Below are 60,948 nucleotides of genomic sequence, written 5' to 3'. Positions count from 1 at the left end.
TGTTAAAAACTAAAAATAAATAAATTAATTTTTAAAAAAATAAAATAAAATCTACCATTTATTACTGAGCTTGCTTAGCTTTGATCCTTTGGTGTAATGGTTTTTCATTTTTTTCTACCACAACCTAAGGCTTAGGATATAATCATAATTGTTTCATTTTTTCTTTGCAGATATAAAGGAATTTATTACTATTTGTACCCAGAACCATGGGATGGGAAAACTTAAGATTTCTGTGATATGATAAGAACCATTCTAGTGGAAGAGGTACCCCCAGCTGTTAATGAATATGACATCACTCTTTTCTTTGAAAACCCAAGCAGAGAAGGACCAGTAACCAATATTTTCTGAAGGAGAATTCAGCCCTGATTCAGTTCGGTACATGCAACGGTAATTATATCTATTGTTCATTTTATCTTGTTTTTTTTAAAAGTGTTTCTGTCTTTATCATAGGTTCTAGAAATTCATGGGATCATAGATCTAGATGTGGACCAGTCCTCAACCATCATCTAGTTTAATGCCTTCATTTTAAATGTAAGGAAATTATGACTCAGCGAGGTTAAGTGATTTGCCCAAGGTCACAAAGGCAGTACATGTCAGAGGTGGGATTTGAACCCAGACCCTCAAACTACAGAGCAAATGCTCTTTTCACTTGATCATAATAGCTTACTTTAATATTACCCTTTATGGGGGCAGCTAGGTGGCATAATGAATAGAGCACCAACCCTGAAGTCAGGAGGACCTGAGTTCAAATCCAGCCTCAGACCAAACACTTGACACTTACTAGCTGTGTGACCCTGGGCAAGTCACTTAACCCCAATTGCCTAAAAAAAAAATTACCCTTTATGGTTGTTATGGCATCTGTACCTCACATTAATCCTATAAGGTGACTACATAGATATTTAAGCATATTTCTATGATTTCACTAGAGTAGGGAACATCTGGGGCCTAACATATGAGAAATGCCTTAGCAAGACCAAAAGTACTAAAACTGCTCAGTAGTTAGTTGTTATCAATTTCCCTGGCATCTATCTAGGGAACATCCATCTATTGGATGTTGCAGAAATTCATAGAAAGTTGGCATTTGTCTCAGACTACATCAACACTACTTCCCCTGAGGGGAAGAGGAGAACCAATAGTAATACATCCCCTGCACACCCACCCTGTAAGGCTATATTAATGACAGCTAGGTGGCCCAGTGGATGAACTGCTGGGTCTGGAGTCTTCAGGAAAACTCATCTTTCTGAGTTCAAATCTGGCCTCTGAGACTTCCTAGCTGTGTGACCCTGGGCGAGTCACTTAAACCTGTTTACCTAAGTTTTCTCATCTATAAAATGAGTTGGAGAAAGAAATGGCAAACCACTTCCGTGTCTTTAGGCCAAGAAAACCCCAAATGGGGTCACAAAAAGTTGGACACAACCAAAATGACTGAACAACAGCAATTGCAAATGTACAAGAGTGAATTCACGAATAAAGCATTTATTAACCTTTGGTATGTGCAAAGCACTATACTAAGTGCAGAGCATACAAATAGGAAAGTAAGAAGGTCCCTGTTCAAGGAACTCACAATCAAATGGGGGAGAAAACACATACAGAAAGTTTCAGCTACAAGTCAGGTAAAGTCTCATGGTCCTTAATGTGTAGCCACAAAACCGATATTAATTTCTCTTCTTTAATACCATTTCGATGATAAAAAAAATCAGTTTCTGATATCAAACCATTTGATGATACCAAGGACTTTGGGGTAAGAACCTTCTTTTCTAGGTCTTCAGTAGTTGTGACTGTCACCCCTGCAGGAACAGTTGCCAGGCAGTATCTTCACAAGTCAGTTCCCAGGATGATGACTGAGGGCACTGAGCTGGGCTGGAGGCATGGTTAATCCCAAGGCTGCTGGGTTCAGGGTCCTAGGCTTTCTCCATCAGCGTCTGAGGAGATACTGTTCAAGGTGGTAATGGTAGTTTGACTTGCCTGGCACATACTGACTTCTGTCTCTCCCTCAGGGTGCCTTGTGTAAAATGAACAGTAATCAATTTGGATTTAAGTATAAGTGATGGCAAGATTTTCTTTCTGTATAGAAGACAACTTCTTTAATATTCCATCATGCTCCTGGACTGGCTTGCCTGCAGGGGAAAGAGAGGAACATGATTTCATTCTATCAGCTTCTTCTTCATTCTCCTCATATGAGGTATCTAACACCCTGAGAGGAAACTGCCCTCATGCCAAACCCCTGGGGATGTTAACAAACTATCTGAGCTTATTCCTCAATGATTAATAAACTCCCACTCAGTCATATTTTCCCCTTCTCAGTGATTTTGTACCTCCAGTTGTTATTATTCCAACCCCATTCCCCATCCTCCACTATCCACTAGCTTCTTGACATTCCCTTCAAACCACCTTCACCAATGCTTGACTGTAAAGCTACCACCCCTTCCATTGGAATGCCTGTTCCATAGGTAAGGTACTAGTTTTCATCTTAAGCCTTTTCCTTTTTCACTTCTTCTCACACCCACTGAGAATCAGCTCCTTCCTGGTATCACAGCCTCCCTGATCACCGTTTCTGGCACTGATTGCAATTTTGCTTATTCTCCCTGAAGTGGAGGTGGGAGAGTTGGGATACTCCTTGCTCCCCATTGCCATTTCTAAGGTCTCTCTCTACCACATCACTCTCCTTCTTTGAAGTACACTCAATCCGCATCTATCACTCAATCAAAATTCTGATAGCTCTTGTCTAACAACCTCCAAGACACTTCCATTCTTTCCTCAATGTGTTTAGGGCCTAGATAAAAGTCTTTCTCTTCTCACCACCCCTTGGTTTCATATTAGGGGACAACAATATGCACATTGATTATCTTTCAAACACTTTAATCTCCCAGATCCTCAACATACTCATTTCCCATGATTGACTCCTCCACCTCACCTCAGCTACAAACAGAGATGGACATATTGTTGATCTTATCATTACCCACAAATGCACCACTTTCATGTTCATAAACTGTCATATTACCTTGCCTGTTCTCCTCCTGCCTTGAAATCTCAAACCCTATTATTCATCCTTGCCATGACCTCCAATCCTTTGACCCTTCAGTTGTTTTCCTGGCCATCACCCCTGCACTGGCTGTACACTCCTCCCTTCCCCATCTTGATATCTTGGTGAACCAGTTCAACTCTACACTGTTTTCTTCTCTTGAGTCCCTTGACCCCTTATCCTATCACCAGTTTTGCCTTGCCAAATCTGAGTCTTGGATTACTCCTTTTGCCTTTACTCTGACTTACATGCTATTGAATAAAATCATGAACCATGGTAACTGGGTCTACTCCATATCTATGTTAAATAAGATCATCTGGGCTCTCACTACAGCAAGGCAATCCATTTATATCTCATTAATAAACTCACTATTCTACTTGCTACAGTTACTTTTCCAAATCTTCTCATTCCTCTTTAAACCTCCCACAGATTTCCCTCTGCCTAAACTCTCAGTTGAAACCTAACCTCATATTTCACTGTGAAAAAAAATGAGGCTAATCATGAAGAACTTTTTCCTTTCTCCTCTCCTTCATCTCACATCATGGAGGTGCCTTTTCCAACTATATCATCCTTCACGATGTGAAGTGATGGCACTTCCCCTTACCAAAGCAATCCTCTCTACATGCACAAGTGATCCAATTCTATCCCATCTTCTCCAACATATTGCCTCCTCTATCATTCACATGTTTTAACTTATCTTCAATCTTTCCCTGTCTACTGCCTACAAACATGCTCAGGTCTTCCAATTCCTCAAAAAAAAACCCTCACTTATCAGTCTTTCGAATTTTGCTATCAACTCTTATTATTTCTCTTATTTTTGTGACTACACTCATCAATCAATGCCTCCAATTCCTTTCCTTTCACTCTCTTTTTAACTCTACAGTAGTTTAGCTTCTGGTCTCATTTTTCAACTGAAACTGCTCTCTCCAAAGTTAACAGTGATAGCTTTATTGCCAAAACTAAAGGTCTTTTCTCAGTCTTTTCACTTCTTGACATCTCTGCAGCCATTGATACCATTTATCATCTTCTCTACGATTCCCTTTTTTCTCTAACTTTTCATGAAGTGGCTCTATTCTGATTCTCCTGCTACTTGTCTGACTACTCATTCTCAGTCTTCTTAGATCTATCTTCATTTAGATCATTCCCACTCACAGTGGGTATCACCCAAGGATCTGTCCTGGGCCCTCTTCTCTTCTTTATCTATAGCTTTTCATTAGATGATTTCATCAATTCCTGCAGATTCAATTATCATCTCCATGCAGATGATTCTCAGATCTGTTTGTCCAGCCCTAATCTCTTTCCTGATCTCAAGTCTAGCAACTCCAACTGCCTATTGGACATTTGAAACTAGATTCCCAGAGGTATCTTAAATTCAAAGTGTCTAAAACTGAACTCATTCTCTGGTTACCTTAAGTTGTCCCCTCTTCCAAACTTCTCTATTACTGTTAAGGATATAACCATCATCTCAGTCATGCAGGCTCACAACCTAGGTCTTATCCTCAGCTCCTTGCTCTCTCACAACCCCATATCCAATCATTTGTAATATACTATCATTTCTGCCTTTGGAATCAATTCTCTTATAAACTCTTTTCTCTCCTCTGACACTGCAACAACACCAATGTATTGTAATCATCACCCCATGCCTGGCTTATTGAAATAGACTGCTAATTGTTTTATTTACTACAAATCTCTCCCCACTCTGGTCTATCTTCCATTACTCATCAAATTCATTTTCTCAAAGTGCACATTTGACCATGTCACTCCCCTGCCCCATTCAATTAACTCCAGAGATTTCCTGTCAATCACCTCAGGATAAAATATAAAATCTTCTTGCATTTTAAAGCCCTTCATAACCTGGCCTCCTCCAACTTTTCCAGCCATCTTATAGTTTACTCACCCACAAGATTCTGCAATCCAGTGACACTGACCACTTTACTGTTCCTAAAATAAGATAACTCTGTCTCCAGATTCTGAGCATTTTCAATGACTCTTTTTATGCCTAGAATTCTGTCTTCTTTTACTTCCTTGAAGCCACAGATAATATCCTACATTCAATAGGAAGCCTTTCAAAATCTTCCTCCATGCAAATGTCTTTGAAGAATCAGTTGATTATCTCCAATGTGTCCTTTGTGTAGCTTGTTTGTATGTAGTTGTTTTCATGTTCTCTCCCTATCAGTCTGTTAATTGCTTGAGGGTAAGGACTGTTTTTTTTTCTGTGTATCCGCATAGATTATTATAGTGTCTGGAATATAGTAGGTGCTTAATAATTGCTTTTTGACCCACTGGTTTAATTAAATAAAACACTTCTTCAATGAGTCATTTTCTAATTTTTTTGCTTATTGAAATTTTATTTTAAAGATTTTTTTCAGTTTTTTAATTTTATCCCTTCCCCCCAGCCTTTTTTAGTAGTTGACATCATACTAACAAAGAAGTTTCTCTTCCACAGCAGTCCCATTTCCCTACTTTAGGCACTGTTTTATATGGAAAGGCAAAACCACAAGTGAATCTGCCAGAGCCCTTAACAATACCAATGGAGCCTTATCTATTGAAGTTCTTACAGAAAGATAATCAAGTAATTGGAGAGATAACTAGCACCATGGAGAGCTGTCTTTGTGAGCTAACATGGTCAAGACTCAATTGTAAAATGTCAGAAATTATACTCAGTCCTTCAGCCACCTCAGTCTGCCAACGAAGAACAAAGAGCAACATAATCAAGACATGGAATAAGGATGTTTCCATGAGATTCTCTTGTGTCATGTCTGAATACCAGGTTAGGAAGTATAATGTAGACCCAGTGGTGTGGGAAACTATCAAAGACAGCATAGAAAATAACAGCATTTTGACTGAGTTTGATAAGCTTCAGGAGACACTGATCAGAGTAAGGAGACTGGAAGATGTGCAAAAAGCTGAACAACAAACGAGGACTCTGATATAAAGGGCCATCCAAAAATAGAAAGGGAAAAAACAAAGTATAAGAAAGAACTTGACTGTGTGTCCTGGAAGGTTTTCCATTTTATACAACAACAGGTTAGAGAAGACTGTCCACAAGGATTACTCAGAACTAGGAGTCATTTACAATGCCCTCACAAAGAGTATTTGGCTGAGTGGATTGGTTGATGTGTACAAAACAAAGAGTGAAATTCTGGAGAAGGCTACAGAGCTTGGCTCAGAAATCTCTCCAAGTTCCTCCTCAGATTGTTCAGTTTCTACAGCAGGTAAACTGTGAGATATTCTCTGAATCTCTTTTTGGAGCTGAGAATATTCCTGCTGTTTACAAAGTGGAGGGTGAAGTAGTTATCCTGGTTGGTTCCTCTCCCCAAGTTCTTACAGAAGCTGAAAAATATATGAAGAAAGCCTTGGACTTCAAGTGCATCAACCTGGCACAGCAGGATTTTTAATGATTGTCAGTGGGAAACATTCACTGGCAATTTAAATAAGAAATATGATTGCTCCTCAAAGACTGTAATAATAGAACAGCAAAATTCAGACACTGGAGTTAAGATAATGATTGCTGGTTGTATTAGCCCAGTATGTGAAAGCTGCCAGCTGCTTTGTGAATTCATAGAAAAAAAAACACAAAAATACAAAAATTTGTTGCTATGATTTCTTTAGCAATCATCCAGTATGTGAAGATCGAAAATAAGCAAATCTGGCATGAGCTGAGGATGAAAAATGTGAAGGTCAATTTCAAAACTCAGAGGCAAAAACCAAAGAGGCATTTCACTGACTGGTCCAAAAGGAGAAGTGACAAGAGGAGTGGCCATGGTTAAACAAACACTAAATTTAAGACACATTAGAAATTTTAGCATTCTTAAGCCAGAGGCCAAATCCTTATTCAAAGACAGAGAAGAGGTTTATAAAATGTAAGCAAAAAGGAAATATAGTTATTCAATTTGGCTACAAGAAGATGGAGACAAGAGCAGTGGGGGGCAGTGCTAATGGGCAGAAGGTCCATTGCAAGATGACTTTACAATCTGGCATCTTATTAACTGTTCAGGAAAGTGACTTAACCCAGTTCTCAGCAGATGTGGTAGTGAATGCAGCAAATGAGGACCTAAAGCACTTTGGAAGCCTGGCAAATGAACTCCCAAAAGCAGCAGCCCCAGAACTACAGAGGGACAGTGACTAGACAATCCAGGTTAGCTGCGCTGTTGTCTCAGCTGCTGGACAGCTCCCATTTCACCAAATGATTCATGCTGTTGGCCCCCAGTGGAAGCAAGAACAAGCTCACAGATATGTTTAGCTACTAAAAACTGCTATCACAGAGTGTCTTTATCTGACTGGATTTTATGGGTACACTTCAATAGCCATCCCAGCTCTTAGCTCTGGGATCTTTGGCTTCCCCTTAAAAGAATGTGCAGAGACCATCATCCTGTCCATGAAGGAAAATTTCCAGGACCCCAAAAATAAACAGAGGTTGAAACAGATTCATCTTGTAGATTCATCTGAGGAGACATTTCAAGCTCTTTCCAAAGCTGTGAAAAATGTCTTTAAAGATTTTTTCCTGGTAAAAATTCAGTACCCTGTATACAATCAGAACACCAGGGGAAAAAACCTCAGGGGGAAAAAATCAAATATGGAAATGTGCTGGCCTCTATCCAAACTAGAGAAGATACGAGCATCTTGTTAATGAAGGGAGATATCCATGATGCTGAGGTGGATATCACTTCAACATCGCTCAAGGTAATTTTGAAATTGAAGTAGTTTGATTCCCCTGGAATCATATAAACCTCCTGCACTGGCCTTACCTTAGTAAAGTTAATACAAGCTTAGCCTGAGTTTAGAATTCTACTGTTCTGAGTGTGTGGAAGCTGAATATATCCATGCAGATGTCCCACACTAATTATTTCCAGAATTACATAGGAGTTGTTAGTTCAACTGAGTGTTCTGCTGGGGTCACAGTGATCATTCCTCAGTATCTATTATAACAATTATTTCTAACTGCCAGGTAGAAGTTTTTAGAACTACAGGCAACACAGAAACTGCTCACCCCACAAGAGAAAAAGAGGAATATGCTGGTAGAACAGGTTAGAGAGCCATGAACAGGTCTAATCCTGCAAGGATAGAGGCAAGAAATTTAAGTCACTTAAACTTCTTTGAATATAATAATCCTCACTTACAAAATAGGGATACTAGGGCTTGAAGTACCTACTCCCAAATAATTATTTTCAGGAAAGTGTTTTTTAAACTATACTTTATATTTATATAATTATAATAAGATAAACAATTATTTTGGCATGTTGATAATTCACTAAGTCATTTTGCTAATGGAGAATTGGTCAATTACTTTTTGGAGCTATGTAACCTGTACTTGAATGGAATCACTGGGTGTATAGTAAAAAATATTAAGAGTATCTGACATTTTTTAATCTTATTTTTAATTTGTGGAATAAAACAAGCATTTTCATAACAGCACAATAAAAAAGATGATTGTACATGAAACTGCAAATCTACTATGCACAATTTGCTATTCCTTTCAAATATACAAAATTATTATGTAAACTTTTTCTTTTTTTTCTTCCTTCCCCACTACCCCACCCTAGAGATGGCTACAATTAGACACAAATACACACATACACATGTAAAATTATTCTATACATACTTTTATTCATCAGTTCTTTCTCTCATTGCAGATAGCATCTTCATAAGTCCTTTATAGTTAATTTGGGTATTGATAATAACCAAAATAACTTATTCACTCAAAGTCCTTCTCAAAACAATATTGCTGTTACTGCATTCAATGTTCTCTTGGTTCTGCTCATTTCACTCTTCATCATTCAGTGCAAGTCTTTCTGTGATTTTCTAAAAACCATTGAGCTCACCGATTTCTTACAGCATAGTAGTATTCCATTACAAATATATACCACAACTTGTTCAGCCATTCCCCAATTGATGGACATCCCTGCAATTTCCAGGTTTTTGCCACCACAAGGAGAGTTGCTATAAACATTTTAGGAGATATAGGTTCTTTTCCTTTTTCCTAATCATCTTTGGAAATATACCAAGTAGTGGTATTGCTGGGTCAAAGGGTATAGACAGTTTAATAACTCTTTGGGCATAATTCCAGATTGCTCTCCAAAATGGTTGGATCATTTTACAATTCCACAAACCATGAATTAATGTCCCAATTAATCCACATCCTCTCCAACAGTTATCACTTTCTCCTTCTATCATTTTAGCCAATCTAGTAGGTGTGAAATGATATCTCAAGGTTGTTTTAATCTGCATTTCTCTAATCAATAATGATTTAGAGCATTTTATATGACTATAAATTATGTATATTTTATATAGTTTTCAAAACACATTGCATATATATTTATTTTGGCCTTCACAACAACCTTGTGAGGTACCATACCAAATGGTACCTCACACAGACTGCAATCAGTCTGTAACTTGGTGATTCAGTCAACTTGAAAATCTTATAAGTATCTTGCATTTTAATCCTTTCCTAAGGATTTTGCATCAAGGTTTCATCAAAGTAAAGCTTAAATATATTGACCCCCTGCATCACTTGGATAATCACTTTGCTGGAGATTGCCATTCATTGTTAGCTTAGCATTTATATAAGGCTTTAAGGTTTACAAAGCATTTTAAAAATATACCATTTTACCCTCACAACAACCCTGAGAGTAGGTGCTATTATTATCCCCATTTTACAATTGAAGAAATTGAGACAGACAGAATTTAAGAGACTTCTCCGGCATCACAATGAGTTAGTGTATGAGGCTATATTTGAACTCAGGTCTCTCTGACTCCAGGCCCAGTGCTCCATTTACTGTCACCTATCCACTGTCACTTCTGTCTCTCTAAAAAGATATAGATAAATATGGATAAACAGATATATACATGTACACACACATCTATGTATATATGTAGATATGTATGTGTATACATGTATGTACATGTATATAATATGCATTTATACATATATTTCAATATTTCTACCTATCCTAAATGTGTTTATTCTACTATATTATTTTACATACCTAGTTATTTACCTGCTGTTTCCCCTTAGAATGTAAACATCTTAAGATAAGGGATGGATGTTTCACCTTTCTTTCTAGCCTCAGCACTTAGCATACTGCCTGACACATAACAGGCACTTAATAAATGGTTGTTGATAGATTACTTGATTCACTATGTACAACCTGAGACCTCTTATTTTAAGTCAAGGGGAAGATAAATATATTTCTTAAATATATTTCATATTTTCATGCCTTATAATTGCTGTCCTAGTACTGTGAATGCAGAAGTAGGTGGCTTGGCACAAAAAAACTGTATAACATTACTGTACACTAAATAGGCCACCTTCTCCCTATGTCCAGCAGCCTTTCTGTCTCCCTCTACCTCCTCTTCCCTGGCTTTACTCTCCACTCTCATATTTTCTGCTTGTTTTTTTTTTCCTTTCTCTCCTTTCCTCTGAATTCTCATCATTGCTCCTCATTTCTACTTCAGTGTCTTTCACTCTGTCTACTCTTTTCTTTGTTCTCTTTTCTTTCTACCTTTTCCTTCATTCTTCTCTCTTCCACAAGCAGGATCTTCCCAGATTTTGCAAGGAGAGGCCACCCCTTGCTTAGAGGCTATCCTTCCTTCCAGCTTGCTTTCTTTTTTGCTTTTATATTTCTGAAGATATGTTCTACATACCATACTCTATCATATCTATATTTTATTTAAAAGCATCAAGATACATGTAAAGGACTTATGCAGTATTTGGAAGATAATTATGAAAGTACATTACTCATAAAGCATAAATAGCATATTCATCCAATGCATATGGGGGCCCCAGCCAGAGAGATAAACAGATGGTGAACTGAGTTTTGTTTTGTTTTGTTTTGTATTTTGTCTTAGATTGAGTTGGGGGGACATTTTAAAAACTTTTTCCCTTGAGGCCCCCAAATGTAACCTCACTCATTAATGGGAGCTTAGCACCCTTTATTTCCAGAACGTGTTCAATAAGAATTTGTCAAGTGAAACTCCTCCCACTGACTACCCTATTAAAATCTTACCTTATAACAAATAATTACAGCTAAATAAATCTAAGCAGCACATTGGCCTTGTATAACAAGGTCCTACCTCACAATGGAGGGAAGTGTACCTTACTGTAAACCATCAGAATGGATTTGTTGCTAGAGCTGCCTACCTGTCTTCCTCCACCCCAAACAACCTTGTAGTTTCAAATCTTTAAGCCTGTGCTTCTGTGATTTCTTCTCTGTCAATTAAATATAAGAAGCAATCTCCATATTTTCTTATCTGTCACCTAATTGTCAAGCACATTCTTCCTGTCTCTTCTGCTATAATCATCGTGGCAGGAGAGAAGGGTAGACCAGCTGGTAGATTTCCTTTCTGCCACAAACAATGCTGCAACATCATCACCAACATCCCACCCACTTCTAAGAGATGTAGACCAGGAAGGACTGGAAGCAGATAAATCCCTAGTAGGGTATTGGTGTAGAAATCTCTTCCTGGTTCCTGCTTGTAAGTCTCCCTAGTCTCTTTTTTTCTTTTTCTTTTTTTCCATTTATATCTGTTACTTAGTAAAGGAAACAAGTTACTTTCACCACCATTTTCTTCAAACATTGTTTGGATGCTTCTACATCTTCCTATAGACTGATAGTTTTGACACCTGATATTTTCTTTTAAATGTGAATAATTCAGTATTGGGGAAAGAGAAGCCTATTGAGAAAACTGGAACTGTTAAAAAGGTCTGAAACAAAAGTTTACCACAGGAGTGTGTGAAGGAAAGCCTTTATTATGGTTCTCACGAGAAGTGGGCACATTGCAACCTAGTACGCCACATGTGTGCTGATATAGAAGCAGAGCCAGCTTTTAAATGCTTAGTAAAAAAAAAATCCCTACTCCTCCCATTTGGGCTGAGATTGGACCAGCTCATTGGGGTTATACTCTTCCTGAACTGCCCATCCCATGTTATTCCTTGTCATGTTTACTCCTCCCAGTCATACGTCCCATGTTAAAAAAAAATGGCGACTATCTCCGCCCTCAGGGTGTGTCAGTTAATATTCAATAAGCTCATTAAGCAAGAACAGTGGAGAAAAGCCTTTGCTCGGTCCTTAACCCCAAACTGTTGCAACCGGTTTAACCTCTAGGGCTCTGTCTTAAGGAAGTTGTGGTTTTGCGAAGTGTTCGAGCACTTTCTGATTGGTTGAGGGACTATCCGCAAGATCTTGGAAGTCCCTCTCAGAATTTCCATGTTCTGCTGTGGAAGCCTAACTTCTAAATCTTTCCCACAGAACCCATCACAAGATAGAGATGACTTGAGAGGATTCCTTTGGTCCATCCACCTCTTTGCAGTTTCCCACAAATATATTTGCAGAAAGTATTCAATAAATATTTTTCAAATGAATGGGTGGATTTTGCATATTATAGGAAAATGGAAGCTCATTTAGCAAACAATTAGCAAAATGGATGATTGGTTCTTGAGTAATTCAGGTGTAGAAATGTGAAGCATAATGTTTCCTCCAGAGTAGACTCCCTAAGAATTTCACCCACTTCTATTGGCACCACAATAAACTCACTACTTTGATTGAAAGGCTTGAGTGGTCTAATTCTTTTGAGGCAGACCCCCTGTACCCTTGCATTTCAGGGGTCCCAGCACCCCAAACCACAACACATTGGTGGCCTATGCATGAGGAATTGCCTGACCCACTCAGGTCCTTCTCCAGCTAAGACCAGAAGGTATGTAAGCCTCCCCTCTTCTCTCTATATCCCTTTCTCACTCTGCAGTTGGGATCACTCTCCATGCATCTAGGAAGTCTTGGAGATGCTTTTCAAGACTGACACTCTCAAGCTTTCAGTCCAGCAGTTCAGTTCAAGGCCATGAGTCTGGGCACACCTTCTGCTGCATAGGGGATGTACACCCTACCTGGAAGCAGTGCCCAATTCTCTCAATTCTCTCGATTCTTTAGGACACTAGGGAACTGAGAAAACTGGAGGTTCTTTTTGGTTTCATGAGATTTACTCCTTTCTACACCCCAGGATCTTCCTTCAAGGAGGGACTCCTCATTCCCACGCCCATGCCTGCAGGATCCCCCTTCTCTTCCAGCCTTATGGCCACTGGATCCTCCCAGCTGGACTCAGCGGGGACTTCCCCAATATTTACCCCTAGGTTAGAACTGGATAAAGCTCAGTCTCCAAGACCTTGAAAAAGAAAGCTTTGTGCCTGACCTCAATACAATCTAGAAGACCAAGAAAAATTGTAAAAAATTTTAAAAAATTCTTAAGATTCCTCTCCCTGTAGTTCTGACTCTGACCAGGCTAAGGCTACAGTGAAAACTTAGAACAGCTAAAAATGTATTAGATTATGGAGGTTTTGAGATTTATCATTTAAGAGTTTTGAAACACCTCCTTACAATCCCACTTCCTTTCCCCCACTCCCTTCCCTTGAGTTAAGAGGGTATTTCAGTGCTTGCATTGCAAACAGCCCCATGTTTTCCTCTTAACCCCTCTACTCCAAGATCAGATTAATCTCATCTTCGAATTCACCCTCCCCTACCTGGTGAAAGGAAGGAGTGGGGGAAGGGCAGCAGTACATCAGGGCCCCACTGGCAATGTCCCTGGCCCCTAGACACCCTGGAGCCCACTCAGAAAGCCTCGGAGTTTAGCCCAGGTTCAGAGCATCCTGCTCACCCCCCCTCCCCCAGCATCGTGGGGAGAGAGGAGAGTGATATGGGTCAAGGCAGTATGAGGTAAGAAGTCAGCCAGCTTCTGCACTCAATAAGCCCACTTTTTAAAAAGTTGTAGTTTTAACATGTTAATGATGAGATGCTGATTTTCTGTGTAAAGTAGTTTGGAAATGTGTTCAACAAGATTGAAGGCATCTGATTAGCAATGGGCAAAGTTTCAAACTGGTAAACTTTTTTTATCAGTTATGTCAAGCAACTTTTCATAATTTGGATGTTCACCTTAGCCTATAGTTGAAGAAGTTGCAGCTAGAACAATTTGGCTCTCACTTATGAAAATTTTAAGATTGTTAACTAAGATGTTTGGATTATTTTAAATGCTAAAACCTAAAGCTGGTAATTGATTACTGTGTGTGTGGAAAGGAGGGGATGAAGTAAAAACCTCATCCAGATTGGTTCTACCCATTCAGAGCAGTCCTCAGCGCTAGTCAAAAGGCATAGCCCACAGCAGCTCTAAAAGTACATGGGATAAATAGGAAGCCCCTTCTCTGGGATCCCTGTAGATCTCCCTTATTTTGTAAACTTCCAAAAAAGCTTGTTTGGGTTATGGAGTTCCTAAACAACAAACTTGGCTTGCTGAGAATTTGCAAGTATATAGAAATGATCTCTAACGATTGGCTTTTACCCCAGGACAAATTTTAAATTTGAGATATAAGTCCTAGTAAATTTTTCTCTCAGCTGTGATTAGTGAAATTTGCTGCTTGAGGAAAAAGCTCAGGAGATTGTAAATGATTTTATTTTGAGTTGGCAAACGGATAGTAATAATCCATCAATAATCAGTATTGACTAATCCACCATCTGAGAGAAATGCCACAAGTTACTCAGAGAGAATGTGATACAGGTGGAGGTCTGCAGCTGGAAAAGCTAAGAAGACAATCTCAGCCTCAGTCTAAGATAGGATCCTCCTGGCTCAGTTTTCCCATTGCATTTCTTTGAAAAGGAACGTTACCTAGCTGGCTGACTATTCCTGAGTCTGGCCATGAGGTGAAATTGACAAATCCTTCCCCTGTTTTAACCTTTTATAGTAAATTTCTATAATCAGAGCAAATGGTTAGTAAATTAGTATTCAGACTTGTCATGTGCCTGTCGGTATAGTCATGGGAATTATTATCCCATAGACTAAGGCTGGGATAATAAAATGTGTGTTTAAGATCTAAGCTATTTAGCCTAAAATTATATTCCTTTCTATATCCTTAACTCCTTAGTAATTGGGTATTACTATTAATTACTGAAATTAAATCAGAAACTTCTTCAATTTGGTTTGGGGAAGAGAATTTTGGTGCAATCAGTTTTTTTTAGAGGGAGGCAACCTATTTGGCCTAGTCATTACTTAAATATCCTCATAAGTCTTTTCTTATAATTAGAGTAAAAGTTAGTCTCTGGCAAATTCATTGAACCCAGGGGTAGAAAACTTCTACCTCAAAAGTGTTGTTACTTACCAATAGCATCAGAATCTCCTGAAGGAACTGGAATTCAAGTGGAAACTTTTGAGAAAGTAACAAGATCAGATAACCCTGCATGTCAAATGTGAATGATTCTAATGGGGCTCTTTCTTTCTTTCTTTGTTTTCCCCCATTCTGACATCTTGTAATTCTCCTTATATTTGGGCCCTACATATTGAACTTGCTTGTCAGACTTTTGTCTTCCAGAATATGGGCCATTCATCTACAGTTGGTACCAAACAGTGGATACCAGCCCATGTCTACCTATCATCCCATGGATGCAGCCTATGCTTGGTTCCAGTCAAACTCCTCCTTGGAACCCCATCAAGGCAGGGGCAACTCTATAGCACTTGCCATCAGGAAACAGTTTCAGAAGCTGAGACCTTCACTCCTTGCCCCAAAAGATTTTGAGCCTCATATATTTGAGGGAGGAATGATGGGGTTATGGGATTTGTGTTAGACCCCTAAAAGAAAAAAGACCAAGTCTTTGAATGCTATCCAGCTCCTGAATGTTCCACACATTTCTACCTAGATAATAATCCTTTTAACTTGTCTGTGATGAATGAATTCAAAAAGACATTCTGACCTTGCTCAGTATGCCTACAATTTGACCCTGACTCTTTTTTATGTTCATCTTATTCCTAGCTAGATGTTGAAGGACTATTTATGGTATTTGCTCCCAGGAGGGGCCAGCCACCCCTTCAGGAATGGAATATTCATAAACAGGAATGCTCTCAAGGATGTTTTGAAAACAGCTCCTTTTCCACTGATCATGCATTTATTTGGCAAACTGCCTTCTTTGTTAGAAGGAATTACAAAAAAAGTGGGTAGTCCTGAGCCATCTTTGGAGTCTCCCTGTGGTAAGGACTCATCATCCAGGCTTCCTGTTAGGACTCTGGAGGCTGATCCCAGGACTCCCCAGTCATGTGATCCAATAGATGATTCCCCTAATGGCAATAATCGATTGTACTAAGATTTGATAATGATTGTGACTTACTGATTGAGACTTATGTTAACTATTGACACTTATAATATTATTGCTTACTTACCGAGACCTATACTATCACTTACTTACCTTTATTATTGTTTTAATAATAAATACTATACATGTATATGTGTATATGTGTATGTATATATATATATATTATATATATTTATAAAACCTGGGACTCTGTGTCATTTCTGAGCCAATCCAAACTGAAACTAAATTAAGCTGCAGCAAATAAGGTTGCTTCACAACACACTGCCCTTTCACTATGGCTCTCTTGATTTAGCCCAAACCACTTAACTCCTTTCATTGTCTGCACCTGGCCCACCCCAGGCTACTTACCACTCCTTAATCCCATCCAAATCTTCTCACTATCTTTTCTTGTATACAAGTACCAATCTTACCCCCATTAAATTGGGGTAATTTAGACTCCCTAAGAATCTCACCCACTTCTTTGGCCATCACAAAAGACCTGATAAATTGATTGTAAAAAATTAATGTTTTCTCCAAGCAGCTCTCCCTCCTAACTTCCTGTTTCATTTCATGGTACCACTGTTCTCACATTTACTTGTTTGTAAACTTAAGGGTCATCTTTGACTTCTACCTTGCTCCCCAAGTCCAAGTAATTAACAATTTTTATTGATTCTTCCTTGAAAATGTCTCTTGCATCCACCTTTTCTTTCCATTCCTGCTGCTACCACACAACTACAGAATATTAGTGTTCAGTGTCTGGATTATTGAAATGGCCTCCTATTGGTTTTATACACGCCTAGTATGCAGTGGGATCAGGAGATGGTAGCATTTAGAGCTAGAAGCATGAATATTGTCTAGGCCAGGGGTTCTCAACCTGAGGTCTGCAAACTTTTTAAAAAATTTTTGATAAATGATTTCAATATAATTAGTTTCCTTGGTGATTATATGTATTTTTATATCCACTTAAAACATTTTGAGAAGGGATCTGTAGGTTTCATTAGACTGCCAAAAGGATCTGTGACATAAAAAAAGGTTAAAAACCCCTGATCTAGGCCAATATGCCTTATTGTTCAGATGAGAAAATTAAGTTAAGTGACTTACCCAACCTTACATGAATCGTAAGCAGTATGCTACTAGAATACAAATTTATTTGCAGAATTTCTGTGAAATAAATAGGTGGATGCTTCTACAAATTCCTATAGCCTACAATAGTTTTGTCTTGAACTGTTATGTAAATCCAATTTAATTTTTCAAATGTAGATCTTGTCTCTCTACCTATATGGTCAGCTTTTTGAGGGCAGGAACTTCCTCTTTGCATCCTTAACATTTTTGAACATAGTACATACTCAATAAATATTGATTAATATGATGAGATTCCCCACCCCCATTTCTATTGTGTATTTCCTACCTTTTAAATATTTCAGTAGCTTGTTTCAATAATTCAATAATTTCAATTGTAAATCATTATTTTAATTAAATTTTATTTTTTCAATGAACAAAAATCAGCCTTTTCTTCTTCCCTTCCCCCCTTCTTCTATTCAAAAAGAAAAAACAAAACCCTTTGTAACAAATATACTATCAAGCAAAATAAATTCTCACATTAACCATGATCCCAACAATTTATGTCTCATTCTGCCCTCTGAATCCATCTCTGTAAGTATGTAGCATTTTTCCTCATGAATTCTCTGGAATCAAATTGGTCATTGTATTGATCATAGTTTGTAAGTCTTGCAAAATTGTTGGTGTGATTAGATTTTTAACAAGGTATTGGTTTTGTCTTAAAGACCAATGTTACTGTCAACTCCATTCCTTGTAATCTTCACTTTGACAACAACCTTCTCTCTCTGGAGCCTTATAAAGAAAGCTGGCCTAAACTCCAAGAAGAATTAAATGCAGCAGGAAAAAGAAAATCAGAGAGAGCAGGCCATGTTTTCCTGACAAAAGGCCATAATCTGGACTTCAGATTTGTGCTCCATGTGGTGGCTCCTAGGTGAGATAATGGAGCAGGGATGTCACAAAAGGTAGAGAAAGGTTTGAGCTCCCTTAGAGGCCATAGAGGATCTTTTTTCAAAGCCATGTAGGCTATTTCTCTTTTCAATTTATGTTAACAGTTATGGAAGAATTCATCATCTTTGCCACTTATTTACATGTAATTGATGCCTTCTGAGGCATGGTCAATAATAGCAAAAAAAAAAGTGATATGTCATTGGTAGTGGTAGTAACATTATTGATGATGATGATGATAATGCATTATTATGGTAAAGAAACCATGAGGGATATGGGGAAAATTGATGAGTTGGTGACTCTGGTCCTCCATGTATGGATAATTTTTATTTGTTCCCCTTTTACATGCTTGTGAGCACACACACACACACACACACATTGAATATGAAGCTCTCTTAAAGGTCTCTATATCTTTCCATGCTCTCTTCTTTTCTCTTTCTTCCTTTTCTTTTCTGATTCCCTCAAATACTCAAAAAACCATAGGCAGTAGAGTGATGCAGCAATGGCCAGAGTTCTTAGAACCATTATGTTTCCTTCTTCCTGTTCCCATTGCTAGCTGTCACACAGTAGTCATTGTCATATACTCTTCATACCCTAGGCCATATACCCTTCCTACCTCTGTCCCTCCACCCACTTGGTTTTCTCTTCCCAAAACACCCTAGCTCAGAATAAATGAGCTCAGAGCTCAGAAAATACACCATCTAAATAAGTGACATAAGGCAAAAATCAAATTAATAGCTTCTCATCCCTATTTTTCTGTGCTGGTATATACACTGTATGGAGAGAGGGGCACTAGGACCCAGACTCCTTAAAGCAATCCCTTTGTGAATGTGGCTATCAACTCACAACCAACACTGGAAGTTCCACCTTTGCCTTAGACTCTCTTTCTCCTCTACATACTCCCAGAGTTCTTTCATGATGATACTACTGTCTCTGAATACACCAACTGGTAAACTTCCAAGGTCCTTACACAAATGCTAGTTCTTTATCTATACTTCTTCTGTCACCTCAGTCAAGCCAGTTTCCAAACAGTAGATGACCAATATCAGTCCCAAGTCTCCTTCCTGGATTTCTTCAATCAAATTGAGGAATAACCAGAAGCTGACTGCTTTTCAGCACTGGCCATGCTGATGTTTCTTTTTGCCTAGCATTTTCTATCTCTGACACTAGCTTTGTATCACATTGATTTATTTTATGTTTTTCAGGTTATGACAGATATCATCACACGATGTTTAAAGATGACTACCATTCTCTCCTTAGCATCAATCACTTTTCCAGCAATTGGAATGGGGAACTTGGGGTTTCCTAAAATCCTTTTTACTGAATTAATCCTATCTCAAGCGTTCAAATTTAATAGTAGAAGACCTTTGGAGACTCTAAAAGAAGTTCACTTTCTGTTGTATCCCAACAATATTGACAACATTCAGGTAAAGTCAGTTGTGAGTCATTTTGGTTAACAAAGTGCCTTTGTCATAGAAGAACTTAATAAATGTTGCTTTGATTAAAAAAAAAAACTGTCCGCAGTAGCCTGGCAGATAGCAATATTTGCAGTGTCTTGCATTGCTCACGTTTTTGTTTTTTATAGGACTTTTTTCTGGACTGCAGGTATGGTAACACTGCTAAACTCACTAATAGGATTTTCTTCTTTGAAAAGATCTGCTGTTTTGTAACGAGGTAAGCTTTTTGAGAAAGAGAGAAAATATATATAGTTCTAGTGGTCATCTAAGTCTTTCTCCTGAGGATCAACTAAGTTTAAAATGGAGCGGCTCCTAAGCAGTTAAGTGACCATTAGGTCTTTGTATTCTTTGACCATGGTAAACCATAAAGCAACACACAAAAAAATTGAGTGGTTTTCAGAATTATGAGAGTCTCTTCTTCTACAAAATGGCAGCGGAGTAGCTGAATGGGAGTGGAGAGAGGTAAGAATCATACAGTTTCTAGGTTTACTTTAAACATTAATTAACCACATAATGTAAAATAGATACCCTAACTAAGATAAATGCTCTAAATGAGAGTTACTCAAAATCACAGATACTCTAAATGTCTAATGGTCTGTGAATTGACCTTCTATTTGAAGAACTGAAACAAAGCAGTCTGTGTACAGTCAGACTAATGACTCTGAGGAAAATTTAAAATCAGTACCAAGCCAGAAGGATCTAAGATAAGAGGATGCTGAACAATTCCAACAACCTTTTCCTGACTTATTTGAATGAACTCTTAATGGCAAAAGGTGGGAAATGTACAAAAGATAAAGATATCAATGGCGGTTAATATTTCCTTCAAAGGTTTATCCAAAGTAAAGCATTCATCACAAGGAGAAAGTCAATAGGCCTAGAAACTCTCTTAGCTGGAAAATACTTGAACTCCTTGTCAAGGGGATAGAAAAAACAGCGAAAGGAAATAATAACTTAAAATATAAACTCACTTGTAAAACTCTAGGGTCAATTTATAATTCAATATAGCTTTGTGTAATACTTTCTTCAGCACCTCCAGGGGAGGTCCACTCCTAGCCCTAGAGGTCAGGGGGCAGGATGGAACCAGTTTCCCATACATGTACAGAGTTCCAAGGACTCCAGTGAGTTTATATTTTAAATCATTATTTCCCTTAGTTGTATGATCCTGGGAAAGTGACTTAACCTCTGTTTGTCTCAATTTTCTTGTGTGTAAAATAAGGACTCTGGGAAAGGAAATGGCAAACCACTCCACTATTTTTGCCGAGAAGAGTTGGACATGACTAAAAAATGACTTAACAAAATGATTCCTTTAAATCTGAGAGAGGTCTTCTTTCAGTAGGTCTTCCTCAAAGCAGCTGAGTGATTATATACATTAGCAATACAAAGGTACCCAGTCCCAGCAAGGAGAAAATATTTTTAATCCTTCAAGTATTTGTCCCTCATAGCGAAGGTGAAATCATTGCTTTCAATCCCCTTAAAATTCAATTTCTATTGGATGCTTTAATGACAAAGTTACTGAATTCTAAGGAAATCCTCTAGTAGAACTTGGAGTAGGCTGAGGGACAATACAACTAATGGGCCTAAAAGACATTTTTACCATAATTCTCTTCCAAGTATAGTTGTTAAGGACATGGAGCATATTCATATCAGTCTCTCCTTATTGAATGGCCACAGGCATTTTACTCTCCAATCTTCCAGGAGTTGGGAGCACCTCACAGTAAGTAACTACCATCTCAGTAGACATCACTAGAAGCATGAAAGCCAATCAGAACTCACCATACTCTTCATTACTCATCCCTCACTTCAAAGAGATCATTACACTCCAATCCTGTAAAACTACAGTATGTATTCTGGGCTGGGCATAGCTCAGATATTTTAGGTTGGATATCAAAACAAAATGAGGCACTCATAGATCATTCAAAAGTTAACAGAAGTCATAGTAAGGGAAGGATATTCAATGAGGAAAGGCATGAGGCTACCTTGTATTGATTAAGCTTGGTGAAACTCCATTGCCTGAGTTGCACATTATTTTCCATCAGTCACTCTTGATAAAGGGTGCTACTTTGTTATTGTTCAGTAATTTCATGATCCCACTGGGGGTTTTCTTGGCAAAAATACTAAAGTGGTTTGCCATTTCCTTTTCCAACTCATTTTATAGATGAGGAAACTAAGACAAAAAGGGTTAAGTGACTTGCCCAGGGTCACAGAGCTAGTAAGTGTCTAAGGTCAGATTTGAACTCAGGTCTTCCTGACTCCAATGTACCACCTAACTACTTACTAATGGCTACTTTGTACTTTGGGGCCTAGGAAGTGATGTCAACAGTCTGAGCCAAACAAGTCTGAAGGATAGTCTCAATAACTTGTGAGGAAAAACTTACAACCTTTCCTCCTAAGGAAAAACCTGAATGGGGATAGGAGTTAGGCTATTGCTCCCACCAAAAGCTAGTATCTGTCAGAGGCAGGACTTAAACCCAGTTGTCTATCCACTATGCCATGATGCCTTCAACTGATTATGATAAGCAATTGGATAGCCACCCTGAATATTTAATAGATCAAAGAGAATGGCAGGGATTGCATTTTGGAAATTGTCTGATGCTTTTAATGATCCCAAGCTACTCTAGGTTATAGATAAATTACTGATCTATATCGATGGAGGGAGTTTCCACATTTGAAAGAAATCATGAGGATAACCCCAAAACAAACACAAAAAAGGACACTATTCCCCAATGCAAAAATCCATATTTCAAACAGAAATGTTTTCCTGGCTGTGTTCTAAAGTTGCAGATCCTGTAATGTTGTAGTCTCTGAGAAAACAACATTACAGACAACCCAAGGGGCAATAGAGAAACATATGGCCAACATGTCTGTGACAATGTATTTCCAATGGTGACTGGCACTTCAAAACTGGCATAAGAGATGTCATTAAAGAAATCATTTATTGGAGAAAGAAAGAGATTGTTTATATATTGAGAGCAAGGAATAATAGGTCTGAATATTCTACTGGCATCCTTGAAACATAAAAGACCTCAAGAAAGTCCTCCAGCATGTTGGGTGGATCATTTCTGAAGGTTCTATGGAAGAACATCCACAGGAAATCACATGGAATAAGAAAACATGGGTGAGTTTCAATCTGTACAGAGGGAGGGAATAACCCACATCAGTGATATCACAGATTCATTGAAATATTGAAGTATGGACTTTTGTAGGTTTTTTATGATATACATTCTTCATTACCCATGATTCCAAAATGGAATTCTGATTGGGGATAACCAGAAGTTATAAAAATAAATCCTAGTTTATTCATCACATATATTTCTCTAATGAATTTGATTCATGTTTCTGCCAAAATTGCATTCAGTAGCTGTATTTCTATTTCTAGGTATTTTCAGAACAATTCACTAGATGGATTAATGGAAATATTACTAGTGACAAAGTGGCTGTAATTGATAACACTCAAGGTCTAGTAGAGTTATTTACTTACTACTTAGTGGTAGTTGAAGTCTACAAGAAAACAATCATGATTTCTTTGCAGAATAAACCAGTAAGAAAAAAAGCTCTCAAAACACTATGATACTATGGATCATTACAAGAAGCTAATTGTCTTTATATAGCATATGTCATTCAGGACCAACCAACTGACTTATCCACTTTTGCCTGAGGCTGTTTTATTGACCCATGGGAGTTGAAACCATCTTTCATGTGACTTCTACATAAACTTAGACACAACCAATCAAATGCTTCCACCTTAACAAATTTGGTCATGCTACTATGAATACTATATATGGCACATATTATATTCTGTAAGTCTTTTTCACCCAAAGGATCACCTCTTGAACCTGACCGAGATTACCTAATTAAAGGAATAAGAAAGAGACAGAGCAAAGCCTAATTACAATAGACTCAGCATCATTTTTTGTCTCCTTAGGTTTCCTTGGGGCTATTTCTAGCCCTGATTTGGTCTATGAAATGAAGATTGGTTCCATTACATTCCAGGTTGCCGCTGGAGATATAACCAAAGAAAATTCTGAAGTGATTATAAACTCAACAAATTCCACATTTGTCCTCAAAACAGGTATTTTGTTTGAAGAATTTTAATTAATATAATGATTAACGAAGTCATAATACAGGAAGTTATCATGAATCATCTGTCACAATTATGCATGCTCCATACCCTAGACTGGGTAAAAGGAATTCAGAATGGCTGATTCAGCTAATTGTTAGGAAACAAATCTAATCAACTCTCATCACTGCTCTTCTATTATATTTTATAAATATATCCTTGATATTTATCAAAAAGCACTAGCATCTAGATTTCTCAAATCTACCTATCTTTCCCCAGCTTCTTTGCTGACCTCCAATCTCACATTTCCAACTGCCTTTCAGACATCTCAAACTGGAAATCCAATAGATATCTTAAACTCAACATGTCTAAAACTGAACTCATTATCTTTCTCCCTATACCCTTCCCTTCCTGCTGCCTTCCCTATTACTCTTCAGGGCACTACCATCCTCACAGTCCCTAGGGTCATCTTTGACTCCTCTCTCTCTCTCTCTCTCTCTCTCTCTCTCTCTCTCTCTCTCTCTGTCTCTCTCTCTCTCATCCCCCCTCTCATAACCAATCTGTTGCCAATGCCTGTCCATTTCTTGAATACACCCCCTTTTCACCTCTGACACTACCACCACTCTAGTGCAGGGCCTTTTCACCTCACACCTGGACCATTATAATGGCCTGCTTATGGATCAGCCTGCCTCAAGTCTCTCTCCACTCCAATCCTTCTCCATTTGGCCACCAAAATGATTTTCCTAAAGCACAGATCTGACCATGTCATACACACCCCTTGCTCCACTTTACCCCCCACCCCGTTAAACTCCAGTGACTCCCTTTTACTTCTAGGATCAAATACAAAATACTCTGTTTGGCATTTAAAGCCCTCATAACCTAGCCCCCTCCTACCTTTCCAATTTTCTTGTACTTTACTCCCTAGCTGCTAATAAAAGGATTGTTCTGTGAAGTTTGGATTCAGTCAAAGGGCCACACTTGAGGACCTAGAGGGCCACAAATGGCCTCAAGGCCAAAGGTTCCCCACCCCTTCCCTGGCACATGCTCTTTGGTCCAGTGACACTGGCCTCCTCACTGTTGCTTGAACAAAATGTTCCAGCTCCAGGCATTTTCTCTAGCTGTCCTTCATTCTTGAAATGTTCTCCCTCCTCCACTCTAAGTACCAACCTCTTTTAAGTTCCAACTAAAATCTTAACTCCTACAGGAAACCTTTCCCAGACCCTCTTAATTGTAGTGCCATGTTTCTGTTTATTATTTCCTATTTCTCCTGTACATAGCTTGTTTGTATATATCTACTTGCTTGTTGTCTTCCCCATTAGGTTATGAGCTCCTTGAGGACAGGGAATCTTTTGGCTCTTGTTGTATTCCTAGCACTCAACACAGTGCCTGGTACATAGTAGGTGCTTAATAAATATGTGTTGAGGGGCAGCTAAGTGGCACAGTGGATAGAGCACTGGTCTTGGAGTCAGAAGGACCTGAGTTCAAATTCTGCCTTAGACCAAACACTTGACACTTACTAGCTGTGTGGCCCTGGGCAAGTCACTTAACCCTCATTGCCTGAAAAAAAAAAAAGAATAAATATGTGTTGACTGAATCTCATCTCTCACTCTCATTTACCCTCTCCGATCACCTGGTTGTAAAAGGGAACCTGCTATATTGAGAAGCAATCCATTCCACTTCTGGATAGCTCTAATTGTTAGGAAGTTTTCCCTTGCATCAACTCTAAATCTACTTTCTCCACTGTGCTTATAGCTACTCTGTATAGTCAAGCAAACCTGACCTAATAGCTCTTCCATATGACAGTCTTAAATCTTAAAGTAAGATATTTACAAATATCTTATATATTAAGATATATCCCACCTACTTAGGTCTTCTCTTTTCCAGGTTAGATACCTCCAATTCCCTCAAGTGATCCCTATATGGCATGATCATCTTGAGGCTCTTTAACATCCTAGTTATCCTTCTCTGGATGGATACAATGCTTTTATTACTGAAGTCTGAGATCACATTAGCTCTTTTGGGTGCCCTATCACACTATTGACATATTGATCTTGAAGCTCAATAAAACCACAGAATATTTTCCAGATAAACTGCTATATAGATAACTCTCCCCCATCTTGTATTTGTGAAGCTGATTTTTTAAAATAAATTTTTTTAAATATTCTGAACTAGACAAACATTAGGAAACATAAACATTTCCATACACAGAGAAGAACAGAAACAGAAGATAGCACATTAAACAACAGATTTACACCAAATTTGAACCTTTTCTTTTTGTTTCTTTAAAAAAGAACTTGAAACAATACATTGGTTCCAAAGCTGTCTTGTTTGTATGTTTCCCTCTGAACCTTGTGTTTTCTTCTATACTTAAAAAAAACTTCATTCATACTCTTATTCTTCTTTTCTTTTTTTGTATTACTAGAACTCTACCCCCTACTTTCCTTAAAACTTCCACCCAAAAAATGTTTTAATGCTCATGAGTAATTAATAATTATAGTCAAGTAAAACAAATCCACACTTTGGCCTTGTCTGAGAATTTATCTCTAGTATATCTTCACTGTCTCAAGAGGTAAGAAGTGTATCTCATCATTTGTCAACCAATGTTATGGTTGATTATTGCATCGATCAGAGTTAAACTTTTAAATTGTTGGGTTTGTTTTGCATTGTTTTTTTACCAAGTTGTAGTTATATAGTTTTTCTGAAACCACTTATTTGTAAAGTTGATTTTTTAAAATCACAATTTAATACTTTCCATTTATCCTTATTAGAGTTGATTCAATATATGTGATAAACATATTATCTATACTCTTGTCTACCTCTTGTTAAATAGCACTGGGTCAAATGTGGATCCCCAGATGACCCTATCAAAGACCTCCTATTAATGATATCAAATCATTAACTACTACTCAGAGTTCAGCCATTTAATCAATTCCAAATTCACTTAACTCTACTATCTTCTAGCCCATACCTCTCCATACCACAAGAATGCTAGCACTGTTACTTACTAGCTACATGATTGCGGAAAATTAACATCTACTCTCTGGGCCTTGGTTTCTTCATATATAACATTAAGAAGAGGTGGGCATTGCAATGGATGATCTTTGAGGTCACTTCCATGTCTAGCATTCTATGATTCTGTGATCCATCCTCATTCCTGTTATGACTTTTTTTTTTCATTTAGGAGTTTCCAAAGCCATTTTAGAAGCTTCTGGAAGAGATGTGGAATTAGAATGTGCAACATTAGGTATGATATTGATGTTTATGTTTCAGTTATAATCCAGTGAAAGTGAAGGGTCTGGGAGTGAGGAAGAAAGGATGTGGGAGACCATGGGAGCAAGGAATAAGCATTTTAGGAGGCATTGTTAAGTAGGTGAGGGTTCCTGAAAGTATTATTATTGTAATAATTTTCCTTCAAAGCTAGAATTTATCTTCTGTGTGTCTATAGGAAGCAGCACCCACATCTGGTATGATCTGAAGGACTCACGAGGTTCCTGCATCTCAAAATATCTAACTCATCAACCTTCTACAGTATAAATGAATGAATAAATGAATGAAAAAGCATTTATTAAATACTTACTACATGCCAGACACTGCATCAAGGACTAGGGATGTAGATATATGCAAACAAAATGGTACATATCTTCAAAGAATCTATATATTCTAATAAGGGAAGAAAACATATAAAACTAGAAAGGTGGGATATGGAGGAATACTGCAGTGGTGACCTATTTTGGATATGACTAGGAAGGTTCTAGAAAGATAAGAGAAGTGATCACCTATCAATGTCCAGAGTCATTGAAAGTACTTTTTGGGGTTAAGACACTGTCTCTAGAATGTTACTAAGGAAGATATTCAGGCATTACAATATATTCAGTGACTACAATACTGTAAACATGGAATTGTAGTACTTCTGGTTAATTAAAACAGATTAAACAAATTAATTAAAACAGTCTATGTTAGTACCATAAGAGGTAGTATGGTATAGTACAGTGGTGTTAGACTCAAATATAAACAGATTTCTGTGGACTGAATGTTATACATATATATTTTTTTCTTCTTTTAGGAATGTACATTACAATGGGACTTCATTGGATCTTGAATGTGAAATGTCTTGGGTTTTATTAAGTTAATAATTGTTTTTAAAAAGTGTAAATGCAAAATACAGCTACTAATGGAATAAAAAGTACACTAGAAGCTACATACAGCACCCAGGCTACATATGACTCTGCAACATCCTTCCCCCAGTTGCATTACCTGTACCAAAACTTCTCTTTTAAGCTTTTGGTCAAGGAAGGAGGGAAGTGAGAGGACATGTTCTCAGTCTTCAAGTGTTGAAAATGTATTATATGGAAGAGAGATTATTAGCCTTGTTTCTTTCTCAACTTAATATAAAAAAACACTTCTTATTACAAACTTTCAAAACTGGAATGGGCTACTTCATAAGCTTCCTGTTACTATAAGTGTTTAAATAGAGGCAGGGAGTGACTATTTGTCAATAATGTTTTAAAAGGTGTTCATAAGTGAGAGAGACTTGTACTAGAGAACCCTGAAAGATCCTATTCATCTTTGAGAATTCATAAAAATTTGAGCAGAAGAATCAAACAAGTATCATGTCCTTCATGATTCTCCTTTTTATGTACAGCTTACCTTTGAGTAAATAGAGTACTTTGTATTCTCAGGTATCCAACAGTTTTAGTAACTAATGTCTCATGCCTTTTTTTCCTCCCAAGATAAACAATCTCACAATAATTTTACAGTTACACAAAGTGGAAATCGGAAGTGCAAGAAAATAATTCATGTACTTGGGGCAAATGATGTAAAAGAAAGCTTCTCCAGGGTTCTGCAGGAATGTGAACAGAGGAAATACACATTTCCCTCACAGTTATTAGAACAGGTTTGTAGCCTTTCAGTGATTAGAATTAGCTCAGTGTCCCTTAGACTATGTATTCACTAGTAAGGACAACAATACTGAAACTGTATGATAGTGATGAAAACTATATTAATCTAGGTTCAGGTAATCTTTTAAACCTTGAGCACCACAGTGCTTGTGTGCTATTGGATTTCATTGCCAAAATTAAGATATGGGAAAGCAAGAAGAATGAAAAAATGGATAGGTAAGGAATAAGGATGTGGGTTGGGAGAGAAGGAAGGAGAAGAAAGATGAGGGGGAAATGGAAAGAAGAAATCAGGGCAGCTAGGTGGCACAGTGGATAGAGCACTGGCCCTGAAGTCAGGAGGACCTGAGTTCAAATCCGGCCTCAGACCAAACACTTGACACTTACTAGCTGTGTGACCCTGGGCAAGTCACTTAACCCCAATTGCCTAAAAAAAAAAGAAAAAGAAAGAAGAAATCACTCCATTTAGCTATCATCAACAAACATAAAGATTGCAATATACAAAGAACAAAAAAGGGAATTGCATATGAGACCAAGTTTCTCTTCTTTTTCTAGTTCTTGTCTAAGGTTCATTTCTTAACTCCCTTCTCTTCTCCCTCTTCATTTAACAGTTTTGGGAAACTCATTTATTCTCATAATCTCAGCAACCATCTCTACACATATGATTCTCAAATCATGATCTCCAGCACTGACCTCAACATCCTGCTTTCTTGAATCTGTCTATAGGACAACTTCACTCAGATGACTCATTGTCATGTCAGATTTAACATGTGAATGGCTGAATTTATCATGAAATCATAGAATTTCTTGCATTGAGAAGTCTTTTAGTGTAATTCTAGCAACACTTTATTTTTTAGGTGAAAAAATGAAACCTGAGAGTGTAAGTGACTTCCCCAAAATTTGCAAAGCTAGTTTAGTGGCTAACCTCAATTAAAGCTCAGTTAGAACAATTATTCTTTCGATGATCTTTCCACTATCTTTTCCTAAAACATAGGAAACATTTAACATTTTCATTTTTATTGCCGATGGCATTTTTATCATTGTTTCCATCAAGGCTTCTTTCCTTTGATCTCAAACTCTAGAATTTGATATCTACTTTTTTCTACCTATTTCCCTTTTCAGTCTTACTACATTTTGCTAATTATTCCCCCACAGTGTTTCCTAAATTATGAGGTTGTTTTTTTTTACTGTCTAGTTTTTTCATTATTTTGATTTTAGTCTAATATTTCTTGTCACATGGAGTCCTTGCTTTATATGTGGACCATTCTAATTTTCAGGAGTTTATTTCCTGTCTAAGGTTTGCCACTTTCTGTTCTAGGCTATCGATTTTCTTTTCCACTCTTTTCCTCCATAACTCTTATTTCATTTTGAAATTTTGCACCTTTCTTCATTCCTTCCAGTTATCATTCTTGTCTCTGAGGCTTTGCTTGTTATAGAGGCACTTTCTTTTTCTAGGTTCATGTCTTGGGCTTCTCTAAATCCATAGTATTTCTTCATTGTTATATTTTCTTCTGTTTACTCCTATCTCCAGCCTTCATTTATAGATTAAGCCTTTATGTTTGTGTCAAACTCTTCTCTCTCTTGCTCTCTTAGATGGAGTAGTGAGCTCTTCCTTGGTTCTGACTGTGGTAGCTAAAACTGGGGCCTACCCTCAGTAGAAATCCCTAGATTTAGGCTTAATTTCCAGATGGTTTGATTTAAGTTTTGGCCTTGGTCCTTTCTGTTTCCTTCTTATCTCCCAAATTCAGAGATGGCTCCATCTCTTGTTGTGCCCTAACAGATACCAACCTAATGTTGTCAATTGTGCTGGTATCAAGCTTCCTGCGAGAACCCAGGTGCTGCCCAGGAGCCCCTTGCTGTGGCTCAAGTGTGCACTGCCTGGGCACTTGGCTGACTGGTTACTGGGCTGTCTTTGTCACCTTCTGTGGCTCATGCCTAAGCCCTGAATTATCTGTACATTGGTCTGACCTTGCTACCTGTGCCCTTTACCTACTCCAGTTTATTCTGCTTAGAATATCTGCAGGCTTCTGGCAGTGCTAGTCTTGACAGAGATGTTTATAGCTACTTCTCTTTGTTTTTTTTTTTAATCGTTGTTCCTTCTCATATATTTTTAGAATTTTCATGGAACGTTTGGGGATAATCTGGGTTCCTTTTGGTCAGATTGTCTCATCATCTTAGTTAGAAGTCTGAACCATGGGCTTCTGATTGGTAAGCCTTCACTATAACTAGTCTCCTGCACACTATACACATACCATTATACTTCCTATTCTCTAGTCCCTTGCTTCCCCTTCCAAACTCCCATCCTGAGATCCTGAGTTCTGATTAGTGAGTATTCACTGTATCTATTCTGCATGCTCTATTCCCTAGTTATCTTCATACTGCTTTGCTGTACATGTACCCTTTATCTTCACTCCCTTCCAACTCTATCTCTGAAAATAGTAATTAAATCTCTACTACCAAAATACCCCTCTTTGTTCACTGCTTCCTTAAATGTGTTATCTTCCCCTGTTAGAATGTAAGCCCCTTGAAGGCAGGGTCTATCTTGCTTTCTTGTACTTAATATCCCCTGTACTCTTATGCTTAACATACAATCAGCACTAAATAAATGCTTTTTTCATTCATTTATTGTTTCCCTTAAGATTCTCGTGGTTTTGTTTCTCCAGATAAATTTTGTTTTTATTTTTCCTAGTCCTCCAAAATAACCCTGTGGTTATTTTTTGTTTGTATATATTTGTTATGGCATTGAAAATGTAAATTGATTTGGGCAATATTGTCATTTTTATTCTACTGGTACAGCCCAAACATGAGTAATTACTATCTTTCCAATTATTTAGGTTTGACTTTTTTTCTGCAAAGAGTGTTTTGGCTAGGAATGGTACTGCATGTCTGCAATCCCTGCTATTGCAGGAGGCTGAATCTGAGCGAGTGCTTTAATTTGGGAGTTCTGAGATCTAGCACAGCTAATGCCAATTGGATGTCCTTGTTAAGTCTGGAACTGCTATGTTGAACCTCAGGGAAGAGGGGACCACCAGGCTTCTGAAGGACAATCAAATTGGTCCAGGTCAAAAATGGAGCAAGTTAAACCTTTCGGACCAATCAGTAGGAAGATCAGGCCGTGAGCGGCTGCTATACTTCTAATGTTGGAGTAATAGAGGACTCTATCTTTTTTGTTTTCAAAAAGCTTTTGTGGTTTTATTCATATGATACCTGTTCGACTCAGATGTTGAACTCTCAGATATTTAATACATTTTGTAGTTGTTTTGAATAGTATTTCTTTCTCTACGTCTTCCTGCTGAAAGCTTTAACTTGCTCCATTCTCTGTCCTGGATTGAAGAAAATAACTCCTTAAAAAATAGAATTGGCCAAACAGAAAAGGAGACACAAAAACTTGCTGAAGAGAAGAATTCCTTAAAAATAAAATGGACCAAATGGAAAAGGAGGTGCAAAATCTAGTAGAAGAAAAGAATTCCTTAAAAATTAGAATGGGGGGGCACAGCGGATAGAGCACCAGCCCTGAAGTCAGGAGGAGCTGAGTTCAAATCCGGCCTCAGACCAAACTTGACACTTACTAGCTGTGTGACCCTGGGTAAATCACTTAACCCCAATTGCCTTAAAAAAAATTAGAATAGGGCAAGTGGAAGCTAATGACTCTATGAGAGAGTGAGAATCAGTCGAACAGAAATAAAAGAAGGAAAAAATAAATGAAAACATAAAATACCTCATTGGTAAAACAACTGACCTGGAAAATAGATCCAGGAGAGACAATTTAAAAATTATTGGTCCACCTGAAAATCATGATAAAAAAAAAGAGCCTAGACAGATCTTTCAGGAAATCATCAAGGAAAACTGCCCTGAGGTGATAGAACCAGAAGGTAAAATAGTCATAAAAAGAATCCACAGATCACCTCCTGAAAGAGACCGTGGAATACAATATTCCGTAAGGCAAAGGAGCTTGGATTACAACCAAGGATCAACTCCCCAGCAAAAATAAGCATAATCTTTCAGGGGAGGAGATGGATATTCAATGAAATAGGGGACTTCCAAATCTTCCTGATAGAAAGAGCAGAGCTCAACAGAAAATTTTATCTTCAAATACCAGACTCAAGAGAGACATAAAAAGGTAAATGGGACAGAAAAAAACAACATGTTATTAAAAAGGGCAAACTGTTTGCATCCTTACAAGAGAAGATGACACTTGTAACTCTTGAGAACTATATTGTTATTATACCATTTTAAAGGGGTATACGTAGATAGGATGGGTATAATTTGACTTTGATGTAATGATAAAAAAAATCTAATCAAGTGGGCTAAACGGAACTAAGTGAGTGGATTAATCTGATCTAACTAAGTGAATGTACTAGGAGAAAAGGAAAAGAGGAGGCAGACAAGGGTAAATTACGTTATAGGAAAAGGCACAAAAACCTATTACAATAGAAGGAAAGAAGGGAGGGAAATGAGCATTGTTTGAACCTTACTCTCATCAGATTTGGATCAAGGAGGGAATAACATAAACAGTTAAGTATAGAAATCTAACTTGCCATATAGGCAGTAGGAGGAGGAAAGGGAAAGAAAAAGGAGAGGGGATAGAAGGGAGGGAAGAAGTAATAAGAGAAAAGAGGAAGAAAAGGGAGGGGGTTAATAGAAGGGAGGTGGGACTAAGGTAGGCAGTGGTCAAAAGCAAAACACTAGTGAGAAGGGAAAGGGAGAAAGGAGAAAGAAAAGCATAAACAAGGGGGAAATAGGATGGAGAGAAAGACAAAGTAATCATAACTGTGAATGTGAATGGGATGAACTCCCCCATAAAATGGAAACTGATAGCAGAATGGATTAAAAACCATAATCCTACAATATGTTGTTTACAGGAAACACATTTGACAGAGAAGGACACACACAGGGTAAAGGTAAAAGGCTGGAGTAGAATATATTATGCTTCAGTTGAAGGGAAAAAAAATTAAGCAGAGGTAGCAATGCTGATCTCAGACAAAGCAAAAGCAAAAATAGATCTTGTCAAAAGAGACAAGGAAGAAAACTACATACTGTTCAAAGGCACCATAGACAATGAAGTAATATCATTACTAAACACATATGCACCAAATGGTATAGTATCCAAATTCTTAGAGGAGAAGTTAAGGGAGTTACAGAAAGAAATAGACAGCAAAACTATACTAGTGGGGGAACCTCAACCTGCCCCTCTCTGAACTAGATAAATCTAACCACAAAATAAACAAGAAAGAAGTTAAGGAGGTGAATAGATATTAGAAAAGTTAGATATGGTAGACCTCTGGAGAAAATTGAATGGGGATAGAAAGGAATATACTTTTTTCTTAGGGGTATATGGCACATACACAAAAATTGACCATGTACAAGAGCATAAAAACTTCACAATCCAATGTGGAAAGGCAGAAATATTAAATGCATCCTTTTCAGATCATAATGCAATAAAAAGTATTATAAAGTAATAAATAATGTAAATGTAATGAATATTGTATTGTAATAAATATTGTAACATAATAAATAATGTAAATGTAATCAAGGACCATGGAAAGATAGACTAAAAAATAATTGGAAACTAAATAATCTAACCCTAAAAAATGAATGGGTCAAACAACAAATCATAGGAACAATAACTTCATTCAAGAGAATGACAATAATGACACAACATACCAAAATTTATGGGATGCAATGAAAACAGTTCTTAAGCAAAGTTTCCTATGTCTAAAAGCTTACAAGAATAATATAGAGAAAGAGGAGATCAATGAATTGGGCATACAACTAAAAAAACTAGAAAAAGAACAAATTTAAAATCCCCAATTAAATAAGAAATTACAAATACTGAAAACCAAAGGAGAAATTAATAAAATTGAAATTAAGAAAACTATTGAACTAATAAATAAAACTAAGACTGGTTTTATGAAAAAACCAATAAAATAGATAAACCATTGGTTAATTTAATTTTAAAAAAAGAAAGAAGAAAACCAAATTACCAGTATCAAAAATTAAAAGGATGAATCCACCACCAAGGAAGAGGAAATTAAAACAATAATTAGGAACTATTTTGCCCAACGGTATGCCAATAAATTTGACAATCTTACTGAAATGGATGAATATTTACAAAAACATAAATTGCCCAGATTAACAGAAGAGGAAGTAAATTACTTAAATAACTCCATCTCAGAAAAAGTAATTGAAGAAGTCATTGATGAACTCCCTAGGAAAAAATCTCCAGGGCAAGATGGATTTACATGAGAATTCTATCAAACATTTAAAGAACAATTAATTCCGATACTATATAGACTATTTGGGAAAATAGACAAAGAAGGAGTCTTACCAAATTCTTTTTATGATACAAATATGGTACTGATACAGCAGCTTATCACAAGAATAACACATTATGACCAGGTAGGATTTATACCAGGAATGCAGGGCTGGTTCAATATTAGGAAAACTATCAGCATAATTGATCATATCAACAACAAAACTAATAGAAACCACATGGTCATCTCAATAGATGCAGAAAAAGCTTTTGACAAAACACAATACCCATTCCTATTAAAAACACTAGACTGCATAGGAATCAATGGAGTTTTCCTCAAAATAATAAGTAGCATCTACCTAAAACCTTCAGCAAGCATCATATGTAATGGGGACAAGCTAGAAGCATTTCCAATAAGATTGGGGGTGAAACAAGGATGTCCATTATCATCACTGTTGTTCAATATCATACTGGAAATGTTAGCTTTAGCAACAAGAGAAGAAAAAGAAATTGAAAATATTAAAATAGGCAAAGAAAAAACAAAGCTATCACTCTTTGCAGATGATATGATGATATACTTGAAATAATAAACAACTTTAGCAAAGTTGCAGGCTACAAAATAAACCTACATAAATCATCTGCATTTCTATATATTACCAACAAAGCCCAACAGCAAGAGATAGAAAGAGAAATTCCATTTAAAGTTACTGTAGACATTATAAAATATTTAGGAGTGTACCTACCAAAACAAATCCAGGAACTATATGAACACAATTACAAAACACTTTTCACACAAATAAAGTCATATCTAAATACTTGGAAAAAAATCAGTTGCTCATGGGTAGGCTGAGCTAATATAATAAAAATAACAATTCTACCTAAGCTAATTTACTTATTCAGTGCCACACCAATCAAACTATCAAAAAATTATTTTATAGAGCTAGAAAAAATAATAACAAGATTCATTTGGAAGAACAAAAGGTCCAGAATATCAAGGGAACTAATGAAAAGAAATGCTAGGAAAGGTGGCCTAGCCATTCCAGATCTTAAATTGTATCATAAAGCAGCAATCATCAAAACCACTTGGTACTGGTTAAGAAATAGAGTGGTGGATCAGTGGAATAGGTTAGGTATGCAAGTAGTCAATGACTATAGTAATCTACTATTTGATAAACTCAAAGACCCCAGCTTCTGGGATAAGAACTTACTATTTGACAAAAACTGCTGGGAAAACTGGAAAAGAGTATGGCAGAAACTAAGCATAGACTAAAATCTCACACCATATACCAAAATAAAGTCAAAATGGGTTCATGATTTAGATATAAAGGCTGATACTATAAGCAAACTGGGACAGCAAGGAATAGTTTACCTGTCAGATTTATGGAGAACAGAATAATTCATGACAAAATAGGAGATACAGAACATTACTAAATGCAAAATGGATAATTTTGATTACATTAAATTGAAAAGTTTTTGCACAAGCAAAGCCAATGCAACCATGATTGGAAGGAAAGTAGAAAATTGGAAAAGAATTTTTACAACTAGTCTCTCTGATAAGGGCCTCATTTCTGAAATATAGAGAGAATTAACTCAAATTTATAAGAATACAAGTCATTCCCCAATTGATGAATAGTCAAAGGATATGAACAGGCAGTTCTCAGATGAAGAAGTTATCTATAGCCACATGAAAAAATGCCCTAAATCACTATTGATTAGAGAAATGCAAATCAAAACAACTCTGAGGTACCACATCACACCTATCAGATTGGCTAACATGACTAAACAGGAAAGTGAGAAATGTTGGAGAAGATGTGGGAAAATTGGAACACTAATGCATTGTTGGTGGAGTTGTGAAATGATTTAACCATTTTGGAAAGCAATTTGGAACCATGCCCAAAGGGCTATAAAAATGTGCATACCCTTTGACCCAGCAATAGCATTTCTAGGGCTCTATCCCAAAGAGATGATACAAATGGGAAAAGGACCAACGTGTACAAAAACATTTATAGCAGCTCTTTTTGCAGTGGCAAAGAATTGGAAATTGAGGGAATGTCCATCAATTTGGTAATGGCTGAACAAGTTGTGGTATATGAATGTAATGGAATATTATTTTGCTATAAGAAATGATGAGCAGGCAGACTTCAGAAAAACCTGGAAAGACTTGTATGGACTGATGCTGAGTGAAGTGAGTAAAACCAGAAGAACATTGTACACAGTAATAGTCACATTCTGTGATGACTAACGCTGATAGACTTAGACCTTCTCAACAATGCAAGGATCTAAGTCATCTCCAAAGGCCTCATGACGGAAAATGCTATCCACATCCAAAGAACTGTAGTGTTTGAATGCAGATCGAAACATACCATTTGCTATTTTTTTCTTCTGGTTTTTTTTTTGTTTGTTTCCTCTTTCTTGTGGTTCCTCCTATTGGTTCTAATTCTTCCTTACAACATCATTAATGTGAAAATATGTTTAATAGGAATGTATATGTATAGCCTATATCATATTGCATGCTGCCTAGGGGAGGGAGGTGGAGAAAACTTTAAAACTGAAGAGCTTAATAGAAGTGACTTGATAAATCAAAATAAATTAATAACAATATAACAAAAATAAATAAATAAATAAAATGTGGCACCAAGAACTGAACATGGTATTCTAAATGTGATAAGACCAGGACATGTCACCAGCAGGATCATTGCTTGCCTCATTCTGAGCACTATGCCTGTGTTAATACATTTTAAGATGGCATAACTATCTATCTCCCTATCTATCAATCTAGCAATTGATCTATCTTTACATTTGTTGTGTTGATCCCATCTTCACATCTTTCTTGCAACGTTCCCTTCTCTCTACTCACAAAGCCACCACCCTAGATCAAGTTCTCATTACCTTCCTCCTGGGCTATTGAAATAGCGTAAAAAATGGTCTCCCTATCTCCTGTCTCTCCCCTTTCTAATCTGTCCTCTATACAACTATAAAACCTTAAGTAGGTTTGTTTTTCTTTCAATAGTAAAATACAAACTCCTCACTTGCATGCTTATAACCTTTCATAATCAGGCTACTACCCACCTCTCTTTGTAGAATAATTTTATATTATTCCCCCTCATATATTGAATATTCTAGTTCAGCTGCTCAACTCACTGCTCTCCATTATCCAGCATTTCATCACTCATCTCTATGCCATTGCCCAGGTCCCTTCTGCCCAGACTGTTCTCTATCTTACCTCTGCCTTTTAGAATCCCTATTTCCCTTCAAGATTCAGGTCAAGTGGTAACTTTACAAAGTGTTTATACAGAGAGAGAGAGAGAGAGAGAAGGAGGACAGAGGGGGGGTTAGTCTATGGCCCTGGAAAGACTGATTGCAAAGTAATGGCAAAAATAAGATAGGAGGAAGAAGTATTTATCCATTAAGAATCAAAACATAACAACTTTTACACATATTATTTCATAATTTGTGCTTTGGAAGGATTTATTTTTCATTGCTTTGTTCTTGTAATTTGTTTATTATTTCGTTCTTTCAGAAAACGCTAGACAAAACCCAGCTAAAGTCAATAAAGACATAATCAATGCTATTGAAGACTTTGCATGCAAAGGGTCTGCCCAATTCATGAAAAAAAGTGAAAGTGGTCATCTTCCTGTCACAGCTATTGGAAGTGTTTTATGACAGTATGAAAAAAAGAGGAGACAGTGTGCCAGTGACCCCCATGTTCTCTGAATTAAAAAAGGAAGTTGTTCATTTAGTACAAATGCATTTGCCTATGAGCAGTATTATTAGAAAGTGTTTATTCATACATTTTCATAGTATTAAATTATTTTTAAACATTTTTAGGTCTTGCAAGTAACCCTTCCAGGAAGCAAGATAATTTGGTTTTGGAAAAGAAAAAAGAGTCAACCATTTTTCAGGTGTGTGGTAAAATAAGGAGAAAATTGAAAGCACTGTCTCTTGGATACAAGATTTAATTTTAAAGGAACAAAAGTTATGCCTTTTCAGATGAGTCCATCCTAAATTTTAGTGAAAAAGAATACAAAACTGAATGGGCTGCAGAGAAGCCTGAATATCACCATTACTCTGGAACATGGAAGCTTCTATCTCCAGGTTTTAGGGATTGTCAGAGATGTATTAAAGGCCTCCCAGATGATTGAGGATATGATCAAAAGAGTTCGTTTGCAAAAAAAAAGTTGAGGAGTATAAAGCTAAACTGCTCTATGGCATCATTGAATGACAGTATAATGACCATGGTGTTTTCAAGCCTTTTGACAAAATAACTAATATGCATTTAGAGGATGCAAGGACAGGAAAGAAAAGTAGCATTGATGTGAAGGTTAAGAATGAAAACTACATGGTGGACTTTCACAACAAGATTGCTCCAGGTGAAATGAAACAATTTTCCAGTTAAGCAATTCACTGAATCTGAAGGTTAGTTCAATTTTTCTCTTCTTTTTCTTTTCCCCTGCTTGAGCACCTGACCTGTACCTCATGCTATTTTAGGCTCTGGAGGGATTAAAAAAGGGGTAGAAGACATTGCTTTTTGCCATTGTTTGTATCTCATTTGTATGTCATTCTTAGCACAGTGCCTGGCACCTAACTTTCTAAATGATAATTGACTCACTTCTGTTCCAGCTCTTGTGTAACCGTGGGCAAAGTCACTTACCTTTCTCAGCTATAGATCATCAGCTGTAAAAATGTAGAGCATTGCAAACCTTTATATAAATGAACAGTGCTAATTTAGCATAGTTGAGTGCTCCTCATCTCCCCAAAAAGAATCTGCTCCGTTTATCCCCTATTAGCAATTCATTCCTTTGGTTTAAGGCTTAAGGAAAAATTTGGTTTAAGGCTTAAGGAAAAATCTTAATAAAGTATAGGGGAAAATTTTAATAAAGTATAAATAATAAATAAAGAATAAATAAATTCTATAAAGCTGTAAGCTTTATCAGTCATTCACTCTTTTGTAAATTGATTTGTCATGCATTATGAATGAATAAATCAGTTTTCTGATTTGTGAATCAGTCTTTTTTGTATCCTGCTTTACCTTGAATCAGCTCTACAAAGACTAATTTCTTCTGGGAAAAGCTACAAACTTGCCAAGCTAAATACAGAATCATTCTGGGATTAAGGGAAAGAGTGAAATGTGAGAGATGTCTCTGCAGTTTTTCTCCTACCCAGCACCTCATGTTTATTGAATCACAAAAAGCTATGCATACTTGTGGCAGCAGAAAGCCAACAGATGACATTAGCTGACATTAGTCAAGGAAGAGCTAGTGTGAATGGGAGGTGAGACCACAATGCCGAGCTGATGGAGGAAGCTCACATAGGACCAGGACTTCCAACCTTAAGCTTTGATATTTTAGTTTATCTTAGAGAGATGCAAGTTTGGTGCAGTGAATCAATAGCCAGTGTCCAAACCAGGAATCCATGGGTTCAAGTCTCACTTCTTGCATACACTAGTTGCGGGATGCTTGGTAAATTACTCCACCTTTCAGTGCCTACGCACTTCTCTAAGACTAGGTGTTGCAGAAAAATTGACTGTATGTGAAAAGGAAAGGAAACCACAAATCTACTCCTTATCCTAGATGCCAGAGTTCTTAACGTATTATTATGGCTACCCGTATAAATTCATAAATTTGTTTTGTGATTTTAAATCAGTCTCTTAAGAGCTTTCCTTACTCTGAGTCTGTTCTGCAGAGAATGATCCCTTCTGGGTGAATTGACAAAATTGGGATTCTGACTGGCTAAGCCAAGTTCAGGACTCTGTGACAGAAATGGAAGGAACATCCTACCAGATTTGCCTATTGCTTTACTGTACCTGCTTTTCTATTTAGATGTACAGAATCTTGCAAGGATGAATGAATGAAAAAGTAGCTATTAACCATTCCATAAAAATGTGCAGATTGTTTACACCTGTTAATGTTTAGAAATAAAATAGGAAGCCTCATTTTAGTACAGTTCCTTAAATATAGTAAGGATTTAATGAAGGTTTGTTGAATTGAATTGAAGCAATTGCTCAAAGACCTAGCTAGCACTGGGGATATAAAAAAGAAGAACATAGATGATATTATGGTTTAAAGAGCCCTGGAAATTCAGATGATGTAACCAGATACTTCCATATGGGAGAGAATTAGCCATCAAATGTTTATCTTCCAGGTAAGCTCCCTCAATACTGGGATGACATGGAAAAGCAGAACTTCCTCTTGGGGAAGTTACATCTAGGAAAGCCAGAGTACATGACCATAGAGAAGCATTTTCATCACACCTGTTATAACTACAGAATAGAGAAGGAAAGTCTGCTTAGAGGAGAATCAGTTTTTTAGTGGTAGTATAAGTTGTATTGTGGGCAGCTAGGTGGTTCGGTGAATAGAGTGCTGGGCCTGGAGTCAATAAGACTCATCTTCCTGTGTTCAAATCCAGCCTCAGACATTTCCTAGCTGTGTGATCCTGGGGAAGTCATTTAACTCTGTTTGCCTCAGTTTCCTAATCTTTAAACAAGTTGGAGAAAGAAATGGCAAACGATTACAGTATCTCTGTCAATAAAATCCCAAATGGAGTCATGAAGAGTTAGACACGACTGAACAACAAAAACAACAACAAAGTAATATCATAGTTGAGTCTTCCTATAATGCTTTTCCTTCATTCTTTTTTATTGGGGAGAGGGGCGCTCAGCAAGGGGGTTAAGTGACTTGCCCAGGGTCACACAGCTAATAAGTGTCAAGTGTCTGAGGCTGGATTTGAATTCAGGGCCTCCTGACTCCAGGGCCAGTGCTCTATCCACTGTGCCACCTAGCTGCCCCCACCTTCATTCTTTTAAAATTTATACTCATTTTCCCTGGAATTAGAATCATCAAACCAGATTCACCTGACAGCTGCATTAAGTAGGACTAACTAAGGGAGATGAATTTCCAAAAGCTATGCAGAATCAGAATATTAACTAGAGACTACCTAAAACAATGTGGCAAAACAGAATGCCCAGAGTGTCAGACTTGGAATCAGGAGGACTTGGGTTGAAATCCTACCTCTTAACGACACTTAATGGCTATGTTACCATGTCCAGATCATTTAACCTCTTAAAGCCTCAAGCTCCTCTTTAAGACTGAATTATAAAGAGGTTCAAATCTGAATTGGTAGATAGACTTTCTACACCAGCAAAATCAAAGATTCTTAACATATTGACCACATGTAAGGCTGAGGCATAACTCATAATGTAGTGAGCAAAGTACTAAACAGGACACAAGGGAACCTGATTTCGAATAGATTCTCTGGTTCTAGACTCACCTGAGCTGCTGTATGATCATAGGTAAATCACACTACCACTCTGGTGCTCAGTTTCCTCATCAGTAAAATTAAAGGGTTAAACCAGATGATCTCCAAGGTTCCTTCCAACTCTCACATCCCATGTTTCTGTAACTCACGAGACAGGATATGAATTTTGTTTGAGGTTAACAATTTTAAAAATCTATCTTCAGCCAGAACACAAGTAAATCTTTAAAATTTTGAAATCTGATTTTTACCCTCACTACTGAAATATCTTCGTTAAAGGGTAGCAGAGACTTTCTCCTGGACAAATCTAATGTTCACAACCTCCTCATTTATGACCTTTCTGTAGCACTTGCCACTTTTTCACTCCTACTACTTTCATGAAACTCTCCCTTTCTTAGCTTCTGGCACTTTTTCCCTCCCACTTCTATGTCTTTAACCTCTCTTTCTTTCTTCTAAACTGGTGCCTTTTCTTCTCCCAATCTCTTTTTTGTGACTGTATGTCCAAAGGATCAGTCCTTGGCACCCCCAGAGAGCAGTATGGTATAGAGAATTTGATCTCTTTTTAATTCTAGATTTGTTACTCATTTGCTATGTGATCATGGAGAAATCAGAGAACTTCTCCACAGCTCTTTTTAGGAAATACCAATATAATCCACTTCATTTCATCCAACATCCCCTCCTTCCAAATTAATCAACCAACTTGTGAAAATTTATGTCAATGCCTTTGGTTATATATTTTTTAGTTATTTGGAATGGACTTTCTTTTTGGTCTCCCCTTTTGTTGGTAGTAAATAAAAGGATGATGATTTTTGTCAATTTACTTTATATCCTGATACTTTAGCAGTTATTACTTCAATTAAATTTAAATTGCATCTCCAGGATCTCTAAGCATGCCAACATATCATCAACAAATAGCAATAATTTTGTTTCTTCTTTGCCTGTGCTCATTCCCTTAATTTCTTTTTCCTTTCATGGTATAGCTAGCATTTTCAGCATTCTATCAAGTAATAGTGGTAAAAATTAACATACTTCCTTTACCTCTAATATTATTGGAAAAGCTGCTCTGTGGTGCTTTTTACTATGGTTTATGTTCTTGTTTTTCAAACACTATACTGTTGTGTTTGATTGTGTCTGGATCTTACTTAACTAGTCTATTTCATTGTTTAACTGTTCTATTTTAACCAGTACCAAATAGTTTTGATGACTATTGTTTTTTAAAGTTCTCTTTTCCCATTCAACTAGTTGCCACACACAAACTATATTTTAATTTAATGGAACACAGTGTCACATCCTTTGTCTTTGGGATTGTCCATAATAAACTCCCCAGGATCTCTCCAAAAAGAGATTTCTATTCTGTGACGTTAAAAAAAAATACATTCTCTAAAAGACATTGACAACTCTGAAAATAAGGTAAGAGTTCAACTTGAATCTGGATTTCAGTATCAATGTGGTCTTTCTCTTGACTCTGATGAATATTTCCTACTGTTGACAAATGCAAAGAAAACATCCAGTTGAGGCATTTTTTAATATAAAGCCTATGGAAATTCCTTGGAAGAGAGGAGGCATACTAAAATCTCTTCATCCACAAGAACATTTCATGAGACCTGTGGTGATATTAATAATCAATGACACTGAGCACATGCCCAGTTATAGGAAGATACTTTCTGGAAAATACAATAACTGGCATCGAATTTGATGTTCATCAACATTTCAAGCTCTTTTTATTTTGGTCATTTTAAAAACTGGCTCATTAAATATCAGACGCCTAATGTAGCAGTCATTTCCAAAATGATTTCCCTTTTGTAATTTATAGATTGAAAGGATAAAGAACAGAAACCTTTGGAATTTATATAACACAAGGAAAAAGAACACGGATAACCAGAATGGACTCACAAAGAATAAAAGACATCTCTTCCATTGGACAAATGCTGACTCAGTGTCCCATGTCAACAGTCAAGGTTTTATTTTCAGTTACGCTGGGGAAAATGGTAAGTAGAGGCAGAAAGTATCTTCCAAATAGGTGACATAGTGAATACCTGTATTTGGAGTCAGAAGAACTGAGCTTGAATTTGCTATGTTTCAGCAGTGCAAGTCGCTTAGTCTCTTAACCTCTCAGTCATCTATATAAAAGGAGGTTAACAATAGGCCTAAGTGTTGCAAAGTGCTTTGCAAACCTTAAAACCTTAAAGTTATATAAGCTATAGTGCTGTTTGTTGTTGTTGTTTATTTCAAATAGGGTGCTTCTCCCATTATAATAACCACACCTGAGCAGGTGTGTTTTGTCTTTGTTTAGATGATTACAAGGTCATTTGAAGCAGTTGGATTGCACAGTGGATAGAGTACTGGGCCTGGATTCAGGAAGAACTGAGTTCATATATGGCCTCAGACACTTACTATGTAACCTGGGCAACTCACACTTAACTTCTGTCTCCCTCAGTTTCCTCAACTTCAAAATTGGGATTACCCCCATTTTACCTCCCAGGGTTGTTGAGGAGGATCAAATGTGATAAAGCACAGTACCTGGCATGCAGTAGGGTGGAGACATCTCTAAATTTTGCATCTCACTTTTCTTTTGAGCTACTACAATTCTGCTTCCTTCATAGTGCACAGAGCCTTCTTTGATGCAGGCATATCATGCTGAGTGATCCTTTGCCAGCATCTCCCATGTCTCACAATCAATTCCAAAGTTCTTTAGAGAGACCTTGAGAGTGCCCTTGTATCTCTTTTTCTGACCACCATGTGAGTGCCTTCCTTGCTTAAGTTCTCTGTAAAATAGTCTTTTAGGCAAACATATGTTTGGCATTCAAACAATACGGCCACCCTATCAGAGTTGCACGTTCTGCAGTAGAGTTTGAATGCTTGGCAGTTTAGCTCAAAAAAGGATTTCAGTGTCTGGTACCTTATCTTGCCAGGTGATCATCAGAATCTTTCTAAGACAATTCAAATGAAAGAGATTCAGTTTCCTGGCAAAGCACTTGTATACTGTCCAGGTTTCACAGGCATAAAATAATGAAGTCAGCACAATGGCTCTGTAGACTTTCAGTTTAAAGACAATCTAATACCCCTTCTCTCCCACACTTTCCTTCTAAGCCTCCCAGACACTGAGTTAGCTCTGACAATGCATGCATCAACCTCATTATCAATGTGTACATCCCTGGAAAGTACACTGGCAATGTAAATGAACTTATTCACGGTATTCAAAACTTCCATTTGTTATAACCAATGATTCGGCATATGGATGGTGTGATTCTGGCTGGTGGAGCACTTGTGTTTTCTTGGTGTTAATTGTTAGGTCAAAATAGCACAAGCTGCCGAGAATCAATCCATACTTTGTTTAGTCTCAGCTTCAGAGGCTTCATTCAGTGCACAATCATCTGTGAACAAAAAATCATGCAGCAACTCTCCCTCCAAAGTAGAAATAGAAGAACTAACACATCAGTCACTTCCTGTAAGAAACCCCAAAATGAAAACTTCCAAGAACCTTATAAACAAAATCCAGACCTCTTAAGAAACCCCAAAATTAAAATGTTCAAGAACCTTATAACCAAAATCCAAACCAAAATAAAAATACAAGTGGCCAGAAAGAAAGAATTCAAGTATCAAGGAGCCACAGATAGGATCACACACAGTTTAGCAGCCACAACTATGAAGAGGCAGAAAACTTGGAATACGCTATTCCAAAAGACAAAGGATTTAGGATTACAATAAAAAATAACTTAACCCGGCAAAACTGAGTATAATCTTACAAAAGAAAAAGAAAATAGATCTTTACTGAAAAAGAAGACTACCAGGTATTCCTGATGAAAAGACCAGAGTTAGATGGAAACTTTGAAGTACAAACAAATACAGGAGTTAAGAGAAAAAAAAAGTTTAAACAATCATAAGGGACTATACAAGGGTAAACTGCTACTTCAAATATGGGGAGATGACACATGTACCCTCTGAACCTTATCATCATCAGGTCATAGTGTCTAATTCCACACCAATATTTTTATGTTTTATGTATATATATATATATATATATATATATATATATATATACATACATATAATCTTAAGAGAAGAATTGAAAGAGAGGGAAAGAAGAATACACAAGGGGAAGGAAAAGGAACACTAAGAAAAATTATTTCACATAATCATAATGTACAAGTGGATATCTATACAAACAAGGAGGAGGAGGTAGTGGAATGGCTGATGCTTGAACCTTACTCTCATCTAGACATGGAAGAAAAGAAAACACACACACACACACACACACACACACAGAATTCAGAAATACATTTTATTTCATGGGAAAATAGGAGAGAAAGGGGAGAAGAAAGAATTAGAAGGAGGATAGATAAGAAGAGGATTAGTACCAAGCAAAACAAATTCTAAGGATAAACAAATATATTATAGTTCTTTTTTGAGGTAGCAAAGATTGGGAATTTGAGGTGATGCCCATAAATTAGGGAATGGCTAAACAAGTTATTGTATATAAATTTGATGGGATACCATTGTGCTGTAAAACATTGTGCAGACAGTTTCATAGAAACCTAGGAAGACTTGTATGAACTGATACAAAGTGAAGTGAACAGAACCAAGCACACAATCATATACAATGATAAACAAATATGGTAAAGACAAACAACTAAAAAAATTAGGAACTCTGGTTAGCATAATGACCAACCATGATTTCAGAAAACTAATAATGAAATATGCTACCCATCTCCTGAGAGAGAAGTGAAGGAATTGGATTGAAGAATGAGACATTTTTTGATGTGATCAATGCAGAAATTTGTTTTGCTTGACTAGATATGCTTATAACAGTTTTTTTCATTTTCAATGTGAGATTTTTGCAGACTAAAAATTTATAGGTATATATATATTTTTTAAAAAAACACTTATTAGGTACAGACTTTGTAAATGGCACTATGCTAAGGCCAAAAAATAAAAAAAATAAAATAAGTCACAGATCTTGCCCTTAAGGAGTCTAGTAACCAGGCAAAATATCATGAATGGAAAGGAGAATTGGAAAGTACAAAGTGATGAGGAATTTGATGAATGCTATATCCATGTGTCCAGAAGCCATTATAATTGGTGTGATCTCATACATTGTATAACTTTAAGTTCATAAAAGGTTTTTGTCTTTTTTAACAGCTATAAAACGGGGAAAAGGAACCTACTTTGCTGTCCATGCCAATTATTCTGTTAATAATACATGCTCCAAAACAGACATAAATGAGAAGAAGTAGTATGTACAAGTACTTACTGGTGATTACACTCATGGAAATGCATCATTCATTGTCCCTCCACCAAAGGACACTCAAAACTCTGATATTCTGTATGACGGTGTCACTGAAAACCTTCAAAATCCAAGTGTATTTGTCATATTTGATGACATTCAGTCTTATCCAGACTACCTCATTACTTTGACAAAATAACATTTTGATTTTACATCTGAAAGAAATTGTTTACACACATATATATGTAAGCACTATATTGCCTCCAATGTATTTTCCTAGGTCAGAATATCCATTCCTTGCTGCTGAAATTAGACCTTCCTCACTATATTTCTATGATTTTTTTTTAAAAACTCTATATCTCTTGTGAGCCAATCAATGGCAGGAGCCATGGGGATTTGGACTAGAAATTGTACCTGTATTGATCTATGGATACCAGAGTGCGAGAAGGATGAAGGATAGATTCCACTTTTCTTTAATAGGTGATGAGAAATAAAATTGATTTCTTTGAATGGCAGAAGATACAGCTTTGGGAGTCCCACTTGCCCACTAAAGGTGTCCTACTCTATCCCCCACAGTTTCATAATATAATAGATAGGATAATGAATAGAGAAAGATGACACAGGACTTATATAGCTGATATAGTGGAGTAAGCCATTTATTCAAGAACAGGGTAATATCACATTGGGGTGGGGAGAGTAGTACTTAAATGGAGGGAGCTTCTCTTGTGTACCTTGGTCAATGAGGAATTTGCCTGCTGTGAGAACAACAAAAACAAAAACAAAAACCTCAATAGCCCACAGGGAATGACTGAATCACAGACTCAGAGCCAGAAGGGACTACAGAAGTTGTCTCATTTAACTCTTACCTCCTGGCAGAATCCTACCACAACATCTTGAACCTCCAACTTCTGCAGAGAAACTCATTATTTCACAAGGCAACCTGCTCTACTTTGGGACAGCTCAATTGTTAGAAGTTCCACCTCTTATAATATTAAGTCTAAATCTGCCCCCTCATAACCTCACATCCACTTATTAGCACTAATGCTGTCCTCTGGAATTACTCAGAATAAATCTAATGCCTCTTCTATATGGCATCATTTCAAACACTTAAGACAACTACCTATCACTTCCTTTGCCATCCTGGCTTATGAAAGTTGACCCTCTTGGCAGTTACAAAGTGTACATCTTCACAAAAGGTCAAGAATATCAAGGGAATTAATGGAAAAATGCAAAGGAAGGTGGCCTAGCCATACCAGATCTAAAAATATATTATAAAGTGGCAATCATTAAAACTATCTGATACTGGCTAAAAAATAGAGTGGTGGATCAGTGGAATAGATTAGGTACACAAGATACAGTGGTCAATGACTATAGTAATCTGTTGTTTGATAAACCCAAAGACTCCAGCTTCTGGGAGAAGAACCCACTATTTGACAAAAACTGCTGGGAAAACTGGAAAAGAGTATGACAGAAACTAGGCATAGACCAACATCTTGCACTGTATACCAAGATAAGCTCAATGGGCACATTATTTAGACATAAAGGGTAATACCATAAGCAAATTAGGAGCAAATCAGATCTATGGAAAAGGGGAGAATTTATGACCAAACAAGAAATAGAGAATATTATGAAATGCAAAATGGATAATTCTTGATTACATTAAATTAAAAATATTTTGCACAAACAAAACCAATGCAACCAAGATTAGAAGGAAAGCAGAAAGCTGGAAAACAATTTTTACAGTCAATGTTTCCAATAAAAGCCTCATTTCTAAAATATATAGAGAGCTGGGTTAAATTTTATAAGAATACAAGTCATTCCCCAATTGATAAATGGTCAAAGGATATGAACAGGCAGTTTTCAGATGAGGAATTTAAAACTATATATATTCATATGAAAAATGCTCTGAATCACTATTGATTAGAGAAATGCAAATTAAAACAACTCTGAGGTATCACCTCACATCTACCATATTGACTAATGTGATAGAAAAGGAAAATGATAAATGTTGGAGAAAATGTGGGAAAATTGCAACACTAATGCATTGTTGGTGGAGTTGTTAACTGATCCAAACATTCTGGAGAGCAATTTGGAACTATGCCCAAAGGGCTATAAAACTCTGCATACTCTTTGATCCAGCAATACCACTACTAAGTCTGTATCCGAAAGAGATCATAAAAATGGGAAAAGGACCCACATGTACAAAAATATTTATAGTAACTCTTTTTCTGGTGGTAAAGAATTAGAAATTGAGGGGATGCTCATCAATTGGGGAATGACTGAACGAGTTGTGGTATATGAAAGTAATGGAAGACTATTGTGCTATAAGAAATGATGAGCAGGCAGACTTCAGAAAAACCTGGAAAGATTTATATGAACTGATGCTGAGTGAAGTGAGCAGAACCAGGAAAACATTATACACAGTAACAGACCCATTGTGCTATGACTGATTTTGATAGACTTAGCTCTTCCCAGCAATACAAGGATCTAAGACAACTCCAAAAGACTCATTATGGAAAATGCTATCCACATTCAGAGAAAGAACCATGGAGTCTGAATACAGATCAAAGCATACTATCTGCTCTCTCTCTTTTTTTTGTTTCTTCTTTCTCATGGTTCCATTCATTCTAATTCTTCTTTACAACATGACTAATGTGAAAATGTTTAATAAGAATGTATATGTAGAGCCTATATCAGATTGCACGCCATCTTAGGGAGAGGGAAGGGGAGGGAGGTGGAAAAAATTTTAAACTCAAAATTTTATAGAAGTAAATGTTGAAAATGAAAAATAAATTAATTAATTTTAAAAAAATTTTAAATGATGGGCAGGTAGATTTCAGAAAAACCTGGAAAGACCTACATGAACTAGTGTTGAGTGAAGTGAACAGACCAGGAGAATATTGTACACAGTAACAGCAACATTTTACGATGATCAACTATGATAGACTTAGCTCTTCTCAGCAGTACAATGATCTAAGACAATTCCAAAAGACTTGTGATGGAAAATGTTATCTATGTCCAGAGAAAGAACTATGGGGTCTAAATGCAGATTGAGGCATACTATTTTTCACTTTTTTAATTTTTTCTTTCTTTTATTTTTTTTCTTTGCTTCTGATTCCTCTTTCACAACATGACTAATGTGGAAATATGTTTAACATGATTGTACATGTATAACCTATATCAAATTGCTTGCTGTCTTGGGGAGGGAGGAGGAAAGGGAAGGAAGGAGAAAAATTTGGAACTCAAAATCTTACAAAAATGAATGTTGAAAGTTATTTTTACATGTAACTGAAAAAAAATAAAACACTATTAAGTGTAAAGGATAGATCTTCCATTCTATGGCTTTCTCAGCTAGCATGTCTTAGCTAGAGTTGCAAATCAAGAGTTAGAAGGAACTTTAACAGATAGTACAACACCTTCATTTTTCAGACCAGAAAACCAAGGCCCATGTAGGTTAAATGATTTGGTCTAAGGTTACACAGGTAGTAAATGTTAAAAACCATATTTGAACTCAAATCCTCTGGACCCCAGAGCCAATACTCTCTCCACTAGTCATGGATAACATAGCCAGTTTAAGGGTAATTCAGGACCTTTGCATAGTCTTATTCTTCCTGTATTACTCAGGCCAGAAGCAATGTCACTATAAAGTGGGTAGGCAAAGAAAAAAAGATTTAACTCAAATCCAACAAATATCAATGACAATAATAGGACCCTACCACAGTGATAATCTTCAGGGATAATATGCACATTTCTAAAAAATACCAGGAAAAAGAGCAGCAGTGACTTAAATCCTTGCAAACTCCTCTGCCCATGTCACTGTGATAACCCAGTAGTTTGTGATTGTGGTGATTTGCTTGACTTAAATCAAACATATGTGCACTTAGATCCTAAAATATGGAAAATCACAAATGGAAGTGTCCTTAGAAACAACATAATCTAACTTCTCTAACAATTGATGAAACACTTCTGGGTTACTTAGAGCATACCTTTGTCAGCCATGTTTATAATAAAATATAAAAATATATAATATAAAAATGTGATATAATATAAATATAAAAAATATAATAAAATATCTATTTGGTCTAGATTTTTTTTTGTCCAGACCTGTCATTTCATTGGTGTAGGAATTTCTCAATGAAAAGATTTTCTCTCATTGTAGCTGTTCTGTAACTTGGAGCCTTAAGGAGTGCCTGGGGTGCTAAGAGCTCAAGTGACCTGCACAGGATCACAAAATTACTATGCGTGGGAAGCAGGCCTTTACCCCAATTTTTTTTTTATTCCAGGACCAGCTCTTTATCCATGACAACATGTTGTCTCTCAATATGTGTACTTGAAACCACCCAAAGTTGACTAGTCTGGGATAATACTTAGTTGTTAGTATTGAATAAGATATGTATTTACCAGAATCAGAACAACAACAACAAAGATTGAAAGGACGTATTTTAGAAAATAACAATTTTACAATAACATCAAATATCCAAGTTAAAAGGAAAACTGAGATTAAAATAAAGACATTCAGAATCAATTAATCCTCATTTCTAAAATGATGTTGATTTTGCTCTTGACTGATCTCTATCCAAACTTGCATTAATCACATAGATGAGGCTTACCAACCATCTAATTATATTTTTGTTCCAGGGGAATAAAGTGTAACAGTGAAAATGCAAAGAGCCATGGAGGAGGGAGGAGGAGAATAGTTCATTTGTATAGAAAGAAGTAAATGGTTTATACTATGGAGGCAGAATTGACTTCTCATTTTGACTCTTCCCCTTTCCCAGGAGGGAGGAGAGAACTCAGATGTATTGGACATTTAATGGAGAGTTGATGCCTTACCCAAAACAGAGATGAGGAGAAGGTAGGTGTGTGCATTGTCTCATCAGCCATCATTCTCATCTCTTGCAACAACCACCTGCTAAAGACTAGGAGGGAGAGGAAGGGGGAGCAATGGGTATTCACTTGTTGGTGCAGTCCCGTCCACTGCTCTTCCTCCTGTGTGACCCAGGATGGACAAACTTCCAGCTCCCTCTTCCCAAAAACCTCCAAAAGTCAAGTTCAAAAGCCAAAACCAAATAATTGCACTCTGGGGCAGAATTTATTTTCCATCTCTGGAATCTGATGTCTTCATAGCAATGCTCTCCAGACAGATCAGGGTCACATTTACAAATGTTTGCATAAATTTCATGTAACTTGGATAACATACTTTGATAAGATAAATTTGCTTTGAAGATTTTTTAAATGCTTCTCTTCTTATTCTAACCTCAGTTATAGTCTTCAAGTGATACCTCCTTTAGGATCAACTGTTACTATGTTCTACATCCACTGGGAAGGGGCAGGGGAAGCTCCAGTCCTGTGGTTAATAAACCTCTCTCCCTTCAGAGGAGAGCTATAATTCTAATTCTTCTATTTAGTAGGATCTATTCTCTTTTTAAACCACTCTTCTTATAATTAACTTTTCTGCTATGAAGTTGCCTATAGAGCTTACTATATCTTTATTTTTAATTTTTATTGTTATCTTTTGTTCTGGAATCACCTTCATTACCAAATATATTCCTCCCCTTGTCTCCACCCCAACACAGTAAACCATCCTTTGTAGTAAAAGATAAAAAAGAAAGAAGAAGAAAAATGCAATATAGCAAATCTAACCAATACATGAACTGAATCAGACAGTATGATCAGTGAAGAACATAATTTCTAACAAGTTGTTCATGAATAGATGAAAATAAACAGAAGAGAGAACAGCAAAGATGGCAGAGTAAGATGACACAGTACAGCCTAGCTCTCTCCTACAACTATTCTAACAGAGATAGAAGAAGGGGAATAGACCCAGTGCTGACCAGGAAAGCCAAGCAGAAACTAAAGTGGGTCATTTTTCTAGCTCCCTATAAGGAAAAGAGTTAAAGGCCTATGGGTACTAGGAAGGAAATATAACCAGAAAAGCACCATACAAAGTTTTCCAGCATGGGACCTGGGCTGGGCCTATTGCTGTGTGACATATCAAGGAACAGGACCATGGATCCAGCAGGCTCTAGGCCTGAAGCTGTATACCATTTGGGAGAGCAGGTGCAAGGGTAAGACTGCAGTTCTATTCCTCTGACTCTAAGTCTGTGTTGCAGATCTAGCACAGACTAAGGCTAAGACTTGCAGAGCAAGGAGCAGAGCCAGAACCTGAGTATAGATATCAGGCAGGGAATAGGAACAGAAATAGGACTGGAACTCTTTCAATTTGACCACAGAGCAGAGCAATAGTTTTAATTCAGCCAACAAACCCAAGCTGAGGCCTACATCTGAGTGACCAGAGCAGGGAGCTTGGACCAAGTACAATCTTGAAGTTCTGTTGCTGAATCTGCAAAGCCTTCAAACTATCCAACAACGGTGAGGGCCAGCAGCTTTCTACTGGTGTTCCAAACTGGTGCAAGTCCACAGTTGTGTCACACATTCCTAAACTGGGGGCTGAGAACCTGAAAAGCTCAGAACAGGAGGACAGCAATAAGACTTCACCCTAGATCAAACTGCTTAAGACACACTGAAAGTCTGCAGCTCCCTGGCTTGAGTTGTTGCTGACATAATTGAAGTACAGAGCATTCAATACCCAGGCAAAGAATAAACAGAACACTACAGGATTTTGATCAAGACAAAACAAGGCTCCAATATTTTCTTCAGAAGTGAACAGAATCTGGCATTAACACAAAGTCTCAATACAGGAGATAAGGCTGGAAGAATGAGAAAACAAACAAACAACACACTTTACAAAAAGTTATTATGGAGCCAAGGACATATAAGTTAGAAATACATAAGAAAATAAATACAACATCTACAAGCAAAGCCTTAAAGAAAAACACAGATGGGCACAAGGTCAACTAGAATAACTAGAAGAGGTGAAGCAAGTATTTTTAAAAAGTTATATTACAGAGAAGGCAGAGCCAAGATGGTGGAGTGGTAGGAGGAAATGAAGTCCAGCTCCCTTACCACATTTCCTCCATAAGATCTATAAAACAAACCAGACCCAATTCTGATCAGAAAATCCAAGGAAAAACAATCACAAGTCATTTTTCTAGCCCAGATCAGTGCAGAGAGATAGACACAGACTTGCAGACACTAGTGCTAGGAACTGCTCAAGGGTGAACAGTGCAGAGCATTCTAACACATAGGAATTAAAAGAGGACTAAGGTTTTACACCAATGCAGGAAGCACTGAAACCAGAAAAATACCTGGCCAGGTTGGAAATTGTCAAGATAAAAACCAATTAAAATGAAGGTAATCTTTTCCCCAGTCTGCAGGAATTTATGGCATTGTAAACTAATTAGAGACTAAATTTGTGACTGAAAGACAAGTTCTCTACTGTAAATTTCCAAATTGTGACTAAAATATCTTAGTGAGTTTTTAAGTACCAGTCTGTAGAATTTGTTTTAAGAAAAATAAGAATAAAACTCTGTGAAAGTTACAAGTTAAACCTTTTATCACTCTCTGGAAAGTGACAGATTTATTGTTTTAGTGCAAGGAAGGAAGGTGATTTCAATGATTAAAGAAAAGGAAAAAAATGAGTTTACAGTTTAAATTTAAGAACTACCTATCATTAATGCTTTCTTGAGCATGAAAAGAGAAGAGCTTGTTTAAATCAGGGAACAACTTAAAAGTAAATAAAATTTAATTTGGAAGGATATTTTTTGTTACCATTGTATTTTCTTCTGTGAATGATATAACAGAACTTAATTATTTGGGCAAACTAGAAGCAAAGTCATCAAAAGGTATTGGAATAGACCATGTGTTTATAATGTGTTTTAAGAATGCGAAAGGCAACAGTTTTGCAATTGATTGGTTTTGTGTAATAAAAACTTGTGCTAAATTGCAAAGAAAAATGCAATGGAGTGAAGATTAGTTCTATACATAGTCTGGGATATGATTGGAAAATTAAGGGGCAGCTAGGTGGTGTAGTGGATAGAGCACTGGCCCTGGATTCAAGAGGAACTGAGTTCAAATCTGGTCTCAGACACATAACACTTACTAGCTGTGTGACCCTAGGTAAGTCACTTAACCCCATTGCCTAACCAAAAAAAAATTAAGAGCAGAGGAATTAAGCAAGTAGAAAAAAGGAAGAGAAGTGTTGGAGCAGAATATGGAAAGAAAAAAGAAAGGGGCAGTTTTGAAAGGCTTTAATAAAGAAAGTTTAAGCAAGTAGGAATAAGAGGAAATGGGTAAAAGTTAAGAAAGTTGTAGTTTGTTTTAGCTGACAGTGTAGGTAGAGGGCTTGAAAGTAAAGGGTTTGGAGATTTCAGTAAGAGAGGTTTGAAGAAGAATTTTTATCTCCTTCAGATAAGAAGAAGTTTATTTCATTCCTTGAAGTATCTTATTCTTTAGGGTGATATGGGAATAATATCCTCAAAGGAGGGAATAAGACAAAGAAATAAACAGTTTTTTTAATTAAATATAGTGAATTTTGAGAAAACAATAAGGTCAGACTGTTCTTGAGGAATATTTTATGTGTATGTACATATATACACAAATCATATACACAAACACACATGTTTCTAATGGGATATACAGACCTTGAGTATGTTTTAGTAACAAGTTCTCAAAATTGGATTATGGATTTCACTTACAAAATTGCACTGATAATTGTAAAGAAAGTGAAATTATTTTCCTATTTTAAAGTCTCTGATAATATTTCTTTTTTTACATTTTAATTTATTATTTATTTATTTAGAACATTTTTTCTTTTTAAATTTTTAAATCTCTCTTTCCTTCCCATCCTTCCACCTACCCACTGAGAAGGCAAGAAATATATCAATTACACATGTGAAATCATGCAAAACATATTTCCATATTAGCCATATTTCAAAAAAAAGCAAAAAAAATTAAACTATAAAGTTATACTTCAATTTGCACTCAGAGTTTATCAGTTCTCTCTCTGGAGGTGGATAGCATTTTTTCATCATGAGTCCTTTGGAATTGTCTTAGATCATTGTATTGATCGGAATAGCCAAGTCTTTCACAGTTGATTATCATTACAACATTACTGTTACTGTGCAAAATGATTCCCCCAGTTCTCACTTCACTTTGCATCAGTTCGTAAAGGTCTTACCATGTTTCTTCTGAAATCATTCCCTTGGTTGTTTCCCACAGCACAATAGCACTCAATCACAATCATATACCACAACCTGTTCAATTATTTCCCAACTGATAAGCATCCTCTCTATTTCCAATTCTTTGACACCACAAAAAGAGTTGCTATAAATATTTTTGTACATATAGGTCTTTTTCCTTTTCCTTTGATCTCTTTGGGATACAGACCAAGTAGCTATATTGCTAGGTCAAACAGTATGCACTGTTTGATAGCCCTTTAGTGATCATTCCAAATTGTTCTCCAGAATGGTTGGATCAGTTCACAACTGTACCAACATTGCATTTGTGTACCTATTTCCCCACATCCCCTCCAGCATTTGTCATTTCTGATAGATGTGAGGTGGTACTTCAGAGTTGTTTTTATGTGCATTTCTCTAGCCAATAGTGATTTAGAGCATTTTTCATAATACTATAGCTAGCTTTTATTTCTTCTTCTGAAAATTACCTATTCATATCCTTTGAATGCTTATCAATTGAGGAATGGCTCTTATTTTTATAAATTTGACTCAGTTGTCTATATATTTGAGAAATGTTTCAATATCTGTGATAGAAAGAAACTGAGACACAATGGTCTGAGCACAATTTATTAGCAAGGCTAGCAATTGCCAATAAATGAGATCCAAGGCATACTACTCATGAATGCATCTAACAGTAAGAGCAGTCTATTATACAGTCAGTTACATAAGGTACATTCCAGTGATGCAAACTAAACTAAGACTGAGATTGGTTTAACATGAAGACGAAGGATGGGCTTATATTTGGCTTAACTAGGAGAGAGGATTTCCAGGGCCCATGGCAATGGAGAAATGCAGACATCCTCTGGAAAGTGCCATGGCAGGCACTACCTAATAACAGTACTAGAGAAAACATCTTATGACCAGATTGACTCATCTTCCATTTCCCCCCTTTTCCCTTCTGTGGTAAGCAAAAACTTACAAACTTTGAGTATTTGTGGTCAGGTTGTACCCTTTGGAATAGGGAAGTTAAATTCTTATGAATGCTACCACTGAGGCCTATACAATCAATTCTAACTCTGATTAATAAATATTAATTCTAGTGATTACCTACAACCTTTAATCATTAATCAATCAATAATCAATTCTATCCTATAATCTAAATTTCAAAATTCCATCCTCGATCCTTGAAAGACCTGTCTTTTATAGATCGTAAATCAGTTGGAAAATTATCCTTAACCAACATATTAACAGAGTATGTTTGGGGCAGTTCTCACCGAAAAGTAGATTTCACAAATGCCATGGCACAGGAGACAGAACAGGGAGGAAATGGGCACTATCTTCTAACATATATCATTTTGTTATGCTTTATTTATCATAGCTAAAAGGGAGCAATCAATGGGGAAGAAGACAGAAATCCAATGGGAATGTGGGCAAATCAGCTATCAGAAAGGATTGGTTCTATGGGTCACTGATCAATTCATCAAACTCCTTCCATTGATCTTAAGTTTGCCTAACTAATTGAGCCAAAGTATTGGATTGATTCTTAAAGGAATCAATAGACTCACACTAGACCTGAGTCAGTTTCCCAGTTTCTAAAGAAAGATGATTAGCTACTTGCAGTATAGCAGAGGAGGATCCAGCTAGTAGCATATCACTGGAGTGCTTACAAACAGAAAGCTAGAGTGTCTTTTATATTTTCCACATCTTTTATCACTAAGGGCCATTCCTAAGAAGTAACATTTCTATAATTGACATGTTGAGCATCTTCTCTTAGTGATTGTGTTGACCTGACAATCACTTTTAAATTTACACAAAGGAAGGACCTCAATGTCAGCAACTCTTTTTAAAAAAAAAAAAGCTTTACAACTCTCACAGGCAAGAACCCTATAGTGATAACCTATAGCCACATCCCTACAGGCTTGACTAGAATAGTCTACTGGTAGCAAAGAAAGAGTTGAAGGGCAGGGACAGGAAACTTTTCTAGACATAAATGTGTCTGGGCATTTCTAATAGCAGATGAGTTGGAAATAGGTACTAAAGATGAGAAGGCATAGCTGCTTCACATTCACCCTTTAGGGGAAAGGTATCAGCTGGCAGGTAGGTGGCCTCAGGCAGAGGTATTGATTCAAAGAATGGAAAATTCATGTCACTAAGGTGATTTAAAAGAATTTCATTAATTCAACAGTGATCAGGTCATAACCTTCATATAGGGAGGAGGCTAACCATCAATGCAATACTTGCGCACACTCATCTGAGTGAACTGCCATAATTTTTTTTGAGACTAGATTCAAACCTATGTTGGAGCATAAGTCGAACTGTAATGAATAAACAAGGTATGGCAACCAGGAGAAATAAAATCAGATATCCCCATTTAACCAAAGTAGGAAGACTGACTCCCCACTGAAACCAAGTAGAGATCCAAGAAAAACATCAAGAAGTATCCCACCGATCACCATTGTCTGGGGTTACATGGGTTTTATTAGCAATGAGTTGTGTATCTAGCATGATATGCTGGAGCTCACGAATATGTGTAACTATTTTTCCTGATTTCTTAATACAGGAGCAGCAAATTTGATTGATACCAACACAAGCACCTCCAGAAGCTGCAGTGAGAACATCTAAAACTAGACAATTCTATAGTACATCTATAGCCAAGGAGTTAACCTCTATCTGCAAGGAAGAAAGATCATTAGAGGTCTGAGAGATAATTTGAGCTGTGTCTTGAGTTAATTTTTTAATTTCTGCAGAGAGATTTCTAATGGTCTTCATATTGAAAGAAATCCTAAAGAGTGAAAAGAGACCCAAAAAATCTCTCCATGTGAGAAGAATCTTTTATAGAATTTAGAAGTTCATAGTTATTTAACTTTTTGTTGCAGGGGTGCCACCAGGCTCCCAAATATCTAGTGGACTTTCTTTTCACAAATCCAATGGAGTGATTATAAACAGAAAAAATGGGTGTTGGTAGGCAACACCACATATCCATACCATCCAGAAGAAAGAGTAGAATAAGTAGATTGATTACAAATGAAAAACTTGCCTGGGGTGACCAGACCCCAAAGATGTTCTGGGAGCAATCTTGAAGTAGCTTTAACACAAAAGAATAGTTGACATTTGTGTGATTTACTTTGATACAAAGAAAAGAGTCAGAAAATAGAAGAATAAGGTTATGCTGTATTATTACCCATATTCACTACTTTGGTGATGGGGTCTCTTCTTGATACAAATATCAAAAGTTGGCAAAGATGGCATGGGTCAGAGTGGAAAACTCCTCTCATTAGAAGAGGTCTTGAGTAATGCCACCACTCTCACTTGAGCACACTTGAGAAAATGGTTCTTTATTTGAATTCAAACTGGAGGATTAGCTGAACCCCAAGTTAAATTCCAAGTGCCCCATAGATGAAGTTGAAGAAGATGACAGCTATCTTCCTCGCAAATGTCAGGGGTGTGCAATGCTAACAAGAGGTCATCTACATACTATACCAAAGTAGAGTCCCTGAAGGAAATGGAAGCTAAATTCTGTTGTAACAATTAAAAAACAAAGGGGGGGGGGGGCTTTCTACATACCCTTGAGGCAGATAAATCCAAATTCTCCCGGCGAAGGCAAATAAATATTGGGAATCTGGGTGAATGAGGATACTAAAGAAAGTGAACACAAATCAATCATGGTTAAAAAAAAAAAGTAGCCTTACAAGGAACAGAAGAGACCATAATATCAGAGTTAGGTACTATTAGATGTCTAGGTACAACATAAGCATTAACAGCACATAAATCTTGTACAAAGAGATAAACAGGTCTGCCATCTGGGCCTGGCTTGGGTTTCTTAACAAGTAGAACAGGAGCATTACAAGGAGACTTGCGTGACACAATAACACCTTGCTTCCTAAGAGAATCAACAATAGGCAAGACTCTTAATAATTTCTCAAGACAAGAAGTACTGAGGTATAGAGAGTAGAGATTCCCTTTTGGTAATAATTATAACTGGGACAATGGATTTTAAAAGTTCTACATTGGAAGATGAATTAGCCCACAAGGAGTCAGGAATGTCTGGTGGGATACCAGGATTCTCATTTGTCTTTATCAGAATAGTACAGGAAATAATGGAACGATCTACTCCTCCTCATCATCAATGAGGTCTATCAATACAGAGATCATAGAATGGGAATCATCTTGGAGATATGACAAAGAATTACTGGGAAGACATGAGATGGTAGCCCTTAGTTTGCACAAAAGATCCCTTTCCATTAGATTACTTGGTACCTCAGACATTCACAGGAAAGAATGTTGTACTCAAACAGAGCCTATAACAACAGTTTGGGGTGAAAAAATGAGCACATCTCGGGGTTCTCCTTCAGTTCTAACAATTGTTTGGAATGCAATGGAAATACACTTAGGATGTGGTTTCTTTTGAAGTAGGGGCACCAGTGTCTATCACCAATTTTAAGGGTAACATGAGGCTCACCAATCTGGGTCAAGGCAAAAATGGGCATGACAGGAGCAAGACCACCTACTTCAGGAAAAATGAAATTTTCACCAGTATCCTTAATCTCTGTATTTCCCATGCATCTTCATGCCAAAGGCTCTCTTTGGGGTCTCACAAATTGTTTGTTG

At 36.9% G+C, this 60,948-nt stretch overlaps 1 pseudogene; it reads left to right on the top strand.

Annotated features, from left to right (window-relative positions):
• The first annotated feature begins 237 nt into the window (after positions 1–237).
• On the top strand, positions 238–39,184 carry LOC114030358 (annotated as a pseudogene).
• The last annotated feature ends 21,764 nt before the right edge of the window (positions 39,185–60,948 follow it).

Source organism: Vombatus ursinus, unplaced genomic scaffold (assembly GCF_900497805.2).
Source record: "Vombatus ursinus unplaced genomic scaffold, bare-nosed wombat genome assembly UNPS02014959.1, whole genome shotgun sequence".
In the NCBI taxonomy this organism is placed as follows: domain Eukaryota; kingdom Metazoa; phylum Chordata; class Mammalia; order Diprotodontia; family Vombatidae; genus Vombatus; species Vombatus ursinus.
Note: the sequence above shows the minus strand (reverse complement) of the source record. Positions and strands in the feature narration are given on the sequence as shown.